Source organism: Talpa europaea (genome assembly GCF_964194135.1).
Source record: "Talpa europaea genome assembly, chromosome: 3".
NCBI classification, from domain to species: domain Eukaryota; kingdom Metazoa; phylum Chordata; class Mammalia; order Eulipotyphla; family Talpidae; genus Talpa; species Talpa europaea.
The window spans coordinates 100,260,452-100,329,213 of NC_140069.1; the positions used below are offsets into that span (position 1 = coordinate 100,260,452).

Here is a 68,762-nt window from a genome sequence, read left to right on the forward strand (position 1 = left end):
ATTAAATTTATGGGGGCTATAATTACTGCCCTAACAGTTTGGCGTCTCGTAAATCTCCCGATAAAGGGACCCCGGGTACAAAAGGCTTCTCACGTTGGGGTCAGGCGGCTGGCTGGCGTGCACGCATCCACATCCCCCTGTAGCTGGGGCCAGATGGGGGCTCCCCTCCCGAGGTCCCCTACCCTCTGAACCCCCGCCCCGCAGCTCGAACCCTGGTCTGGTCCCCACCCTCCCTCGCGCACCTCCCCAGCGGCGCCACGTACCGGCGCTGACATGGATCTTCTTCATCCAGGGATACACCACGGGCTCCTTGCCCTTCAGGCCGGGCGAGCTCCTGCCGGCCAGGAGCAGCGAGCACGCGGGGGCGCTGCCCCCTGCCGGGACGCCCGGGGTGGCGGGGGCCGCCTCGCAGCGCAGCGGGGGCGCGGGGGGCGCCGCGCGGTGCTGCGGGGGCTGCCGGCCGGGCGGCGGGACGGGGCTCGCGTGCAGGCCGTGCGCGGGGCCCTTGGCGTGCGCCGGGGGCTGCTCGGGCAGCGGGGGCCGCCCGGGGCTGGCGCCGCCGCGGTAGCCATAGGGGTAGGCGGCCTCGGCGGCCCCGGGCGCGGGGTAGAGCGCGGCCGCGGGGTAGGCGGGCTCGCGAGCCGCCCGCGGGGTGTAGTAGGAGGCGGGGGGCTCGCGGCTGCCCCCCGCGTGGGGGAGCGGGGGCTGCTGCGCGGGCAGGTGCTGGGCTGCGGGCGCGGGGGGCTGCTGGTAGCCGGGGCCCCCGCCCGGGCCGCCGTCTCCGCCGCCAGGGCCGCTGTGCTGCGCGTACTCCTCGAAGGGAGGGAACTTGGGCTCGATGTAGTTGGAGTTTATCAAAAACGAGCTCATGGTCATTAATTTGTGAAGTGCAAAAATACTAATTTTTCTCGCGTTGTCGTTTTTCTGGGCTCGCCGAAGCCCCTCCCCCTCCCGCTTCACGTCCCATCCCCCCCTTTCTCCGCTCCCTTCCCCTCCCCCCGCTGTCAAGCGGCCACCCCTCCCCCTCCCGCTGCCGCCAACGCCACCAAAGTTCGACTCGCTCCTCCCTCGCCCCCCTCCCCAGCTCGCGCGCGCGCGCGCGTTCCGCCTCGGTCCCGCGCGCGCCCCGCCCAGTGCCTCCACGTGACCTTCCTCTGCCAATGGAAGTGCCGCGCGCGCGGACCCGGATCAGGAAGAGCGCGGGTGGGTGATGGATGCTGCTGTCGCGCCCCGGAGAGAGGGAGCCTGCGCCTTCGGCCCCCCCACTTCCCCCCAACTTTGAATCTCCTTGGGAATTCGGGGTTCGCTGGACTTGTGGTTTTCTCAGGCGCCAGGTCTGGGTTCTAGTCGTGCCCTACTACTGGCCTAGGTCTCGGGGCTGCCGGCGGCCGCGGCCCAGCACTGACCTCGGGCCGAGCCCACCTTGGCTGCCCCTCGGTGCTCCAGGGTTCGAGGCCTGCTGGGGGAGGGACTGGCGTCCGGACCGAGGGGGTAGTCATGTTTCTATCAGAACCCGGGAATAAAACAAATGAAGCCAGGAGATCCGTTTTCTCACAGGCTGAACCACTTTCCAAACGGTGCTTGACGCGACCCCGCGAAGAGCCCCTGCTAAGAGATGTCAGGCAGCAACCGAAAAGGGGTGGGTGGGTGAGCAGCTGAAGGGAACGGCCCCAAAGATGTCAAGCTAAGTCATTCGAATATAACCAGATCGGCGGGCGCTTTTCGTTTTTTCTTTCTTTTAGAGACAGAATCTTAAGGCTTTTTTTCCTAAGAAAAATAACCTTCCAGGCAGCACCTCATGTGATGGAGGTGGCGATGTGAGACGCTAAACATGCCCACATTTACTAGGTGTGATTGGGGGACGGAAGTGGCCCAAGGGTGGGAATGGATAGAAGCTATGCCTGGACAAAATTGAGCTGTGAAATCAACAACTTCCTATTTCAGAACAATCCGGAACACAAACAAGCTAGGATAAAATAGACACTGTACACAGTCTGATCGCCAATGGGCCTTTCCCACCCCCGCCCCCAAGAAATTGATATATTTTTGACTTTCGAATATTACTTCCTCAAGCTGTAGCTATGGCTAAGGTTATATTTACAGAAGTCTATAATTTCTGAATCGCTGAAAATTAGCATATTAACCTATCAGTAGCTCTGGAAAGGGGGGAGAAGGGACTGTTGCCTGCCATTTGGTAATTGAAATTTGATGGGTAAACTAATTATGCCATTATTAACAAATAAATTACTTATTAATTCCACCTAATGTTGATCTTTGAAGTAAATACTGATGTCTTTACTGGAAGTATGCACTTTCCCTTTTCTGAGTAACAGAACACACCTAGATCCTTTGCTTTTCAGACTAGGTTAAAGCAGTGCAAGCTAGCATAGTCACCATTCTAAAAATACTTTCATATTGGCATGCAAAGCAAGGATTTTTCAGCTGGTACACCTTAGTTGATTTTTCAAAGAGTAGTATAAACAGCCTTCTCACAACTGAGTCTGGAACTCAGACAAGGAAAATTACAGTCTAAGCCTGGAGACACTTCAAAAGGAATGTCAATTCTATCTTCATTTATATTGGTTACTCATACGAGTTACTAAATGCTGGGATATATCCATTTGATGGATAGTCATTTAATGCTTAGCCACATAAAGCCTATTATATGGGACTAATCTTTAAACTAATTTAGGAATAGAGGTTAAAAAAGGGATCAAGTTAGCTTTCTAACTGGAATCGCCCTGAAGTGGTACAAGGAAGTTTTCTACATTGGATGTCTGTTTTATCGTTTGATGTGAGACACCCTGAAAAAAATTTTTTAATGAAATCTGAGCCAGACAAATCAACACTGAGTGTAATCTTTAGACATACTCTTTAGACTCAGGGAAGAATCTAGCCTGTGATATAGCTGTCTAAACCAATATCTCTCTGCAGCAAGAAAAATTAGTATGTGCACATGTTATGTACTATATAACATGAATAATATATGCATACATCATATAATTTACAAAGCCTGAATCTCTAAGCTTCAGGGAGAGAAAAAACACAAGGAAATTTTGCCCTCTTCCTCATGTCATAAGCCTCGAGTACCAGGATTTTAACCATGTCTGTTTAATATTATTTACAGACACTAAAACACAAAATTCATGTTGTTTAACCTCAGACCCTTCTACGGAGTTTCTATTTTAAAGTACTAACGAGACACGGGCACTGTTTTGTGTATGGTTAACCTAAACGAGTTAACTGTGCCTGTGTTTCATGTGGTTCTATTACTTTAGGAAGATGGGCTTACACAGAATCCCCCAAGGCCTGTAACTTGTCTTTGTGGTTCGTATCATAAACACAAACGGAGCCAGGACCACCAAGTGTTATCTCACACTCGGACATTTTGACATTTTACTGCAAGATTTATGGCTGTAATAAACAATCTCAGTACCTTTTCTGATCCTTCCACAATCTCTCTTTGCAAGCCATCACATCATTCCATTGAATCAAATAATCTTTTGAAAAACATTTAAAAAAAAAACCACACATATACCCCCCACCACACACTCACGCACACATACACACGCTTGCCTTTACATAAGATCCAAGACACCAAAGTAAAACCAGGAAGACACTAACTCAATTAATAAATAAACTGAAGTTTACCAGCAGCATCTTGCCCGAGAAAAGATGGGATGCCCTGAAATGGAGCAGAGAGGGAGCGTGCTAATCTTCGCACACCAACTGGCTCCAGTCCCAAGCAGGGTGAAAATGTTATCCTTTTCTTGGGAAACTGGTAAGTACATTTGCCATCTCCACGTGGAGGGATAACATATATTCCCAACAAAAGCTTTCTTAAAATCCCATTAAGTGAGATAACTTTTCATCATGTCCTCGAATCCCAGATGGAGAAGGAGAGTGAAGGGAGTCGGCGGGAGAGGGAGGGCGAGAGGGAGGCAGTGTTTGCAGCCTAGTTTGAATCTGATTTGAATCATTTTGAATATATTTGGAACAGCCTTCACTCTTGAATGCAACCCTGTCCCAAGTTTCAAAGTGACCGAACAGTGACACCGTGTGCATTTTGTTTCTTATTAATCTTACACATTGACAGTCTTTGTTAAATCACAAGGCGCGCCCTTCACCAGCCGACATTTTCATATTTGTTAGACGCGCTGACCTGAAGTTCACCTCGGCCTTGGACTTTGCGCTTCTAAAAGGTCTATACAGTGTCTTTTAGAGAGCAGGGTGCTTTGCCCAGGTCACTCCTTCTCAGGGAAAGCCAAGGGGTTGGGGGTGAAGGGGGGGGGGGAAGCAAAGGAAATGTAAACGTTATGGAATGTATTGACTGTATTTGTCCTTTGTTCTTTAGAACCAGAGTCCCCAGACTGACTATTCTCTATCTGAAGCACGTCTCTGGAGCTTCTGCTGGAATGGCTGAATTTCAGAATGCTAATGGTGGCTTTTGAGGGTTTCACCACACCTACAATTGAATATGATTCTAGAGAAGTGAAATTTTATCAGCTATTTTTTGGGGGGTAATTTCCTTGTAGCAATTTATAAAAATGAGCATGACCCAGGCATAAGGATTGAGATTTATATTTGGCTTATATATGAATTTTAACTAGAATTGTGTGAGAGGCCTAAAGATTGAGATCCTCCAAATAAAAAAGTAAGCACTCTAAAAGCAGTATCTTCTGCAGGTATTTTTTTTTTCTTTTCCTTTAAAAACTAGGAAGAGGTTTCTATGATTGTTATCGAAGCTGCTATGCTTCCAAGGTTGTGGCACATGTTTTTAGCCAATAATACAATAACAGGCTTTTCCCTCAAAGAGACACGTAATTTTATCTTTGTGAGTAACAGAGGGGGTTTCAATTTTTTTCATTTCACCAGCCCAGATGTGGTGAAGTGTTCACTGCTGTAACAGCAATCACCACAGTTGTTCCCTTTCTTATGTTTTCATCTGGCACACCCCCATTTGGCTTCAAGCTCTTGGCCAGAGTGAAAACTTTACACATTGCACAGTGGAAGCAATCTGATATTTCCATGAAGGCAGTGTTTGGGAAATATTTACTTAACCACTGGATGTACCTGGCACCAATAAATCCAGCCATCGGGAATATATTGGGATGATCTTAAACATCCCTGCAAGATTCTCCATTCTGAATAGTTGTATTAGCTTATCTCTAACGTTAAAAAAAGAAAAACCTAGAAAAAATTTCCATCTCCCTCCTCCGTTTTCCTACACCGATTACTTGAAGATCAATAGATAGAAAAGGGAAACAAGCCCCCAGAAAATAGATTCTAATGGCACCCACACTTACAGTTGATATAGGTGCATGAAAAAGAATATATTTAGTTCTGCAGTTACAACTCACATATGAGGCATGGTTCCAGTCGGCTTCCTTAATACACTATTCCCTTTCTTTTCTGTTCACCCACCCTTCCTCCTAAGCTTGCTTCCCCTCTCTTTAGATTTTATTCCAAGTATATTTTTTTCAAAGAGCGTTTTCTGGAGAGCAGAAGTCTGTCACAGTGGTTTTAAAAAGTGGACTGGCATTTCCCACCCTCCTGCTCGAATGCCATACTCTCTACAGTTTAGTTAAGCACTTACAGGTTGTAGCACTTCTCCTGCATTCATTTTGGGCTAAACTATAAACATAAAGAGAAATTTCCAACAACAGGAATGTCTTCATGGTACCAATAAGCACCTTCTCTCTAGTGGAAGAGTTCTGTTTCTTTCTGAAGGGTTTCTGCTTTCTTCCCTCCCTTTTCCAGTTCTAAGAACACTTGGCAATTAGTGGGCTGCAGTTTCAGAAAACATATTTTGTGTTTGAAAATGGCAAAAAATACATTTTGCAAGAAGTGTCTGTATTTGCCCTTGTTCTCACACTACTTTAGGGATCACTGTATGTGCAAAAAAGAAAGGAACTGGCCAATCATAATCACCGGTTCCAAATAAAAGAAGTTTCCTATCACATTCCTTGTTTTGAAAGTACAATGGGACATTGGAAACTTGCTACATGATTTCTTAAAGGTCCACTGATGAGTTTTGAGCTTTTTTATTTCATGACAAACCCACAAACAGACTCTTGATTCTGCAACATCTAAGGTGTTGGTGTTTCAGTAATCTATGCCTATTTACCTGCTGCTATTCCCTCAGAATGGGAGCAATAATTCAAGATGAAATACAGCATGTATTACTCTTGAAAAGAGGAATTTTCTATCCTTTCCTCCGTAATTGAGGTCATTCAACCACTAGGGTTCACCTGGAGTCCATACCGTGATACACGCCTCACTCCGAGCCATTTTATCTTTTGTGCTGATAGTCCAGATCGCAGCTCTAACATTGACATCAAACTCTGTCTGGGCAGATGACTAAGAGTGCTGCACAATGTAAACTTTTGACCCTCAACTTTTTGACCTGCAGTTGCAACGCACTAACCACAAAGATACACAAAGCTGTGCCTCTTCTTTCAGGGGGAAGGGCCCCCCCAGGATCTCAGGGACGCCCTGCTTCTGCCGCTGCCTTTTGGAACGAGAGGGTGAATTGGATATTTGTGTGTGTTAGCGACTGTCTTTTCTGTCAAATCAGCCTCCTACCTCTTTTTATCAGCGTTAAATTAGGACTGAGATTATTTTGAAATCACTAGGTTTCATTGTAATCATTATATTTGCAAGGAAAAATTGGAGTAGGATGGGAGAACCTCACGAAAAGTGAAAGAAAAGATGGGGAGAAACAGACAATGGGAATTGGAGACTTTTTTTCCTTTATTTAAAAATAAAGACGAAGCCCTAATTGTTGGGCGATCTGGCCCAGGCAGGCGAGTTGACTGTGAACTTGTACTAAAGCGTGCTCTGCTGGCGATTCCTAGGGTGTGCAGATTTATCTTCTCTGCATTTACTTAACCCGGCAGTGAACTGCGCGGGCGTCATTTGTTAGGCGATGACAGACTTCACCTCCAGCAAGGGCTGCTTCACAAAATCGCAATAATTACCCAATAACCTTCATAACAAATATTATTATTGAAAAGATCGGTTGGGGGGGGCGGGCTGGTGGGAGAAGGACAGCTTTCTTTGTGATAAACCCCAAACAAAACAAGGCAAATCTTCCACTTCTGGAATTCGGAATGGTCAGGACTATAGTTCCCCTCTCCTATGGGGATGGGCGCCTAAGCTGACCCCCAGCCCTATCTGGGAGCCCCATCTATAGTTTTGTTATGGACCAGGAAGAAATTCTACATTAGCAACGAATGGGATGGAGCTTACAACATCCTGCACTCTCCATGGTGGGCAAACCTCAGACTCCTGAGCTAAGGCAAAAGGTAGAAAGAGGAAGGACAGAATCCAAGGGCAATTTTTAAGCTAAAAGGGTTGTTTTCATCTTCAGTAGTGCACCTTTCAGGATGTAATTTGCTTCTCCCACACTAATTGCTTGGATATAATATTCTTCACATCTCAACAAATGAACATGACTCCACTCCTGGTGGAAAATTCTATCTTGCTCTCCCAGAGCCTCCAACAATGAAGCAGGGGAAAGAGCAGGAGAAAAGGAATCTTGGCATAATGTTGTGAAATTAGACCATGGAAACCCTAACAAACCCCTAAGTAAGTGTGACCAGAAGCTTCCTATTATATTTATAGTTTAGGAAATATTGTGTCTTTAACTTGTAGAAACAAACGAGGCCCTGCACATTTCGGACGCCTTCTCCTCTTACAAGACAAGGGGCACAGGCAGACACTTCTGCCACCGGCTGAGGCTGGATGTCTTCATAAAGCCCTCAATGGCAGAGATTTTTTTTTTTAAGTGAGTTCCTCTGGAAAAAACAACCCAAAAGAATGCAGGAGAAGAAATGACTTATCTATGAAATGAGGAGATAATCAGCCATCCTCTTGACTATGCTTCCTCTGAAAACAGGGAGAAAACAATCCTTCCACTAATGCTCACATAGGTCTAACTGGATGCTGTATTTTTAAAAACTCACTTAACTCCACGTGAGTTGGCCTGCACTCTCTTCTCACACTCTAAAGTTTGGTAAAGATAAAAATGGGAAGAACTAAGCAATTAATTTATAACCTGTATTTTTTTAATTCATGGAAAGTCTTTCTATATCGTATGATGCTGGATATCAATAGCCCAGGTAGGATGTGACCACAGGGGTGGAGTGGACACTTCCTCCAAACAAGTTACTGGAAGGTACCTGCCACTCTTTTTTTTTTTTTTCTGATACTAATTTTAGTCACCAAGAATTTCTCAAGCAAGACCACCAAATGAATACCTAAAAATAGAACTGTGACCCCATATTTTCCCAAACAGAACCTGAAACTCAGCAGCAAAACAAAGACTCCAGTATTCTCACACATAAAATAATAAGAACCCAAATCAGCTTTACATTCTGGTTCCCACTAAGACTTGAATACATCCTCCTCAGTGCTAAAATATCAGTGCTCACTTTAACAGGTTACACAAAATGACTTGAGGGATCCGCCTTGCCACTCTTCATGAGAAGTGGGACTTGTCGAGGAATGTTTTGGTTTTTCAAAACAAAGCCTCAGGTTTTGCTTTTTGGACTTTGGGGACATCTGTTAGACTTCTGTTGAGTATAAGTGGCCTCTGCGCAATAAAGTTTGTTGAAATTCCAAATCTACACTTTAATTTTTTTTCAACTTGAAGCACTTGGTAAATATCTTTCCCAACTTACACTTGCAGAAGAAAACTACCCAGCTCCTAAGGAGAAAAGCATCTGGAGACAGAAGATCCCCCGCTTTTTGTTTCATTTCTGAACTAAAGAATTTGCCTTATTTTTTCAGACAGGATAGATCCTTTCTCGGGACCCATCCAGAGAAAGACCCTTAGGACAGGCCACAGCATCCCCAGTCACGGCTTTGCCACTGAAGAATGTGTGGGGTTGGGGCCAGAGGGGTGGCTGGGGCTAAATTGGAATTATACCCAGGAAAATTTATTTCACCTTATTTCACCCATTGGTGCAGTATTGGGGACTGTTTTGGAAATCATAGATTATGTAAATTTCCTGGGATCAAACAGAAAGAGCAGCTAACAAAAGAAAGGCGGAAATCTCCTACTGACAAACGACCAATTTCTTCCTTAAACTACCCTTTATGACGTGTCAGGAAAAACAAGCTAATGGCTCTGGGGACTTTTAACTTGGGCAGTGAAGACACCTCGATTTCCCCCCAAACTTTAGGGCACAGTTTGGAAGAGGAATTTGTCTGTATGTTGTGGGGGAGGAAATTTCTCTAATCTTTAGTGTTGTCTAGGGGCATAAGTTGTCTTCTGAGGGTTCTGTGCATAGATGCTTTAATTCTACAAAGGAGGGGAGGAAAAGCAAAGAAGAGAGGGAGAAGAAAGGCAAGGCGCAAGAAAAGAAAGCGCTTTACCTCCTTTCATTTAGCCTGGGGATTCAAAGACTAAAGTTAAATCCGGCCATAAAGTTTATTGCTTCAGACTCACAGGCGGGTGAGAACAGTCCCACCGAAATAAAAAGAACGTTCAGGCAAACAAGGTTCAGGGCCTGGTGCCCAGGGAGGGGGAGGGGATGCTGAGGCCTCTCCCCAGGTGGGGTCCCCGGGTCCCAGTGTCCCGTGGGTGCCAGCGGCCTGGTCTCAGCTCGCAACCCAGGGGCCCAGCCTGGAGGTGCGGCCCGCGCCTCGCTGGTCTCTGCCACCCTCAGCCTCTCATGAGCCGGCCTGAAACCCAGCCCCGAAGGCCGCCGCCTCAATTCATTCCTGCCAAATGACCCCAGCCCGCGAAGACATATTGCGACAGCCCCACAAGGAATCCCGCCAGAGTCCGCCTCGGCCCTGCCCAGGCCTTTCTTTCAAACTCTCAAGCACTTCCAAGCGCGCAACGCGGCCCCCGCGCCCCGCGACCGGCGCCCCACTGTCTCCCAGCCCCCACCCTAGGGCTCCCGGACCCCCAAGAGCTGAGAGCGGCCAGCTCCCGAATGGGGGGGGGGGCGGCTCTGCCAAGTCTCCACACACAGGCCCATTCGCGCACAAAAATCATCTTTTTGCAAGCCGGCGAAAGCAGCGGAAGTCATTAACATCCGCGGTTGGGCAGCAATTAAAGTTAGGCCTGGGGATGCGGCACGGCCACTGGCGCTTTTCACCCCAGTGTCTCCGCAAAGCTGGCTCCTGGCGCTGCTAATTTGGGCAGGGGAAAAGTTTGCTCTCCCTTTTGAATTCAGAGGCAACCTCAAAGTGAGAAAGAGAAAGAGAGAGAAAGACAGAGAGAGAGAGAGAGAGAGAGAAGGGATCTCGAGGAAAAAAGTTTTCAGAGTACAAATAAACTCAAAAGTGCTCAGGAGCTTACCTTAACTCGAAGGGAGCCATTTTTCAGAGTTTTGAGAACTTGTGGTTTGGACACTTCTGGACCTAAAATTGACAATTTGAATGACCAGGCGGCACACGTAGCCTGCAAAAGAGTCAAATGGAGTCCAGCGTCAGTGAGATTATATGTTATGTGGTATATAATGTTGGATGTCAACTCCCCAAAACCATAAAACTTACTTTAATGGCCCCACGTGACGTTTTATAGCCAGTGAGCCGATCTGTCTGTGCTATGGATGATTTTACGATCTAATTCATAGACAAAACCCTATTCATTTGGCACCCAAATGTCATATAGCCGGAACTGGGGCTTATAAAGTTTACTGTTTTATAACTTTTAAAAGGAAAGACGGCATCAGTGTAAGCAGTCGGTAAATGTGCAAATCTCTAGTTGCGCTAAGCCGCTCTGAGGAGTTTCCCAATCAAGCTAGGATGGGGTAAGTACCTTCCATTTGTAGCTAATTAATTGTAGAAAAAGAAGCCAACTGGGTTCAGGGTGAGGAGGGAAGGGGTGCCTGGGTGGGTTAGGGACAGAGGGCTTGGGGGCCACAACTGGCACCCCAGGCTTTTCAGCAAGTGGAGGCCTAGAATGGCCTCAGGAAAGAGGTAGCATATGTGTGGGCCCTCAGGGCCGCTAACAAAGCCTTGGGTATTTTCTCCTTTCTCTCTCTTCCTTTTTTTTTTTGTACCCAGCAACTTAAGTTGGTTCCTCAGAGATGGGCAAGTTGGACTCAGGCTTTGGAACCACCTACAGCTTTTCTACCTTTTGTCCTGAACTTTCTGATGGGTCAGAGTTATAGAGGCCGAGGTCGTTGGTCTGAGGTCTCCTTGCATTGGGAGGCTGCTCAGGTAGCCTCAGACACACAACCTTCCAGGACTCGACAGACAGAAGAGCAGGAAGGGGCGCTCGCTCTTTGGCACAAACCAGACCAAGAGAACTTACAATAGAAAGTTTATTTTTTTGTTTCCAGTCAGTATTTTTTTCCTTAAAAACAAATACAAAAAAAAAAAAAAAAGCTGATCACAGTTTGCTTAAACAGCCAGACTTGGACAATATTTGTAACTTTGTTCACAAAAACATACATCACTGAAGCTGCGCTTATAAGAGCCACTTCCAGAGTTCGTGCAAAGGGTCCTACAAAGGCACGCAGGGACACACCGCTCAGAGTCACAGTTTTCGTCACAGAGTCACTAGTCACTACACGTCAAACAAGTTAAGTTGTGTCTCATCAAGTCACCTCTACAACAGCATTAGTTACACAAGGAATATAGGTAGTGTGAATAAAAATATCTTTAACAGCTTGGAGCTATTGAGACAGGAACACTTCCACTCACATGCACAGTTAAACAACTGGAGTGCAACACACAACATTGGCACTAAACGAGGTCGAAGGGGGACTTTTTTGTGTGTTTTTTTCTCTTTTCTTTTTTGTTATAGTTACTTCAAGTAACACAGCTTGCTTCATATAAATAAGTTAAAACATCTATTTTTTTTTTCAAGACAAAGCCATTCAGGACAAAGAGATGAACAGAAAGCAGATCTACTTATACAGGCGCTATAATGGCAATAAACAGGCTCATGATTAAAAGATGAATTAGGGCAACGAGAACAGAGCTTCTTCACAGAAGGAACACAGGGGAGTTTCAGAAAGTCACCTTAGTACTGACACTACGCGGGATCCGCTAATACTGCTCAGTACTTTAAACGCTCAAATACTCAGGGGCGGAAGGCCCCTCCCGCCGCCGCCATGCTCATGCTTTTCAGCTTATTATCTTTTTTCCACTTCATTCTCCGGTTTTGGAACCAGATTTTAATTTGTCTCTCGGAGAGGCAAAGAGCATGTGCTATTTCAATCCGTCTTCGGCGGGTCAGGTAGCGGTTGAAGTGGAACTCCTTCTCCAGTTCCAAGGTCTGGTAGCGTGTGTAGGCCGTCCGGGCCCTTTTGCCTTCCGGGCCGCCTATGTTGTCTGCAACAGAAAAAGCGGTTTAGCCACCAACTCCTCAGCCCCTGGCTACCAAAGTTCGCCAGCTGGATGAGCCAGAGTCCGGAGCAGGGAATAGGGGAGAGAAACTCAACAAGTCCTCCCTCCTCGCCCGCCACCCCTCCCGAATTTCCTTCCCTCTTCCTTTCTAGAGAGAAAACAATACGATTTGGACTCTGGAAACAATCGGCCCAGCTGAGGCTGGAGCCCGTCCGGAGGATCGCTCGGTTTTCCCTCTCCCCTCTCCTGCCCTCTGCTCCTGCCCCTAGCGCCCCGTGCCAGGGACGCAGCAGCTCTCCCAGGCTGCCCACCGCGCTCGGAAACCTCCCTAAGTAAGGCCCTTTCCTGAGCGCCCAAGTGGCCTCCAGGTCAGCCTCCCCTAAAGTTCCAGTCCCTCGAGCCGCCTCCAGTTCCAGGCTGCAGGCTCGGGGGCTCCTGCTTTCTCTTGCTTCCCTTCCCTCCCCTGCTCTCCCTCCTGCCCCCAACTTCAGAACCCGGCCAGCTCTCGCCTGGATCATTCCCCCCAAGCCCCTTTTCGGGGGGACTCTAATTAGTAACGCTGTTTCCCCAGCGCAGCCCTCCTCATAAATTATCCGCCCTGACAAGCCCGATTCACGGCCTCCACTGCCATCCTCTACCTCTCTGCGCCCTGCTCTGCGGGCCTGACCCGGGAGCGCGCTCCCAGGCGCTGGGGTTCGATGTGGGTTTTTTTTTTTCCTTTCCCCCCTCTTTCCACGCCTAAACTTGCCTGGCCAGCGGCTGTCCCCCTCCCTCCATGTGCGAGCACGGGGTGCTGCAGAGAAGAGGAGGAGGCAGGAGGCAGGCGGGGGAAGGCGAGCGAGCGGCGGGGAGAGGCTCCACGGGGCCGGGAGAGGCAAGACCGGGAGAGAGACGGGGAGAGCAGGCGGTGAAAGAGAGAAGGGACCGAAAGCCGCGTCCCCCTGGCCGCGTGGAGTGAGAAAAAGGCTGGCTTTACCATGACTTATGTGCAGCTTGCGCATCCAGGGGTAGATCTGGGGCTGGGCGGGCGGCGCCGGGCTCGGCTCGCTCTGCGCGCTCGCCTGCTCGCTGCTGGCGGGGGCGTCTTCCTCGGCTCCGGACGCCGTGCCAACCCCCTCTCTGCTGCTGATGTGGGTGCTGCTGGCGTTGGCCGAGGCGCCGCTGGAGTTGCCCAGGGAGTTTTTCCCGCCGTGGTGGCTGTCGCTGCCGGGCGAGGGGGCCACAGCGGAGCAGGGCAGCGGGTCGGGCGGAGGCGAGTGCGTGGACGTGGCCGGCTGGCTGTACCTGGGCTCGGCGGGCGCCGCGCTGGCGCCGGCCGCGTAGCTGCGGGCGCGCTCCCCGGAGCCAAAGTGGCCGGAACCCGAGCGGCCGACGCTGAGATCCATGCCATTGTAGCCGTAGCCGTACCTGCCGGAGTGCATGCTCGCCGAGTCCCTGAATTGCTCGCTCACGGAACTATGATCTCCATAATTATGCAACTGGTAGTCCGGGCCATTTGGATAGCGACCGCAAAATGAGTTTACAAAATAAGAGCTCATTTGTTTTTTGATATGTGTGCTTGATTTGTGGCTCGCGGTCGTTTGTGCGTCTATAGCACCCTTGCACAATTTATGATGAATTATGGAAATGACTGGGACATGTACTTGGTTCCCTCCTACGTAGGCACCCAAATATGGGGTACGACTTCGAATCACGTGCTTTTGTTGTCCAGTCGTAAATCCTGCCTGATGACCTCTAGAGGTAAACTCGTGCACTAATGGGGGAGCTGGGTGGAGGCGAGAGGGGTGGAGCGCGCGCCTCGGGCGCGTGCCCGCCGTCCGCCGCCGCCGTTCAGTCGGACTCGAGCGCCACCCGCTGGAGGCAGAGCGCATCGCTCCGCTTCCGACCCTGGGCTGCAAGGGCCGGGGTCGAATTGAGGTTACAGCCCATTATGGCAAAATTATTGCATTTCCCTCGCAGTTCCATTAGGATGTACCAATTGTGAGGCCGTCAGCTGCCGATCGCGCGCCGGGCGAGGATGCAGAAGACCGGGGGGGAGATGGTGACTTGGATTTTATTTACAACAACTTTATTTCCCCGCTGTGCAGCCCCTCTTATTTTTGTGTTGCGATTGGGGTCGGTTCTGCCCATCCTGACGCCAGCTCTGATATTTGAAAATACAGATATCACCTTCGGGGAAGGGGGGAGGCCATTTAGCCAATTGGAGAAATAAATCCTGCCCGCAGCAGCAGCCACAATTACGGCTCTGTTTTTGCGAGCGCATGAGGGACAGTGTCCCTGCCGCTCTTAAATGACAGGCGTCTATTAAAGATAGCTTTTGTGTAGTGTTTCTCCTAGGCGAGGTCAAATTCCATACACTTTGATAGCCAGAGTCGATTTTTCCTTCGTGTAAATAAGGTTTTCGTGTCATTAGTTTGCTATTTGATTTACTTTTAAGCATCCAGCTTGGAGAATCTTCACCTCTGGATTCCTTTCCTCGAGTCAGTCGGCCCCCAGTTCTCAGAGTTCTTGGCGAGCCCAGTGAGGGGGTTCAGGCTCCCCGCAACCACAGAAGCTGCTGGAGGTCTGGGGATCCGTGGGCCGAGTTATTGGGGTCTTGCTGAAACCTCCTGGAGTAGAATGAGGACGCAAGTGGAAACATTTCTTGGCAGTGCCTACGACATCCGTAGTTATTTTCCTGGGTTCTGAACGACCAAAGTAAAGCGCAAATACAGCTGAAAGACAAGGGGGCCGCCCCTGGGGGGGACTGGCGTAGCACTCGCCCCTGGCACGCTTGTAAGCCCGGACCCTTGCCGCTCCCGTGACCCTGGGCCTCCTCCTTAGGTCCTGAGAGCTGCTGTGGTGGCAGAGCCGTTAATTTCAGAGGCGGGAGCTGTACTCCGGGGTCCGGAGCCTTCAGGAGCCCAGTCGTTCCTGGGGCTGTAAAGTTCCACCCACACCCACGTTGGCTCAGCTCGACTGAGGCTTCTCCTCTTCCACGGACGGTTGTGCGCGGGGCCGAAAGACTAGGCTCTCTCTCGGGGAGCCCCTTTGTTCTTCGAGCTTCTTCCTGTATGGGGGCGGCCTGAGAGGCCACCGCAGGGCTGGAGCCCCAGCCCTTAGGCCTCCCCTTTGCAATGGTCTGAGTCGATTCGGTGGTGCCCTCCGAGGGGTTTAGTGGCCAGGGGTCGAGGCGGAAACGCCCAGACACCAAACGGGGCTCGGTCCGGGGTTCTTTCCTCGCCAGCAACCCCGCGTCCCGAGCTCAGGGGCGTGCAGAGGCGCTAGCACAAGAGCCGGGGACGAACTCGGGGCGCTCCCCGGGATCCGGAGCCGGCTTGGGCAGCCTTGGAGACCCGGACTGTGTGTGCAAAGCGCCCCGCTCCACTGCCGGGATTGGCTGTGTGGCTTTGTTTGTTTGTTTGTTTGTTTGTTTGTTTTGTAAGGAATAAAATGCTTAGGCGTTTGCAAAGCTCTGGGTTCCCCTGAAGCTGCGTAAGCCCCTGGCTGGGAGCAGGCGGAGAGAAAAGTTGGGGAGCAGGCGAAGGCAAAGGGGCAAAGCCGAGGGAGGTTGTTGCCGCGCTGGCCTGGTTCCTGCCCAGGCGTCTACTCGCCCGCCTTGGCCTCAGCGTCTTCCCCGCTGGGCTGTGTGGAATTGATGAGTTTATTTTCCTTTTTCCACTTCATGCGGCGGTTCTGGAACCAGATCTTGATCTGGCGCTCGGTGAGGCAGAGCGCGTTGGCGATCTCGATGCGGCGGCGCCGCGTCAGGTAGCGGTTGAAGTGGAACTCCTTCTCCAGCTCCAGCGTCTGGTAGCGCGTGTAGGTCTGGCGGCCCCGGCGCCCGTGACTCCCGTACACAGCACCTGCGGGCAGAAGTGGCCGGGCGCCGGTAAGCCAGAGTTCCGGACGAGCCAGCCAGCCCCGCGCCCAGCACCCCGGGCCTCGGGGCTGGAACCCACCCACCTTCTCTCCAGCCTCTCCCACCTATGTCTGGGGCAGAAGTCGGCTGGATGGGAGATTATTTCATACCAAGCGAGACATTTTCCACCTCAAACGACCTGGGAGGGGGCAGTTTTTGTTTTTGAAAAACCTGCTCCGTAAGAAAATCATTACCAGCAAAATAAGGGAATGAGCATTCTTAATGCAGGTTACCCTCCCCGTATTTTTGTGTGATTGTGGGGCGTGTTTCTGGGAGTGGGTAGGTGTGGAACCCGGTGTGTAGGTCAGACACTCTGAATTCACACACGGATCTCCCTGAAGATGCTACTGTGACCAGCCATTCCAGGACTCATCACGCTTTGGGGACAATTTAAGTGATCAGCCCTCGCAAATCTTTGCAAATTCCCCCAAATTATATGGATGGCTCTTCTGAGAAAAACAGAGCTCCCTTGGAGGGAAAAAGTGGATTTTAAAGCAAAGACGCTCTAAGTTTAAAAATCCGCATTAGGCACTGTCCTACTCCAAGGAGTCCCTGTGGAGTTTTTGGAAACCAGGGACAGAGTTGAAGTTTGGGGCCATCTGGTGTTTCTGGGAATGTAGGACTGTGTTGGACTATCTGTTCTGGTGCCAGAGGGGCCCATGGGTGGGGGGCTCTCTTCCAGTTGGGTGTGTGAGACTCAGGCAGGGCCTCAGAGAGAGGCAGAAGTTAGCTGTGAGTGAGCAGTTGAGTGGAAGGGGGAGGAGGGTTGGGAGGAGGGATAGAAAAATCCTGAGGCTGGGAATGTGGCCCTCCAAAGCTTTGGGGAGACACTGGAAGAGGCCAGATGCAGGTCTCTATCTTTGTGGATTTCTAAAGGGCAGGAAGGAGAGAGGGCTGGGGGCGAATGGGGAGTTATCAGTGATGGGTGCAGAAGTCCACTCAGGCTTGGGGATCTGAGCAGGGCGCTGGGTGAGCAAGCCCTCCCTCCCTCCCATCCAGCCTCACTCTCTCTCCTGGTTGTCTCTGTCAAGGAGCTCCCTAATGTGGCAGGGAGCCCCCCACCCTCCCCTAAGGTGTCACCTTACGTGGACACTACTGACTTACTTTCTCTGCCACAGCCTGATTGCTCCACTGGGAATGGGCTGGCCTTTCCTTTTTCATCTCTTTTCTTCAAGCCCAAGAAACTTTGTTCATTCTGTCCTCCTTTCTTCCTCTCTCTGCCTCTACCTGCTCTCTCTCCTTCTGCTTCCTTCCTTCTTGCCCTGCCTCCTTCCCCTCTCCCTTCACTCTCCTGGGGGGGCTGCAGGGAAATGCCTTACCCGCGCAGGAGTTCATCCGCTGCATCCAGGGGTAAACAGGACTCGTGTACTTCCGGTCGGTGCCTTCGTCATGGAGGGCTTTGCCCGGCACGCTGCTGCTGTCGGGTTTGTACTGCTGCTCGGGAGAAAAGTGCAGGTAGTCCCCGGGGCCCCTCTGCTTGCCACTGCCCGAGGGCGAGGCGCCACTGAGGTCCTTATCAGAATAGAAACACGAGGCCCCGTACTCGTAGGACGCCCGGTTGCAGGCCAGAACCGAGTTGGACTGTTGGTAGAAACAAGGTGAGGTGTACGTCTTGTCCGGGAGGCTCGACGCCCCGTACGAGGCCGGGAAGGGCCTCAGCGCGTCATAGCCGGCCGGGTAGAGGGGCAGCTGTCCCAAGAAGGAGTCCTGGCCGCTGGGCAGGCTCCCGGGGAAAGTGGGATTCACAAAATAGGAACTCATTTGCGCGCCCCTCTGCAGGACTGTGATTTGTTGTGTATTAGTACATCTGGCTATAACTATTAGTAGTCATCGAACTGGTTTGTTTCTGGATGGCCGAACGCCAAAAGCGACAGCAGCAAATCGCACCAGCTGACGCGGCGGCGGCCAATGGGAGCGAGCGCCGGAGCCCGCTCCCCGGGGACCGCGGCGACCGAGGCAGCAAAGTTACAAACAGCCCCCAGCCCGCCCGCCCGCCGCCCGCCCGGCAGATTAATGGGCGCGCACAGTCAGCCGGCCCGGCTCTGCTCCCGACGCCAGCGGCGGGCACGGCCCGGACCCGGGCGCGCGGATCAGGTCAGGCGAGGGGCATCGGAGCCCGGGCCGCCGCTCGGGCCTCGCCAGGCCCGCTCCTTCCTCCTCCCCTTTTTGCCGTGTTGGATTTTGCTGGGTTTTCCTCTCCAAACAGGAAACCTGACAGCCCCGCTGCTGGAGGGGCGGTGACAAGGATGGCTTTGCTCCCTGCCCGCCGGCCCTCCCAGCTGGGCCCTGAGTTTGCCCCTCCCCCTGCGCCCCCCTACCCGTGGGTGCGGGTTCCGAGCCGGAGAAGGGGGTCCGAGAGACCAGGCCTTTCGCGCCCTGCGCCTCACTTCCGCGCCCAAGGTTCGGAGGATCCCCGCCTGCTCTCCGTCCCCACTCTCGCCAGGGGCCTGGCCCACGCCGCCGACAGCGGAAGGCTCACCTCGAGCTGACCGGGGTGCGGCCAAACGCAGTCTCTTCCTCGCCTCCCCCTCCCCTTCCCACCGAGAACGGTCTCCTCTGAGCCCTCTTGGGCTCCCCCCTCAAAGACCTTGGGCTGCCTGGCCTCACCAGGCACCTCCACCCGCTGTGCGCCCCCCCTCCCTGCGTCCCTCCTTTGAACCCAGGAACCGAGGCCAGAAACCACTGGTTTCCACAAGAAAGGGACCTACAGTGGCGTGCCTGTGAGACTGAGCTGGGAAACCAGCCGTGGTACCCACACTCTTCACCCAGCACCTCAGTACTCCCCCTCTGCCCCCGGGACCAACTCAGAGCTGAGACAGATCCAGATGTGCAATCTGCCCTCATTTCAGAGCCTTGGATGACCCAGGGCTCCTGGCCCAGCCCGCACAGCGGGCACCTCGGGGGTCCAAGGCCTGGGAATAATTGATGTAGTCGTTTTCTGGGGTGCCCCTTGCCAGCACCATCCTGCTGTGTGCCCTCTTTCCTGCCCTTCCTGGGACTGCTCGGGAGTCTGCCGCCTGCAGTCGCTCCAGAATCGGTAACAGTTGCCTCACCCTTTCCAGAAATCATCTGAATTGCCTTTACTGTAGTCCCAGGCCTGACCTTCCCCAGACAGGACATGAAAAGCCTGTCCTGGGCTGCTCTCGCTAGAGGGGTGTACCTTCCAGATAGTTGACTTTAACAGCACATGGACCAATCTCAGTTTGTAGTGTGATTTCTTTCCAATAGCATTTTTATGGCTGTCTTTGTTGGGCTTGTAAAACCCCATGAATTAGCTTTAAAATTCTCAGTCCTGAGAAGAGAAGGGTGAAGAAAAACTACTTAGACAATTTGGTTGAATTTCTGGAGGGTATTTATAATATCTGTGAAACAGACAAATGCAGGCTGACGGGGTTTAGGATTTGGGGGTGGCAATGCCTCCTTAGAAACCAGGCAGCGACATCCTTAATCTCCTTACATTCCCATTTCCTCCCTGCCTTCATTTCCCCAAAGGGAAAAATTTGGAAAAGGGCTGGCCTAACGCGGACCTCTCCAGAGCCAAGGAGGCACCCCTTGACCGCGGCTGCCCCCCACTAGACAGGGATTGCCCAGAAGCCGCTGCCTATGCCCAAATCAACCCAAGCCGGAAAGTTTCTCCTTTGCATAGATAAAGGAGGGCCTGGCAGGAGAAGGTAGAATTTAACATTTCTCTAGCATTTCTTCGGGAAAGGGGACTGATAGGTAAAAATGAAAACTCACAAATAAAAACATTTTTTTAAAGAAATGTTTCCTAAAAGTTACGATAGAAGAAAATTTGGTTTGAGTTATTGTTTCTTAACAAGCCCATCAGATGACAGTGATTTCAAGCAAGTCCTGATTACGTAAGATGAAAACCACCATTTGGAGATGTTGATAAATGTTTACATTTATAATTTCTGTTTCATCCCTCCAGGTTCCACACAGTGTTGGAGCTGGTGGCAGTTTACTACTCCTATTATTATTTGTTATGGTTTGACCTGGATTCTCGATCTAATAATTGTCCCAGCCAACGAGAAAATTTGATTTCTCACCTAAGAGCCAAAAAGGCATTATATTTATAGCTTCTATAGGCACTAAGAGGGAAAAATATATTAAATTGAAATCTCTATGTGTTAGCCAAGGCTGGTACATATCATGTTGGCAGCTGCTCAATTTATTTCACGTGTGTATGTGTGTGTGTATATGTGTGTGTATACATATATATATATATATGAATGAGAGAGAGAGAGAGAGAGAGAGAGAGAGAGAGAGAGAGAGACTGACTCAGGCAAGAATAGAGCCCACTGCACTCACTGGAGGGAGCCTGTCTTGGGATGGTGAGAATGGTCACCAGAGCTCCCTCTCTTCTCAGTCAAAACCACACAAAAATTTCACTTACCTTTCAGTTACTCTTCAAGGGGTCAGGATGGTGAGCAGGACCCCACAGTCTGCTCATTCCCTGGGCTGCCCACTGAGCTCCTCGACTTCTGCCAGTCTGGAGGGTGGCCTGCTAGTGTCTGTGGGGCACCTTGAAGGCCACCTCCTCCGCTGGGATCTCTAGGCCAGGCCAGAGCCCATGATACACAGGTGCGGCCTCTGCCTGTCACAGGCCCTTGCCTGGAGCCAAAGCCCGCCTTCCTTGCTTTAACCAATCCTCCTCAGGGCTAGGCAGGCCTGCAGGCCTCAGGACTACAAGTGGTCTCTCCGATTTCAAAATCCCAAAGCGGTCGCGTTGCCGAACCAGCGTGCGCCCCCCTGGGCGCCTTGGGGCGCGCAGTTTGGACAGAAGCAGCCATGACGTGCCAGGCGGCCTGTGGAACCAACCAGTCTCCATGGTGCTGGGGTTGTGGGGGGGCGGGAGGAGGGCTCGAATGTAGTCGGGCGTCCAGCTCCTGTCAGAGCTGGCCAAGGTGAGAGTGGATCCCGGCCCGTCAGGCCGTGGGAGGCCGCCCCTCGGGTCCTCCCTCGCCCCCCGCTCCTCCGCCTGCTGGGGAATCTCTGAGGGGCCCGCGCAGCTATCGCGCCAGGCAGCACGACGCGGGGCTGTGACTGGCGCTGGTCCCGGCGACGGCCACAGCGTGGCAGCAGCGAGCGCCCAGCGCGGTCGCAATAAATAATCTGCCCGCGGCAGCCGCAGTCAGGCAGCCCGCGGCCCTGCCATGCAAATGCGCAGCTTTAACCGTCTGGAGCGCACCCACGGCGCTGGTGGGCATCGCAGTCGCGCACAGTCCCTTCTTTTTACCTATTGTGTACCAAGATATAATTTTAAGATGGGAAAACAACAATCACCAAAAACCAAAAAGCAAATCAAAAGAACTCGAGCCCAGAACCTCAGGATCCTTTCTGGTTGCGAGCCCAGAAAGCTCCCGGGGCAAATCTGGCCGAGGCTCACCGAGGCCAAGCCACAGTCGGTGCCACCCTGTCACTTAAAACCAATGCTCGCGGCACCCTCCGCGCCTCCTTCCGGACGCCTCCACAGTCCTTTGGGCTCACGCGAGGCGGGGCGCACGGTCGCCAGCCCGCTGGCCAGGGTAGGTGCGGGTGGGTCCCCCTACCGCCCAGACTTGTTTTGCGTCCTTCCGCCAACCTCAGCTGCGGGGCCCCGCCACTCGCAGCAACACCACAACGTTGTCTGCACCGAAACTTTCCGCCAAGCAACACCCAGTCAATTAACCCCAACCTCTCTTCCAAAACAGAATTGCACCCCTGCATTCCCTCTCCCGTCGCTTCAGAAACCTCTCTCCTCGGAAAACCGCGGGAAGGGAAGCAGGCAAGCATCAGGAGACTGGCTGAATTAGTAAGTTTTGGGGTTTTCCTTCATTCCACCTATTCGTCCCGAAATCAATTCCTACCGACTGGAAGGTGTGTTGCTGTCAACAAAACGCCTGTCCATTAACTCACTTTGCCTCACCTCTCCACACCTTCCCAGGTCAGGAATTGCTTCCTATTGTTGAAGAATTCAATCGAATCAATTGGGTCATGAATTTTAAAAAAAAAGGAAAGAAAAGAAATCCAAACTGAAATGCTAGTGGGGAACGCAGTGTGCAGGGCCACTACCTTTTGGGTTCCCGGAGGTCGCTGGGGATGGGAGCGAGAAGACTTCAGTGCTCCTGCCCCTTGTCAGGGTGCTGTGCCACCGAAGGGAGGTGGGCACTTACAGCCTTGGTTAGCCAGGGACGGGAGAAGGGGAGGCGAGGAGGGGGAGGGGGGAGTTGGGGGCGGTGGTGTGTGTTGCGGGGGCGAGTGGGAACCAGGGAATGCGGGTGAGGGCCAGTTTGCCCCTCGCCCCTCTCCAAAGCCGCCCTGGGTGCCCTCTCCCACCACCGGCGCCGCCTGCCATCTCACCACCTTTGCGTGTGTCTCCCCACATGTCTTACCTTCAGATGGCGGCTCCCAGAAGCTCCTGCCCCTCTGACAGCTGTCGCTTGAGCAGCCCGGAGAGACGAATCGACCTCCTTCCTGGTGCCAGAGGACGCAGGAAATTAGCCAGGTTGCGAGTTGCAAAGCGGCCGCAGCGGCGCCGGGAACTGGGCGCGCCCCACCTCCAGCAGGAGCGGCCGAGCCGGGCCGGGCCGGGCCCTCGCCTCGCTCGCCATCGCCGGACAAAGCGCAGCCGAGCCGGCTGGAAGGCTGAGCTCCGAAGCAAGCAGGACGGAGCGGAGCAAAAGAATGCGGCTCTATTCTCGCAAGGGAAATTATAAAAAAGTTCATGTTCACGGTTCCCATCCACATGACCGACAGCGGCCAATGGAAGGGCCGAACAACTCATAAAGTTGTATTGCAAAGTTGTAAATTTTCATAAACAACAACGGATTTATGACCCTTTCCCCATCACTAAGAGGAGGCAGCTCTTACACCGGCGCCATCTTACCACCGAGGCCGCCCCGACTTGGGGCTGCAGGTTTTTCAGACCCAGTTGGGCCGGGTTTTATTTAAAGAGCAATCAGAAGCGGCCCGGCCCAGGCAGGAGACTGGAGTCACGGTCTGCGCCCCCGCAGATGCCCAAGTTGTTCTGTGCCGTCCCTAGCGCCCCCAGCACTTCCCCAGCCCCTCTTGTTTCCCCCCACCCAAATGCCCCCCCAAGGCTTCCCAGCGGGGGATCTGCAGCCCCTTCCCCTTCTAGTAACCCCCCAATAGCAGAGCTGAGTCCTGGGGTGGGGGTGGGGCTGTGTCTGCAGCCCTGAATCCCACCTCCTAGCCTGGGGTTGGGTTCAAGGCGCTTGGAGAATTTGGGATCCCTCGCGGGGTAATACCCCTTCCCAAACCCAGTCCACAGCCTTTTGAGGAAAGGACAGATTTGGGATTTGTTCATGGAATTTATGGAGATTTTCCGGGAGGTTCACTAGATGATGTTTGTGCACACACGCAAAAAGCAGACAAAATTCTGCACGCACAGAAATGCACATATACAATTACATTACGGACAAACGGAAAAAGCATTCGCTCAATTATGGACACAAAAATACACACAATTATGAACTCATAAAAACACAAAAAAATAGGTACATGTATTTATACAAACCCACATGTAAAAAATTAACACAAAAAAGGAATTGAATGTGTTATACACCAATAAATGGACACCCAACACCTGGACCCTATTTGTCCCTCAAATCTTGCTGCCCCCCCCCAAGCCCCTTCAAACACAAGGAATAGTGAGGGCTCATTATCCAGCCATGTTTACCCTCTCTTCCTCAGCCCCCCCCCCATAAAGCAGTCCACATTTCTTTTATCACCAAGCATCTTTATTTTTCTGTTACATAAAACATGGTTAGCTGGGCAAGATGGGAAGCATTATCTTCCATATCTGGGAAACCCAGGCTAGAGTGGAGGGGATCAGGGGCACAGAGGACAACACAGGAGATGAAGGGCATTGGGGAGGGCCAATGTCCTCCCTACCCACTACAGAATTAGCTCAAGACAACACACCATGCCACAAAGTAACCCCATCAATACATCCTTCCCAAGTCAAGACAATGCCTTACAAATGAATTCCAAGACTATATAAATGACAAAAAAAAAAATCTTGTTCAAATATACAATATCTGCTATTGTAGGAAAATTCAGGGTGTACATATTCAACATGGCTGGACAGTAGGACACCGGGCAGGCGAGGGGGCAGAGAGGCTGGGAGCATTTCTGCAGTCCTAAGAGAAACTAACCCAGAGATCTGCAGCTAGCTTCAGAATGCTCCCCTCCAGAAATGGGGTGTGATGGGCCTGAACTTGGGGTGCCCAGGCCAGAGAAGGAAGGATTCTAGGTTGCAGCACTTAGAATGCTTTGGAATAAATATATTATTTTTCAATTTAAATAGAAGCCAATGCCCTGGCCCCTGGACCCCAGTGCCTTCTCAGAGACTCCAAAGGCTGGCAGGAAGTCTTTCCAGGGGCCTGACTGGGGAGGGGTGGGCACTAGGTAGCAGGCGAGCCAGTGAGCGCAAAATAGGTAGTTTGGGAGGAGTAGGTAGTACTGAGAGTCAGGTCCTTGTGGGTACAGGGAGGTGCTGGGTATCTGCCAGTGCTGGGACACATCTGGGCTTCCTGGGAGTGGAGGCCCGCTGGGGCTGGGCCCATAGGTAGTTTGGGGGTGCCTCTTGCCGAGGCCTGTGCTAGGTAGTATTTTTGCCGTGCCAGGCAGAGCAGGCCGGCCTGGGGCTTGGGGGTGTCTTTTAGGGGTCCTTGGAAACAGAGGGCTCCCCAAGGGGACCCAGTCTAGGCGGCTGCTCAGTCCAGAAAAGTTGGGAGCTGGAGTGGATAACGGGGGGGCAGATGGGGTGCGGGTTGGGGACTGGGTTTTATTTTTTTACATTTTATTGTTTTCCATTTTTGCAAATAAAAATCAGTGAGTCTCTACAGACGCTTTCCCGACTGTCTAGTGCAGCCAGGCCCGGCCGGGGCCCTTATTCCTCCTCTTCCTCGTCCTCTTCGTCTTCCTCCTCGTCTTCGTCGTCAGCCTTGTCCGCGGGGGCCGCCGCGGGGGTGGCGGCCGCGGCGGGCACTGAGCCCTCGGGGGCCGCGGCGGCGGCCGGACCCTCGTCCTTATGTTCTTTCTTCCACTTCATGCGGCGGTTCTGGAACCAGATCTTGATCTGGCGCTCGGTGAGGCAGAGCGCGTGGGCGATCTCGATGCGGCGGCGCCGCGTCAGGTAGCGGTTGAAGTGGAACTCCTTCTCCAGCTCCAGCGTCTGGTAGCGCGTGTAGGTCTGGCGGCCCCGCTTCCTGTCGGGCCCTGGGGGCGGACAAGCGGACACACCGACACAAGGACACGGGAATAGACAAGCGGACAGGGGCACAGACAGGACAGTGCATTAGCCAGGCCGCCGTCTCAGGGCCGCACCTTCCTCCCCACCCTGCCCGGGGCTTGCATCCCCCCCGCCCCATGCGCCCTGAGCCCCCAGAACTGAGCTGGGGGAGCAGTGGGGGCGGTCGAGGAAGTCCCCAACGACCATGCCAGACACACAGGCAGCTCTGTGAGGAGGGAAGGCTCAGAATCCCAACTTTACAACCGCCCTTTCCAGCCGGCTAGGCTCCCACAATGTCCTGGTCCTCCTGACAAAGGGAACTTGTAAATATAGAGTGTGGGCAAGTGGGAAACGCTGCGCTTGGCTAGCCGGCTGCTCCCCCGCCTCGCCAGGCAAGTGGAGGAGCCCACAGTGATCCCCACTCCAGGGGTGCCTTCCTCTCCCAGCAGCCCACTCCCCCACTCCCGGCCCTTCCTGAGGCGCTCGGGCCTCTCTCGCTGCTCGCGGCCCCCACCCCCCCCCTTTTAAAAGGTTCCTGCACGGGGGGCGTGTGAGGGGCCCAGAAGGGTTTGACTCTCCCAGCTTTGGAGAAAGAAAAGCCAGGCTGAGAGCGAAGGAGCAGGAGAAGGAGAGGGGCGGCGAGCGAGCGAGAAGAGAATAGCGAACAAACTTAATGTTAAAATTCCAAGGCAAACGGAGTTAAATAAATTTACGAGGATGGAACCCATTAATTGGGCCATAAAAAGTTTTATGAGTCTCATTTACATACAATGCTAAGGGCTCTCCACGCTATGGCGCCTCGGCTCTAATTAAAACCAGAAAGGCTGCGCCGCCAGGAGTCACGGGGCCGCTGGCTCGCGGTCGCCTGGCTCCGCGCTCGGGGCTCCCCGGGCCCGCGCGCCCTGGCCCCGGCCCGCCCGCCGCCCCGCCCGCCTAGCGGCGGCGCCTACCTGAAGACCGCATCCAGGGATAGATGCGGAAATTGGCCTCGGCCGGGCCGTGCAGCGCGCCCTCGTCCGCCTTGTCGCAGGCGCCTTTGGCGAGGTCACTGCAGAGCCCGGGGATGTTTTGGTCGTAGGAAGCGCAGGGCAGGTTGCTGTAGGCGTCGGCGCCCAGGCCGTAGCCGGACGCGAAGGGGCTCTGATAAAGGGGGCTGTTGACATTGTACAAGCCCGGCACGGTCGAAGCGAAGGCGCCGGCGCCCGCCCCGTAGCCGCTTCTCTGCGAGTTGGGCGCAAAGGAGCAAGAAGTCGGCTCGGCATTTTGGAACAGAGAAGCCCCCGCCGTATATTTGCTAAAAAGCGCGTTCACATAATACGAAGAACTCATAATTTTGACCTGTGATTTGTTGTCCGGCAGCTTTCAGTGTCGGTTTTACGAGGTAGCGTGATATATGATAACATTACACCCCCAGATTTACACCAAACCCCATTTTCTTTTGGACGGAGCTCGCCGCAGCACGTGACCGCCCACATGACCGCCTCCGCCAATCTCAGCAGCCCTCACAGGTGGTCTCGCTCCGCGGGGCCCGCAGCTGCCTAGAATGGAAGGGGAAGAGGCTCAAATATGTGACCAACGAATCTGCCAGCACCGGGGCGGCCTGGCGCGCCCTGCGGGACAAGGACCCCAAGGCTCCGCGGGAACATGCAGCCCGCGGCGCACCCGGGCTCTGGCCTGCAGACGCGACGCGGGGCCCGGGCCGGCGCAGCCCCCTTTGGCCTGTTACTGAACCCTGGACCAAGCCCGAGGGACCTCCTTAACCCTCCCCTGTCCAGTGACCCAACTGAAGGAGGATCGCTACACCCCGCATCCTCCCCCGCCCCAGGGTGTTCCTGTGGTCAAGGTCCGTGTCTTCCCTCCCAGGTCCAGGGGGCCCGAGGCCCAGTTAGACTCCGATCCAGATGGGGGCAGGCGTAGGGTTGCTCCCAGCTGCAGGGAGAAACGCCACCGCAAACTGGAACCATGTGGTTCGAATAAAGTCAAAGTCTCCCAGCTTCCTTTCCTTAATCTGCGGCGCACTGTTTATCCACCCTAAAGGAAGCAGTGAAATATTTATCTATTAATGAGCCTCATTTGCCAACAGATTTATTAACGTGGCTTCCCCTCCGGCTCCCTGACACCGCTGGCCCCTGAAGGTCCTGTGTGTTGGCTCCTGGGCACCTCACCGGGCTCTGGTAGCCGGAGAAAGGGCTACAGCATACTCTTTTGTCCTCCCTGCAACCTTTGATTTCCCCTGGTGCAAAGGGAACCAACTCTATCTCCCCCAGTTTGTAAGAACCTCAAGTCCTACAGCTTTCCAGGTACTGCCAGCTGGTGAGATTTCTGGTAGTTTTCACGGGGCCACCCCTGGGCTTCTGCCAGCTCATCAGGGGCCTAAGTGCCCAGGAGCAAAACACGCTTTAGAACCAGTTTGGGGAAGAGCAAGTGTGTGTATGTGTGGGGGGTGCACAGGCACCTAGATCCTGAAGCTTACCATAGGTCTCCATTTCTTTTGGAGATTCCCCAAAAACGAATAGGGGAGCCCCTTGCAAAAGGGCACCCAATCCTGGCAGCTTCACCTTTCCGAGCTCACAGATGCTTTCCTGCTCTTGAAGCCTGGCGCTCACCCAGTCTTCTTTCCTCTCATGAAGGCCCCCAACTCGCGAAGCTCACCTTTCCAATCCCCCAACCCTTGAGCAGGGTTGGCCCAGTGGGAGCCCCTGCCGCACACTGCTCAGTGGAAGGTGATGGGGCGAACCCTTCCCCTAAACGCCTCATAAACTGCCCGGCCGAGCTCTCGGCCCAGCCACCAGGTCAGTATGCCTTTTACTGCTCAGCTCGATTGCACACCATAAACCCGACCTCACAATGGAATTGCCCCGGAAATTCTCCTCCAAATTATAGAGTTTGGTTCCTTGTGTACAAAGCACTTCCCATCATTTTCAGAGGGTCCAGGCTGCCCGTTCAAGGCACCCTCTCAGGGGGTCCCCAGAGCACAAAAGGCACCGGCAGTGTTCAGACCCGGATGCAACGGAGCCCCATCTCCCGCCTGGTGGACAGCCCACAGGCAAAGGTGGGGAATGGGGGGTGCTGTCAGGGGCAGGTGGGCGCCTGGTGGTACATCCTGGGGGTCCGGAGGCCACAGGGGATCAATACCCCGGAATGTCCTTTATGGGGCATCAGGCTGACAGTGTGTCTGTGCTGGCAGAATGGAGGGGGTGAGACGGGAAGGCAAGGGAAAAACCAAATATTCCCAGAACCAGGCTTCTGGCAGAAAATGAGAACCTAAGAATGTTAGAGAAAGAAGAAGCAAACAAGGAAAAAGCTAGGAGATCAAAGAGGCAGAATTACACAGCTTTAGACCAATAAATTGTTCCTCGGGTGACACAGAGCAAGATGCAAGGAGAAAGACGTGGCTGCTGCCGCCGTCTGTCTAGACTTGGGCGGCTGGAGCAGCGGACAGCGATGACGATGAAAGTAGACCCTGCCCTGAGCGAGCGACCAGACGGCCGAATGAAAAGGAGCGCAGCTCTGGCCGAGAGCAGCCCGAGCCCGCGCCACAGGCTGATCCTGGCCGAGGGTTGCCCGGCATGGGTCCAAACGGTGCTGGCAAAACGCGCTGCCCCCTCGGCCTGGGCCAAGGAGATTCAGATACGGCCGGTGAGGCCGCGACCTTTCTGGGCCCAAGGCGGCCCACCGGGCTGAGTCCCGCGGGTGCCCAAACCCGCCTTTCGATTCTGGGCTTATTGATCTCTTCCCTCCTGCCTCTGTGGCAGGATTTGAAAACGAAAAGGCCAGGCAATGCCAGGATTTCAGTAAGGCCTCTTTTACGGCATTGTCTTGGACCACTGATTTTTTACTTACTTGGCTGAAAAAAACACAAATGCACTGGGTTATAGATGATAATCTTCACCAAAAAACTCGTTGCCGCTCGGCCTGGCGCAGGCGTGTGGAGGCGAGATTCTAATCCCCGAGCTCTTGGAGAGACACCTCTGCGCTCTCCTGGCGCAGGGTGCCTCCCTACCCAGCAAAGCGCTCCCCTTGCTCCTTGTCCCCAAACAGTCCTCAAGGCTTACGTACGCCCCACTAAGAAGTCAACCCAGTTCTAGGGCGCCGATTGGAGACTGCGGGGCAGTCTCCGGTTTGGCCATTTTCTCAACGTTTCCACCCGCACTGGTGCTGGGCTTGCTTTTGGGTCTCTGTCCTACGAGCAGTCCTGGGTGGAGGAGCGGGGACAGAGTCCTCCCCGACGAGTGCAAAGGAGGCCGGCGGGCGCAGGACTTGTCCGCGCTGCTCATACAGAAGCCGTTTCCCAGGCTGCTTGGGGGCCAGCCGCCTTCCAACTGCCAGTCGGCCAAGGGCAACAGAGGCCCCTCCTGGTGGTCCCTGAGCCCTCGGAGGTCCTGGTGGGCCTGCACCTACCTGGGGCCTCCGTGGTCGGTGGGAAGCAGCGCTCACCACCGGTCTGCTCCTTCGCCATTTATTCGTAGTTACACAAATCGAGCTTTCTGTCTGCGGTTTGGATACACAGCCAGAGGCGGCTCTGGGGGAAGCTATAAAACCCTTCTTACAATCAGATGCCGTGAAATAGTGTGTATTATATAAGGAAATATAATGGAGGCGTGTGTCTGTAATGCCTCTGTGTGTGTGTGTGTGTGTGTGTGCGTGTGTGTATCAACTGCGAAAAAGGGAATGAGGAGCAGGCGGAGAGAGGAACGCCCGGGAGAGATGTCAGCCAAAATCCAGCTCCCAGTTTTACAGCATGTGCAGAGTGAAGATGCAGGTTGTAAACATTTTGTGGGCTTGGTGGAGACTGTTACGACTCAAATAACTGCGCCGCGTGGCGTGTTCACAGCGCTCCCGGGGTGCTTCAAAGGGCTGCGCGCTTGCTTTTTTCGTTCCCCCCTCGGAAACCATTCTGCGTCGGGGTTGATCTTCCTCACAGTGGGACTAGGGGCGCGCCTGGAAGTTTTGGGGGCGTGTTCGCCATCCAGGGTTAGGAATAGGCTGGGCCAGGTTTGGGGTCCCCTCCATGCTCCTGAGCAGCAGCCCCCAGAGCGGCTGCAGTCCTCCCACCGCCCACGAAATCCGGCGGCCAGAGAAAGCGAGGGCGGTTTTCACGACGTGACCTCCTATCCGGAGCTAAGATGTCATTATAATTACTTTAAATAGAATATTTATTTTAGAATAACCAAGTCAGTTCCAGCCTGGTCCCCAGGAATTCCCCATCCAGGCAACTCGGCCGCCAGACCCACACGAGACAGTTACCGAGAAGCCTTTCCATGCCGTTTTCGGTCGTCGAATCGTACTGTCACGTATTCGAGACGGCAGCATCCCGGGGTCCCCGCTCGCCTGCGGGTGCTGGCCCGCCTGGCTCTCCCCCGGGGGCCTCCAGGGCCGCCGCAGGACCCGTGGCCACCAGGTCCGGGGGCTACAGGCCTTAATATCTGTGTCTGTCTTCTGGTCAGTCGGGTTCTCGGCGCGTCTGGCCGCCCCAGGCCTGCCCCGCGCTGGGGAGGTGCCCCGCAGCCTCTCCTGCGCCCGGGGCTGCAGCCCTGCGGCCGCCGGGCGGCACCGGCTCGCGCTGTGCCCGGGGCACGGACGAGAGGCGGCCGGCAGCGGGCAGGGCGGGCGGGCCCCCGGCTCTTGCCAGCTTCCCAGCGAGATTTCCCACCCAGCGTGAGCAGCACCGAAAGCAAAAGACCGCTGGGCACGCAAACCTCGGGCTCCCGTTCCAGAACCGCTCGTGTCAGGTCGACATCTTAGGAGCTTCCCCGGGCGCCGGCGGCGGGAGATGGCGGCGCGGGCGCCTCTTCCGTGGAGCCACACTGCCATCTGCTGGCCACGCCGCGGCACTGCAGCGCCCGGGCCGGCCTGAACTTCGCGAGCCTCCCGCAGGCTCCCCGCGGCAGAGCCCCGCCAGGGCCCGGGCGGTCCGGCGGGGCGGTGGGGGTCTGCGCGAAGCCCGGAATCTACGCTGCCAGAGGGCAGTGCCCATAAAAGAGCTGTTTCCGCAGCCGCTTTATCGGCAGCAGACAGGGCAAACAAATGAAAGGGCTTTGGTGGAAAATCTTAATTGGGGCTGGACAGTTGTAAACTCATTAAGGACCGAATTCCAGACAGTTCGCAGACCCGGCCTTTATGGCACACTCTTACTGCCCATTCTTTGAAGTTCCTTCTGTCTGCAACAACAGAGGGCGTCCCAACTTGGCGACGGGGTGGGGGTGGGGGTCTCGGGGGTCGCCCCATTCCCCTGGCGCCCTGGTTCCCGTTTTAGGCGTCTCGTCGGGAACGCAGATAGCTTTGCAGAAGACCAGGGGGTGGGTTTGGGGTGGGGAGGGCGAGAAAAGAAAAGGCTGAGGAGATGAGGCTGAACTCCAGCCCCATCTAGAAGGCGCTTGGGCCTCCGAAGTTGTGGTGTTCCCCCCGCAGTCCTTTACACCCCATAAACGGTAACAGCCCTCATATTCTTTTATGGCGCTTGGGGCTCCTCGGTTGCCTGGCCCTGCCTCTGCGAGGACCTGTGCTGGCGAGGCTTGCGCTGCGCCAGACTCAGATTCCCCTGGGCCTACCTGAGGGGACACAGGGGGTGTGGGGCGCAGCCTTCGTCCCCTGAGAGTCCCCAAGTGTCTGCCTGAGGCCACGTTGTGGTTGTCCGTTGTGGTTGTCCGCCTCCCGTTTCCCATTTCCCTTCCCGGGGAACTCCTCAGGAGGCAAGCCCCCAACTCTCTGGGTCCCTCGCCCTCCCTCTACCTCCCACCCGCCGCCAGGGAAGGTGCCTGGAGTCCCCATGAATCTGGATTTGGAAAATTGCGGGGCACCGAATGAAAGAATGACCTCTCATTGCTACTGGCCTGTGCTACCCGCGACTCCAGCCCAACTCCCCAGGGCCTCCCCGCCAGCCCGGAGGAGGCAGCGGTCCTACAAATGGACACAAAGCAGGGAGTCAGGCCTCACCGCCCCTTGTCCTCGCAGGCAGCTGGCCTGCTTGGATGTGCTGAGGCCAGCCTGGAACTGGTTGCCACAGGTCCTGGCTCCTAAAAGCCCGCCAATGGCAAAATTGAGGCTCTGTCCTCCTCCACTTCACTGGGGCCCCCACCCAGAGACTACCCAGGTTCCCCCACCCCAGAGAAGAAGGTGCAAAAAGCTGACCCGCAAAAGATAGAAAAGAATCAATATATTTTATTTGGCAAAAAGTTAAATATCTCAACACAATTTGGTCAGTAGGCCTTGAGGTAACTATTGCAAAATATACAGTGTATGTTCAGCCCGATGGAAACCCCAGATTCATCAAGGATACAAATCTACAGTAGCCCAATGGCAGTTTCATAGTGTATAATTTATTATCAATAAAATTAACTCCGTTACAATAAGCATTCATTTTCCCCGATTAAAATTAAACGTAAACCATAGGTAGTAACCTTCTGCACATGTGTATAGCTCCGAATTTCCTCACTGTTTTTCTGGTGCAAAACCAGTATTCAAGCTCGTTTGATTACTTTTTCTTTAACATGTGAATTATATATACAACGAACAAGATAGACCTATAAAGCATGGAAAGACTAAAATGCCCACATTTCAAACGTGGAGAAAAACCATGATCCTATGCATCCCGGAGAACCCTTTCTTTTCAATTTTTTTTTTTTAAATTTCACTGGGAAATCCTTACAGCTAGTTTACAACCAAAGGTTAACAGCCTAGTTATACAGAAGACATATTCCACTACAGAGCTATACTCTATGCGACTGTTTTTCTCCCTCATAAACAACCTGAGTTCAAATTGAATCCTAGCTTTCACAATCACAACGGGTGCGTCACCCAGCACAGAAGTTTGAGTCACAAAACATAATTACCACAATAAAACACAGTGTTCAAGTATCTGGGCAGATCGCTCTGCTGCACAAAGAGCAAATTAAATTAACTACACAGACTAAAAACTATACAGCCCACCATCAACAGTTGTGCATTATAAAAAGGTAGTTTTTTTTTTGTTTGTTTTAAGTCAGGACAGGTAGATTTTTTTTTTAATATATATACAAGCTAGCACACACAACCATCAGCGCTAATGCCCCCTTTATTCATTTTAAGAAAATGGAAAGCTTACAATACCTCCTCCATCAAAGCGGCAGGCCAAAGAGGCAGCCTGAGCAGGGTTTGCCAGGGGGAGATGAGGCCTGGAGGTTAGAGCCGCTTTGTGCTGGGTGGTGGAGGCTAGGGTGGGGTGGGGATGGGAGAAGGAAATGGGCAGTCCTTGCTCTTTCTCTAGCTCCTTCTCCCTTTTCTAAACGAACTCCTGAAGCATCACTCGTCTTTTGCTCGGTCCTTGTTGATTTTCTTCATTTTCATCCTGCGGTTCTGGAACCAGATCTTGACCTGCCTCTCGGTGAGGTTGAGCAGTCGGGCCACCTCGTACCTGCGGTCCCGGGTGAGGTACATGTTGAACAGAAACTCTTTCTCTAGTTCCAGCGTTTGGTGTTTCGTATAGGGGCAGCGCTTCTTCCGTGTAGAGCGTGCGTGGAGCCAGTTGGCAGCCGGGTTGCCTATGTTGGGGGAATAGAGACAGGAATTTAGAAGCAGCAGCCGGCACCCGGCTCTGGGAGCCGGGGAACCTCCTAGGGTCTTCGGCCAAAGTGCAGGATGCGGCTGAATCGCTCGGGTAAGGCAGCCCAGCTCTGGACACAATGGAACCCTGGCAGACAGACGCAGGGACGGTCACTTACAATTGCGCGCAGTAAAACCTCAACTCACCCCCCCCTTCCTCCTCTCCCCTCCTTTCTTTCCTCCCAGCTCCGCATTTTGTGTCCAGAGTGGACGTGGGAAGCAGAGCTTGTTGCTACTGGGGGAAACCATGCTGCCCTGTGCTCCTGTGGCAAGACTGGTATTTCTTTTCTCCCGCTCACTGACTGTTTCTTCCCTTCCCCACCTCTCGTCTATTCTCCCCACTCCTCATGTGACCTCCCTGGGAGGCTGATAGCCTCGCAGGCCCGCAAGGTGCCCCAGGACCCCAAAGGCGTCGATGGCTTCTCCAGTTTATTGAAATAATCTGGCACGGGGGCTCCCACGGTCCGGCTGCCTGCAGCCTCATCTTGGGCAGGATTTACGCCACCACTGGCTGAAGGGAAGAAGTGGAGGGCATCGGCCGGTCCCGCAGCCTCCCGGGTCAAGCTGCCCGGCTGTCGCTGCTGCCGCCGCTCATGGACAATCGAGCCGCACAAAAGACTCTCTCAGCCACGCTGCTTTCGAAGAACGGCCCAAAGTATCTCTGTCCCGGTCCCGGGCAGCCAAGGAGAGGGGCGGCTGGTCTTGGCTCGGCCCGCAGAGCCCGCCCCGCCCCTCCCCTCTCTCCCTCTCCCTCTCTCTCTCTCCCACTCTCGGCAACAGCCGCTTCCCCTCCCCCTGGAACCCGGCGGGCCGGCTTGTCACTGCTCTCTGGACTTGGGGCCCTCTCCGAGGTGTCCCAAACAAACAGCAACTTCTGGCTCCTGGACCCTGCTCAGGAGGCTCCCGGCGCGGGCGAAGGCAGGCTGGAGAGAAACGTGCTGGGCCGGCAGATCCCGGTGGCCGGCGTGGAGGCGGTGGCCGGTCTGGAGGGAGGAGACACTTACTGGGATCGATGGGGGGCTTGTCTCCGCCGCTCTCATTCTCAGCATTGTTTTCGGAGAAGCCGCCTTCGCTGGGCTGTTTTTCTCTATCAACTGGAGGAGAACCACAAGCATAGTCAGTCAGGGACAAAGTGTGAGTGTCAAGCGTGGGACAGTCACCCCTTCTGGCCGACAGCGGTTCAGGTTTAATGCCATAAGGCCGGCTGGAGGGCAAGCCCGCGAAGGAGAGCGCGCCGGGCGTGGGCTCCAGCCAGGAGCGCATGTACCTGCCGTCCGGCGCGGCCGCCGCCACGGGCGCCTGGGGGTGCACGTAGGGGTGGTGATGGTGGTGATACACGGCCGCGGGCACCGCGTTGGCGCCCGCCGCGTGCACCGGGTTCCACGAGGCGCCGAACACCGCCGCCTTGGACTGGAAGCTGCACGGGCTGAAGTCGGGGTGCTCGGCCAGCGCCGCGGCCTGCCGGGGGGGCTGGCCCAGGGCCCCCGGCGCATAGCGGCCCGCGCCCAGCTCGTCCGCGGCGTCGGCGCCCAGCAAGAACGAGTCCACGTAGTAGTTGCCCAGGGCCCCGGTGGTGGCCATCGCTGTGCCCCGCGCCCGGCCGGCCGGCCCGACCCGAGGAAATTATGAAACTGCAGATTTCATGTAACAACTTGGTGGCACCAGGGGGGGAAGTACAGTCACCTAATAAGTTGCCGGCGCCCGCGCCCCCATTGGCCGCGCGCGTCACGTGCCCGCCCAGCAGAACAATAACGCGTAAATCACTCCGCACGCTATTAATGGCCCGGTGTTTTGCAGTCATAATTTTTATAGCAAAAGCCATATGTTTTTATGCAAAGGGATCGCGACGCTCCACGATCGGGTTTGTTTTAATTGTGGCCAACGAAGATTAAAAGATCAAATCTGGCCTTGCCTCCGTGCGCCCTCCCCTCCCAGCGCCACCACCAGACACCCCCTTCTTAAGCGGACTATTTTATATCACAATTAATCACGCCATCAGCCCGGCGCGGGCCCCGCGTGCGAGCGCGGCCAGCGGAGCCCCTCACATAAAATTAGACAATAATTGAAGTCATAAAAAAGCAGCCAAATCGCATTCTCGCTCTACTGTATTTAAATCTATATTTATGATATTTCATAAGGAGTTATTGTTTCAGAAGCCACACAGGCTGGTGGGAAGTTGGGAACAACTAGCAGATTCGTTTGCCTCGCCGTGGCTCTCACTTGTAAAAATTTATGGGGACTTGGAAAGGTTAAATTAGACTGTTGTGTTTGGTTGGCGGGCCCCCTGTAAATAATCCCTGCGGTCCCCGGAGATGCGAGTTTACGCCGGGCCCGACGCAAAAAGTCAAATTCAACGCAGTATCAGTCCCGAGCGGAGTCGCCGCCGCCCCGCCTGAGCGCGCTGGACAGGGACAGGCCGCAGAGGGGGCACCAACTCTTGTGGGCCCCTGAAATCTGCCGGGCTGGACTACGGGGTGCCCGGGCAGCTGCCAGATTCGCCACTGCACCTCCAAACGAGGACCCCGTGGAGGAGCAGCCCGGGAGTTAGCGGCAGACTTCATGGAGGCGAATTATTCGAGGGACTGTTCTGCCTGGCGTTTGGCCCTGACAGGGCGCGCAGGATCGCCCAGCCCAGAATCCAGACCCCTGGGCCCACGCAGTTGGCACCCCTGCCCTGCGCGGAGACCTGCAAGGCCCTGACTCTGAGCTCTGCAGGCCTCTTCGTGCTTCCTAAACCCGAACTGTGGGGGAAAAGCCAGCCAGCATCAAGGGAAAGCGAGTTCGGCCTGCGAAAAGGCAGCCGCGCCTAAAAGACCCAGAGACTCCACTTGCTGGGAGACCCGCACCAGCAGAGGGGCTGCTCCCTGGGCCCAGTAGGACTCTATCCTTCCTTCCTTTCTTCCTTCCTTCCTTCCTTCCTTCCTTCCTTCCTTCCTTCCTTCCTTCACTTCCTTCCTTCCTTCCTTCCTTCCTTTCTTCCTTCCCGGTGGCAACCCCAGCCCTCCCTGGGTTACCCCCTGGGCCAGGCCGCTCAGTGGAGAGTTACAAGTGAAGCGGCAGCAGCTCAAGTCCAGGGCTAGAAATTAAAACGGGGAGGGGCACAGAGCATTGACTTTAATCCCATTCTTTGCTTGACCAAATTGTGGAGGGTGTTTCTCATCCCTTAGAGTCTTTCAAGGATAAATTAGACGACTGTGACCTCTCTGTTAAATGAAAGAAAAAACCCACCCCAAATCTGAACAGAAAGGAGCAACTCCTAAAAAACGGGGTAATTAAATTCACGTGTGAACACTGCCTGCAAGAGTGTGTTTCTCATTAGTCCACTTCCCTGGCGGTGAGGGCAGGCGGCCTCGGTTCTGCCATCCCCTTTCTGCCTCCATCCTTCCCAACAGATCCAGTAACCCCCACCCCCCACACACCCACCCATCCTGCACATCACATCCCCGGGCAGGGACCTTCCAATGCCAGGCTCTCCCTGAGAGCGTAAGGCTGCAGAGCCGAGCAGAACAACCGAGTGCCCCTTCCTCGGCAGCGGAGGAAGAGAAAAGTGGCCGACACAATGAACTCCGACGTGGCCAGTCCTGGCCGCCTCAGCCCCCTCCCCCCTAATATTTTCCTTTCCCTATAAATTCCTTGGCGTCATCCCCACCCCCCACCCCCACCCCCAATCCCAAGGTGTCCCAAATATCAGGCAGTTTCCGGGACCTCTGAAATTTTCATTAAGAAAAATTAAAGCCCAGGAAACCTTCATTGCTAATTGCAATTGTCTGCAAGTGGACTGGACATGCCTGGCTGCCTTTTCCACTTTTTGTACCCAGACAAGACACGAATTATTGTTAGTATTTTTAAAATAAAAGAGTTGTTTCTTTTAAATAGCCTAAACACCCCAAATCGAAAGGTTCTTAAATAATCTGCAGGCTTTGTGTGTTAAGCAGTCGTTACCGGTGCCTAGAAGGGGGAAAATCACAAAACTAAATATTATACTTTTTCAGTCCAGAGGTTCCGGGAGAGACTATTCAAGTTTTGGTGTCTGCTTTTATTTTGGAAGTAAAAGGATTTGTATGTACATAAAGAAATAACAAATGGGTGTAGTTACAAAGAGCTCCTTCTCGCCTCAGAGTTTTAAAACCTTGGCCTCCTCAACAAATCCTATACTCAAATCCAGGATTGGAAAATAACAGAGAGGAGTTGAGAGGAATGCTGAGTAGCCAGCCGGCCTTTCAGATCACAGGCCAGTGGAGTGAGCAATGAAAACAATTCCTAGGTCCCCAGTTGTGGAGAGCAAGGGAAGCACCGGTCCCTGCACAGGATTCTAAAAGCCCACTTGTGTGTGTTGGCCGGTAAGGAGGGCTGGAAGTTGTTTTCAGTTTCCCAGAGTAAGTAAGAATGGTCCAGCTGGCTTCTAGGGGTGGAACAACTTGGAGCAAGGATTTAAGTTTGTGTTTCAATGGTTCTGGAATTTGGAATTCCTTTCCCCTACTATTTGAAATAGACTAGCCCTGGATGGATCCCCTTTACAGCCCCCCTGTGCACCAGGTTGCCATATCAAACATATCCCAAACCTATTAGCTACTAGTAAACAAGCGGTGAAGCTTTGCCTTAGCGGGACTCCCTTAACGTGGCCAAAGCCGGAGTTGGGACAGGCAGGCCCAGGGGAGAGCCGAGGAAGCCCGAAGGAGGGGCTCCCAGCAAGGCCAGGCTTCACCGAGCCTGGGAGGGTCTCTGCTCAGGCCCCAGCCTCAGGTTCCCAGTGACGCACCCTTCCCTCCGGGTGGGCACACAGAAGCACCGCGAACTCCCCCTAATCGGATTCCCTAGGCGGCTGTTGCGGACCGGCGGAGAAGGAACTGAACGCAAGGCCGCCGCCATCCGGTCGTGATCGTAACCGAGGCCTTGTCTGCGCAGCGGCGCACCAGGCCCAGATCCACAGGCCTGGTCAGCCGCCCCACGCGAGCCATTCCGCGGGAGATTGCGACCGCTACTTGAGTGCACAGAGAAAAATGGGACCCTCCCCTTTCCACCGTCTCCCCAAATCAACCCTGGGTCCCTCCCAGAGGGAGTTAGGGAGGCGAGAAGGTGGACATAGAAGGAAAACTGGACACAGAGATACCAAAGATGAAAGAGAAAGAAAAGGGAAGGAAAGTAGGAAGGAGTCAGGGGGGTGGGGGGGGAGAGGAAAGAGGATAGGAAAAAAGGAAGGAAGAAGAATCAGAGACAACTCCCGGGAGCCTGGTAAGTAACCAGGCCAGGATCCCAGCCCCTGTCTCTCTTAGCTTGGCCTGAATCTCCACTAGCAAAGGAACCTTCCCAGATCTCTGACCCTGAATTGGGGCTGGTAGCACCCCATTCTTGGAGGAGAATGGGGGGTGTCCCTAGCAGCCAGGAGCAGGCCCAGAACCGGCTCAGGATTGAAGCGTGCGCCCCTGACCTTGAATGGCCTGGGGCCCAGAATTCCTACCACGCCCCCGGCGTCCTCGCAGGAACAGCTAACCTGACTGTACCTGCTCCGGGACTGGTGGGGATGGGGGATGAGGCCAGCAGCCTGGCAATGCGCTGAAGAGGAGCTGGGGACCAGGTTCCTGCGCGGAGAAAGCCGAGGATGCCACCGCAGGCCTGGCACGACCAGGGTCTGGATGCCCCGCCCGCTCTGGCCCCCCGCGCACACAGGTACCTGCAGACGATTTCAACTGAAGTAATGAAGGCAGTGTCGTGCTGTCGAGAGAAAGGTGGATCCCAACAACAGGAAACTACCTAAATCACCGACCAGTTCTGATGCTGCCCGCGCGGGGCTGCCTCGCCCGCTGCCGCCGCGCCGCCGCCGCCACTGTATCCGCCACGGGAGACCCCGCGATCGCGCCCGGCCCGGCCCCTCGCCAACCTGCGCCAGCCGCGGCCGCCGCGCGCCCCGCGCTGCCGCTAAGGCGCCGCGGGGGGAGACGCCACCGGCCCCGAAAGGTAAACCTAGGAGAGGGAGGGGCGGAAGGTAAGGAGAGGGGAACATGGGAGAAGGGAGAAAGCGAGAAGAGCGGAGAAAACGAGCAGTGTGCGTGGTGACTCCCCAAATCTGGCAGCGCAGCGAGCCGGCGCCGAGCGGAGACAACCCCGGGCGACTCGAGCGCGCCAGGGACAGCACCGAGCCCGGCTGCCTGTCTGGTTTCGGCCTCCTGCGCTCGCTCCCCGCCGCTCGCTCTCCCCCGCTCTCCCTCCCTGCCCGCCAGCCCGCCGGGGCGCGCGCTCCCGCGCCCCCTCCCCCCTAGCGTCGCCACCCACCCCCCTCCCGCGAGCAGGAAACGCGTGGCCCCGCGGAGGGCGACCAGGTGGGGGAGGCCGTGCTGGGGGGGGGTGGGGGGCATGCAGCCAGGCCTGGTCTACCTAGCCGCTGGCGCGGATGCTAGAGACCCGCTGTGGGCCCAGCCTGCTGTGGGGTTCCTAGGCTGGGGGTCATCTAAGACCTGGGGACCCACAAAATAACCGGCCTCTGCAGGGCTCCGAAAGAAATCCTGTTTGGCTTCCTCTGTCTATGCAGCTCCCCTCTCAACTGAAACCACTGGTCCAAGACAGCCACAATCCAGATATACTAGCAAGTCATAAAACTGAACAAAAGCCGACAAACCTTACGGCACCAGGGCTATAGGGCCCAGACAAATTACGACCGTCTAGGTAATATTTAAATAGATGCCTAAAGTAATTGCAGGGGGCGCGGGCTAGTCCTCCTGTTGTAAAAGTGGTGGCCGGGATAAAGTGGAAGGTGAAGATAAGAAGTATAAAAAAAAAAAAAAGGTAAAATTAAAAAAACTTCATTCCACAGCTTTTATTCTTCTATAAGAACATAAACATCGTCTTTTTCCACGCACAGCAGCATTACAATATTAATTTATTCTGATTTAAGATTAGAAGTAAATAGAGCTAGAACTAACATTTATAATAATGATAGAATGCATTTGCATAAAACAAGGTTGGCAATTTTTCATAATAATAGACATTTATACAGATTTGTATTTATAGTTTTTTTCTTTTTTCTGCACCTACAGGTTTCACCCTTTTATGCATGTAACTTCACAGTATAAAGGAAAGCCAAACAATGTCTCCCTTCTCTAGTCTATTCCGCTTGCCCCAGCCCTCCTAGGCTTCCGTGAATTTTGGAAAGGAAAAAGAAAAAGAGAGAAAAAGCTTTTAAAAAAAAAAAAAAAAACCTCCACAAGATAGGGAGAATGGTGGTGTGCTTGTCGAATGTTACCAATGGTAACAATTATTTAATGACCCAAATTCCACTAAATCCACATGTACAAGCAGAGCTACATTAGGTAATTTATCTATAGTCAGAAGTATATGGAAATCTAGAGGTAAGTGAAATAATTTAGTCTCACAATGAAAAACCTTATACAAACTGGAAGAGAAGTTTCCTTCTCCTGGGTCCTTCTCTTTTTTTCTTTTAACGCTAGGATATCTTACAGAGGAAGGAAAAATTAATGTTTCTGATTCTCAATTTTCCAATTAGCCAAAGTCAAGCCCTTTTGCCAACCTGCATGTCCATGCCTGTAAGCCCTTCTCTTTCCCAAGGAAGAAAAGAAGAAAGAAAAAACAAATCCAGGGGCCTGTATCCCCTGATTAAACACAGCCCAGCACTCCAGGCAGGCCAGCCCAGTGGCGGCTCCTTGCACCATTGACCTCAGGCCAGACACCTCAGCGGCTACAATGGAACCTCGGCCTTCGGACTAGGTTTGCCCAGGGCCCCTGCAGGAAACCAGCTCCACTAAGGAGAACAGGGGCCATTTCAAGCAGTGGGACCTAGAGACAGCAAACCATCCCAACCATCACTTGACACTTAGGACACTATCTATCTCTATAGAATTTCAGCATGATATGGCTTTTTCCCCTAGAAAACAACAAATAAACCAGCACCAAGCAAACAGACAAAAAAAAAAAAAAAACACCAAAAGTCAGAACAAACCAGCCCTGCACAGATGTAATGGTCTGCGAGATGGTGAGTGTGGGAGGGAGGAACAGGGCTCCAGCACAGGTGCGAGTTCCTGGGCAGAGGCCGAAGACACAGGGAGGATAACGGCTCTCTGGAATCAGAAAAACACAAAAAAACAAACAAAAAAAAACCGGCATTGCCTGAAGCTTCATCAGGAAAAATTAAAGTTGGCTGTGAGCTCCCGGATCCGGTTTTCTCGGTTCATTTTCTTCAATTTCATCCTGCGATTCTGAAACCAGATTTTCACTTGTCTGTCCGTGAGGTGGACGCTGCGGCTGATCTCCAGACGCCTCTCTCGGGTAAGGTACATGTTGAACAGAAACTCCTTCTCCAGCTCCAGCGTCTGGTGCTTGGTGTAGGGGCAGCGCTTTTTCCTGCCGCTCTTTGCAGTGAGCCAGTTGGCTGCATTTTCGCCTTTGGAGTTGCCTGGCATTTAAGAGAATAAAGAGGGGAAGTTTAAATCCAGGCCACTGAGGCGGTGTGCAGGGTTGAACCAGGGAGGTCTCTGCCATAAGAGGGATGCCTGAAGTCACATAGGGTTATGCCCCCTTGTCTTGCCGAGGAAAAGCGGTTCCTCCAAAAAGCAAGACCCGGTGGGCTTCCCGTCTCCATCCACCCTCCCAATTTACATTTTCCTCCATTTTCCCCCAAACACCTGTTTTAGCACAAAGCTGCCAGGCACTTGCAGAATGCACGGCCCGGGAGGGCAGGCTGTATATCTTGAACTTAACGCCTTTCTTTGCTTCTCACCCCTAGGCAGACAAGCATTTCCTGCAGCCCCCAGGTTGGGGGGCGAAGGGTGCTTACTTGGAATGGGGGCGTGGAGCGTGGTTGTGTCTTACTCCAGCCCCCTGGTTGCCCAGAGCCGGATGAGGAGCACGAAGAGGGCGTAGTTGGAACACCGCGAAGGCTTGAGAAACTGATTGGGGTCAAGGGCCCTCCCTCACATCTCTCCAGGAGCCAGGGGCGCTCCTTCGGGGCGATTCCGAGCTCCGGGGGAAGCCCAATGGTCCCTCTCGGACTCTCGTCCCAGGGCCCCGGCATACCCGTCGGATTTGCCTTCTCTTCTCCCCGCAACCAGAATTCCCGCCCCTCCAACAACTTTGAAAAAAAGCATGGGGGATCGTAAACTCGAACTTCGCCGGTTAATGGGCTTATTTATTGGTGCTGGCGGCTGCTTATTTTGGATGCCTTACAAACATCCGCGCTATCTGCGGGCGACCTACTTTCCCTCCCTCCTCCGCCCCCCCGCGTGGGCCGCGCCTCGCAGGCTGGGCCCAGACCGCGGCTCGGGGTGCCCCGTGCCACGGAGAAGGGCGCGACGAGAGGGGGCCGCTCTCCCGCGCGCTCGCCCCCGTCGGGTGAGCCGAGGCCAGCACGGAGGACGTCTTGGTGTGGGGTGCTAGGCTGGACATGAATTTTTACTGCGTCCCCACGCCCAAATATTAAAAAGCAAGTTCACAAGGTCAGCCTGCCTGCAGCCCGGCCAAAGCCGGCCGGCGGCGGCACCGGCTCCGGGCTCTCCGGCCCCGGCCTCCGGGTCTGCTCTCTGCCCGCCTGCCTGCGGCCCTGCGGCGTGCCCTGCTTACCCAGGGAGTCCTTCTCAGGCGAGGCTTTGCTGCTCTCGGAGGGGGCCGGGGAGAGCTCCTCGGCGGCCGAGGACGACGCGTGCGCCTCCTCCTCGCCCTGCGAGCCCGCGCTCCCGCCGCCGCAAGCCAGCGCGGGGGGCGGCGGCGAGTCGAGGACTCGCTCCTTGCGGGCGACGTCCACCGAGCCGGCGGCGAGCGCGGGTGGCGGGTCGAATCCGCGCCCGGGGGGCTGCGCGGGAAACGGGCTGGCGCCGAGCTGCTGCGCGCTGCCCCCGCTCGCGTAGCCCTTGGCGGTGCCATAGGCCTGGGAGAGGCGGAAGTAGCCGGGCACGGGCACCCCGCTGGAGGTGCCCAGGGGGCAGCCGTCGGGCGGCGGGCCCCGCGGGAAGGGGGCCAGCTCGGCGGCGGCGGCGGCAGAGGCCTTGGGGCATTTGTCTGCGGAGTCGTAGAGGCAGTAGGAGCTCTCCTCTTTGATGTTCTGCGCGAAAGAGCACGAGGTGGCCTGCGGCTGGGGCTGGGAGGGTGGCGGCGGGGGCGCTTGGGGCTGCTGGGGTGGCGGCGGCGGAGGCCCCTCGGGTGGCTCCATTCGGCACGACCGGGGCGCGTCCAGCCACAGGTCTAGGGGCGCGGGAGCGTAGCCGTGAGCCCCAGCACCCAGACCCCCGCTCCCGCCGCCGCCACCCGGCGACACCGCCTCATTGCGCTTGCTGCCCAGCGCCGGGAAGAGCCCGCAGCTCTGCAGCCCGTAGGGCAGGTCGGCGGCCGGCGGCAGGTAGACCCCGCCGTGGGCGTAGTAGCCGCTGCCGCCCCCCGCGCCGGCCCCACCACCGCCAGCCTCGCCTCTGCCGGAGCTGATGAGCGAGTCGACCAAAAAAGAGTTCGCGGCGGGGCTCTCCGAGCATGACATTGTTGTGGGATAATTTGGCGAAGGAAGCAGATAGCCCTTTCTGGCTGACATTTCTTGTGCAAAACATGCTGAATACGATTAGCAATCCCCCCGCACCGCGGCGGTCGCCCGCAGCCAATCCTGAGCTAGAGTTTCCGCGCGACCACTCCCAGTTTGGTTTCGTAGGCGCGGGGCCGCTCTCTGAGGGCGCCCTCCGAGCCCGCGATTGATATAAATATGTAATCTCTATTGATGGGACGCGAGACGCACACCCGATACCTCAGCTCAGGGGCTGAGGGGGCTGCCGCAATGTGGCTGGTGGGGGGATTGGCCCCTGGGCTTGCTCCGCCCATACCCGGACGTGAGCCCGCACTAGGGGTCTGTTTGAAGGGCCCTTGGGTACCCCCCCTCCCGCAGTTTACGAGTGGGGTGTTTATGGTGCGCACCCCGGCGTTCTCTGGGTGCTCGCCATCCTTGCTTGAACCAGCCACTAGCCGCACTGTAACCCTAAGAGGAAGGACCCTCTGGGCATCTCAAGCTCTTCCCGTTCAGCACTGGACCTGCAGCCAGGTCCCAAAAGTGATAGATAGACCTGGTCCTAAGGCCAGGAGAACCCTCGGAGGGTCGGAAATCCAGGTAGTACTGAAAGCTGGCAATTGCCGCTTCGTTCTGCATGCCACACAGAATTTCCTCTGAAATGCATGTCTTGGCCCCTGCGGCCCCTAAGCTCTCCTCCGTCAGTAGGTGGATCCAGTTAGGATCCTTACCACCGGTCGGCTCACCTGGTTTGCTTCTCTGCTGCTCCTGTTGGTGGACCTTGGCACGAGTAGGGGGGAGACTGGAAGCACTGGCAACCTTGGCTAAAAGTTTCCCAACCCTTAGTCAGAGACCAGAACCAGGTCCAGGTATCCCCCAGCCCCATAACCGCCAGAGCCTCGAAGCTCATATGAGGTTTCGAGGGATTAAAAGAAACACTGATCTTCAGGGTCTTTGGCTTGCCTGTAGCTGAAGACCTGAAGGGGGAAACTTGGAGGAAGAAGCAGCGGTGGACACCTATGCCACGTGATTCACGATTCACAAGCTCTTCCTTTAGCCTTGGCATTCATATGCTCCCAGAGGCTATGACAAGAGCCAGTGTCACCACACTTCTGCCTCTTCGTCCCCTCCCCTGTCCCCACCCCTTCCAAACCCGTGGCCCAGGCAGCCCTCACTCCCCGGGTGTGCGCATTTTAACAAGGCCCGTGGTGAGGAAATCCGTTCCCTGCAAGGCTGGGTTGGGCTTGTTGCACCAGTTATAGGCACTTTCTTTCAGCGTGCAGGCCCTTTGCTCAGCGGAGACCTATCCTGGCTGTAGGCACCCGGTCTCAGCAAAATGGAAAAGGCAGATCCAAGTCACGGCCCCCAAGTATGGGCCTCATATATGTCTCAGGAAATGCGACCTTTTCCAGCCAGACCCTGAGGAACCCAAGAGGTCTTTACCTTCCCGCTGGCTACCACTGTGCGGGATGCCCCAGTCGTGCAGCCCCAGCTAGCTCCAGTCCCTGCAGCGGTCTTGACTGGTGCTGCTGAAACCCGGGATCCTAGGAAGGTGACCGCTCCAGGCCTCTACTAGCCGCGGGGAAAGACCCTGGCATCCTGGCGTGATTAGCAAGCACTTGGCCTTGTCCCTCGCACTATGAACCCAGTCGAGAAAAGAGTCAAGCTTGAGAAGACCCCGAGACCTCCAGAAAGCAGGCGGCAGAGCCCCAGCATTGGCTTCTCATTTGCAAGCAGTTGCGGCCTCTGCCGCTGAGGCTGCTCGGAGCGTAGTGCGGCAGAGGCCGGGCCAGGGCTCCGCCACACGCAGTCATTTCCACCTCTGCGCCCCCCTTGGTGACTGTCTCTGAGGACTGGGTATCTGGGGTGGAGAAGGGGGTGGGGGTAGAAAGAGAAAGAGGAAGAAGGAGAGGAGAACAGAGGGAGAGAAAAAATAGAAGGGGCGAGAAGACATGAGAGTCGTTCTCACCAATCTTAACAGGGTCTTAAGGCCGTAAGTAGCAGCGCGACCGAACCAAGTCAGGGGTATGTGCAGAGAGATCATAAACTGCCCTCAGTCTCCCACGCAAGGCCTGGGCAAATTCCAACCTGCAAGGCCCAGGAGGCCAACAAAGCTGAGTAAGAAAAGCTTCAGAGCACAGCATCCTAGAACCCTTCCCCTGTCTTTAGCCTCCCGATCAACCTGGTCCTTACTCAGCTCTCCAGGAGGACGGAACTGACTGGGGCTGGTCTGCTTTGTGGGAAATGCTACAAAGCTGAGGACTGCCTGAGAAGGGGCTTTGCCCTTCAGTAGCACCCATTTCTCTCAGGAAAGGTCTGCCCAGTGGAAAGTAAGTCCCAAGATTGGTAGGGGTTCCTTGGAAGACCTGACGCCTCTGTGGCCCCAATGCAGAAAGCAACTTCCCAGGCGAAAGGGAAGGGCCTGTGGGCATAGGAGAGAATGCTTGAGAAAATTCAATTTTTTAAGAAAAGAAAATTAAGTAAAAGAAAATCATCTAAACCTGCCCCGGTAAACCTTTCTGAAAAGTAAGCCCCCTTTAGAAAATCTAAGCCCAGTTCGGACTCTTATCCTGTGAAAATTGCACTTCTGTGCATTTCCACAATTTGACCCATAATTTTTAAGGTGTTCACAGACCTTTCAAACCCTTTTCCAAGGACCTTCCAGAATATTCCAGAACTCTCTTGGGGGAAGTTAGCAGCCCTTCCAGCTTGATTGGTAAGACAAGCCAGCCGGGTGCCCACTGCAGTCAGCTCAGTCCAGGTCTGGTCAGGGCCTTGCAGGATAGCCAAATGGGCTTCTAGGCTGGATGGGATCCAAGAGCGTGCACACACCGACCCAAGTTACAAAAGTCAGCTTGGAAGTGCATCTGTTACAGGAAGGCTGCCCCGACTGCCTAGTAGAGGAGCTAGCAGCCCCTGGGTCTCACAGACCATGGCATTGGCATTTGAGTCTTCACCGACCTTTGGGGAAGAAGCAGATATTTTTCTCCAGAGCCTTTCCCCTCTTGCAATAAACCAAATGGGATGGTGAGTTTGTGCTATTGCTTACTTTAAACAAATAAAATATAAGCCCGAATGGTAGCTCCTCTTTGGCCCAGAACCGTCCTGTAACCCCACCCAGGCTTTCTGAGCCTGGAGAAATGGAGAGCCTGCCTTGGGCCTGCAACACAGTCTGGCCTGCCGCGGTCACTTCAGGCAGGAAGATGCCCATATAACAGAAGCTCAAGTTAAACACCACTGTCGTACTCGTTTTATCTCAGAGTTCCTAGCAACCCAAACCCCCCCCCCCCAAGGATTCATACTCCCTAGACTGAAAAACTAAGGTGTTAGCTTCCTCTACACAATATTCCATTTTATCGATTGCCTGGGGTTAAGAGACACAATTCAATTGCATCTTGGGTTGCTTGGCCAGCCTCTCTCCCTTTCCCCATTTGCTTGCTTTCTTCTCTCCTTTTCCCCCTCCCTTCCAGCTGCTGAATTTCTCCCTCAACCTCAGAATGCCTTTGACCTAAAACTTTGGTGCCTGTTTGCTTCAGTCAGGCCCGTGAAGTGGTTACAAGGCAGTTGCCAGGGCCTGCATTTTATTTGGAAGTAAATAGCTCCCATTTCTACCTGGGTAAAAACATTGCCCTCTCCCTCATGGCTATGAAGTCCAAGTAAATCTCAGGTCGACGGGCTAAAGACTTTGGCAAGGATTACATTGCATTTCATGTGATAGCGGATTTCTCCTCTTGAGTAGGCCCTTGCAAATGATGAGAAATAATCTGTTATTACAAAAAACAATTTTTTTTTAAATATTAGATACTAAGATTGAGATAGCCAGGAAGCAATTTGCAGCTGGAGATTGTTCTCAGTGCTTTTGGCGCTCAGAATTATCTGACTGGCTGAGGACATGTGTTTCTGCCCCCACAGAAGAAAAATAAATGCTACTTCTACATATCTGGCTTTACCAAAAATCTCGGACTTCTCTGATTCATACATGTGCAACATATTTAGACCATTTTTATAAGCTGTGATTTCCCCCCCCCCTTCATCTTTAAGAATGTCAACATTTCCAGGGATAGTTGATGTCTATGCAGCCTATCCTGAAACAATCAGCTTAAATTTTTTTTTCTAAATCCTGTCACTGAACTGGTCCTTCTTTATTGATGGGGAGGGTGTTGGGGACTTTTCATGTACTCCTTAAGTTGTACTTTCCTTAGTTTTGTCCATAAAAAACTGACTCTGGGATTTGGGGCAAGTTTATGTCTATGAAGAGCATCGTGCCGTCGCCCACTCCTTCATGTGGTAGCCTTGCGCTGGCAGAGTTTGGGAGCCTTTGCCCCATAAAGACTAGTGACTTTGATAGGCAAAATTTATATATACATGCATCCACACAGACTGGCAACATCTACTTTCTCTGAGATTCCCCCCCAAGACCATGCATTGTATATTTGTAAAAAAAAAATTAAATTAAATTAACTGCTTGAAGAAACTAATGAAAAGTACTAAAATAAAAATTTAAATATGAAAAAGAGGACATTTAAATTTGGTCTTTGAAATGTAAATGAAATGATTATTTAAAACTTATTTTATGAAAACCCTGATGGAGTGATTGTTCCATCAGAGTTTATTCCCAGTAGCAGCTTTTGAACGTGTGTAGGTATTTATCAAAACAATCTTCGCGAATTTGCAAAACACAAAAAGATCTTGGTTTTACGTCTAAAATAGTCCTGTAAAATCCCAACCAGGTTTACAACTATACATTCCAAATAAGCAATTCAAACTTCTCAGGCAGCTTCAAAACTTAAGTGCGACCTACTCATCTGAGTTCTCCTTCTTGGGAACAAAGGTTTCCTCCAGGCTACTGGACAGAAGGAGAAACCGCACCTAGAAGAAACCAGAAACCGCTCCTCTCTGCCCAGGGAAGAAGCTTGCCCCAGCGGCCAAGGATGCTGACCACCTCCTTGTTTCTAATAGAAATATTCTGTTTTCCTCAGTCCTACTGTCTGTCTGTCTGTCTGTCTCACTCTCTTTTGTCATCACGACCCCCCTTTCCAAAACAGCTGGAACCTTTTCTCCTGGATGCCGCCTATCCCTGGCTCATTCAATTTAGGCTATTTCTACAAAATCAAAGGATCGCCTTGGGTGAAATGGTGGCTCAGGGAGGTAAAACCGTCAACTTTTCCACTTAGGCCTCCCCCTGATTTCCAACCTTAGGAAGGAACGTGGGGGGTGGGGGGGCATGAATCAAGCTCCTACAGCGTCACCGGGGCGCACACGAACCCAGCCACGTTCCCCAGCCCTGCTCAGACGTCCGCCACCTCCCCACTCCCACCCCAGCCGGCTTGAAATTGCTAAACTTGTGGCCTCTTACCTTGACACATTCCCGAAATCATTGCCAAGGGACGGCTGGCTTCTCTGCGCCGTGACGCCTGGGAGGCCTAGAGAGGGTGCGTTGCTTTAAATTACAACACCCACCACTTCTTGACGGTGGGCCCCCCTTTTTTGATACGAAGGGGAGTGGGACAAGTGAAATAATGTAACGTGCTGCTCTTAGTATCAGAAGCGAACAAAGGCCAAGAATCGCGCTGGGGTTCCCGGCTCCCCGGCGGCTTTGACATTGATCGGAAGTGCGCCACCTCGTGGCCGCCGCGCTCCTCGCCGGGCCCGGGCTCCAGCTGGAGCCGAGAGCGAAGCAGGCTCCAGGCGGCCAGAGGGAGAGAATGTGCCCAGCCTGCGCTGCTAAAGAGATCTCATTTTTACATCTAAGAAATTGCTGCAAAACCCCAGCCGGGTTTATAGCGGTGCATTCCAAATATGCAAATTGGCCGGCCCCGGGACGGGTTTACGACCACATTGTCACAGCCATCAGAGGATGGGCTTTTATAGGGCTCAGAAATCAAACCCGCACCCGCTTGCCGCCAGCCCGCTAGCAGTTCTGGCTAGACTCTCTAGCAACTTCCAAGACTTTGGTTAATCTTTAACCATCCCAAAGGAAGTCTTTTTCTAAACCCCGGGCTTCCCTGCCCACCACTCCCTGCCCCCCAGGAAAGTCCTTGTTCACCTCTGCGGGGCTTTCAACCTAGACATTCATCTGAGGTCTGCCCCACTCCTCTGTCAGCTCCATTTCCCCAGTCGCGCCAGTTAGACAAACACACAAACAAATAAACAAAGCAGTGTCTGGGGTGTGGGGCCGCTCTCCAAATTTGATCCTCTCCACTGCTCTGGTCCAGCCTGGGTGGCGAGGCAGAAGGTGGGGTGAGGGTGGGGTGAGGGTGGGTGGGGGTGGGGTGGGCAACAAAAGGCTCTGGCCTTTCCGCCCTGCCCCTCAAGGTTATGGGTGATGTCCAAATTTAAGGCAGAAGTTCAAAGGCAGGAAACAAAGAGGAAACCAGCATCTTTCTTTCCCCAAAGGGAAAAGGCAGCCTCAGCTGGGGACTGGAAGAAAGTGCCCCTAGAGGCTCCAGAGACTCTGCTCTGCCTTGGGGCCCAGACCATCTCCCTCTTACTGAAGGGATCCCCAGGGCACCCTAGAGTGGTTTCACTTCAGCCCACCTAGTCCTTAGGTAAGCAAGCCTAGCCTGGGATCAGACACATTGGCCACTCAAATCCCAAGGCCTTCTCCCAGCATGGGGGGGGGGGTCAGTCTGAGAGGATGAAACCTCTTATTTCAGACCCTGAGACAGCCTATTTCTGGGACCCCACTTTGCAGGTGGGCCTGGCCCTGGCTCCCTAAACCTGCCTTCTTTTGGAATTAAATCCTGGCTCAGTCACCTCCTCATCCTCTCAGGGACCTGGGAACTTGCACCTTCCCTGGTGGTGCTGGTGTGTGCTTCTGTGTGTGTGTGTGTGTGTAGCTTGGGGGGGCAACACATTTGTCAGTAAAAGGCAAGCAGGGAGAGGAATGTCACACCAGGACCCAATACTCAAGTTTCTACCAGCTTTATTTTCCTTGTGCCCTGCCGCCTGTATACATGCTGCGACACACAATGGGTAGACCAGTGCTCCCTTTACACAAAGTCACCACACATTCTTAACACAAGGAGGTGAAGGAGATTCACAGGGAAGGTGCCTGACTCTCTCAGCCCAATCCTGAGACCCTAGCGGGCTGAACTACCTCAAAGCACCCCCCCCACACACCAATCCTTTCAGAACATTGCAAGAAATTAAAAGGACCCTTCGGACACCTTTCGTGCTCTCTCCAGCACCCCAAAAGAAATCAACTAATGGCCCAAAAAAAAAGTATTCAAACAAAATAGGTTATGGTTCCTTTATTTACAAGTCTTTTCAACACCATCCCTGTATGAAGCATACATTCAAATATTCTTAGCAGTGAGTGAGTTTAACCATGGACACTGTAAACAGATAGAGCCTTTAAATATTTTCTTCATCAATGTTCCCCCCCCTCCCTCTACATTGCATCTTTTAAAATTCGCTTTGGTTCCTGCAGGGAAATATATATATAATATAATATTTATCTTTTAAAATAATTCCAAATCGCTCTCCAGCTCTTGGAAAGACGCCAGAAACTTCCAAGTGCAGTTCTAGGGTGGTGAAGGGCAGAATACGATACTGGAACCGGGCATTTTGGGGGACTCGATTCCCTCATAGCTGGGGGCCCGCTGGCCAGGCCTGCTGCTATGCTGAGTGAAACCAAGTTTCAATGAAGTGTGGTGGAGACTTTGCCAAGCTGCCGCACCCCACAGGCATTTCCTGCAGAAATCTTGGGACCAGCGGCCCAGGCGCAGCCTCTTGGCTTTTTGATGTCTTCCACCTCAGGGAAAAGGTCTGCTCTTTGACCAGGCTATTGGCTTGAGTGGTAGGCCAGGACAAAGATGGTGGGAAAAATTAGGTGGGCTGCAGGAGGTGGCTGCTAGAAGCTCAGGCCTGGGACAGTGCGGTGAGTGGCTAGGAAGGATGGAGAGCCACTAATGCCACCTGGGACAGATTATTCCCCCTCAAGGATCAGTAGCCCTCTCCCTCTTTGTAACCACCTCTTAGTCCAGCCGTCTGTCTTTCACATTGGTTTTGGAAAGCAGACCCCGTTGGGACATTTAAGAATCTTCCCCCTTTCTCCTGCCCCTGTCCCCAAGCTGAACTAGGTTTGGAGATCGCATAGCTTCTGATGAAGGGGTCTTGGGGTTGGGCAGGCAGGATCCCTGTGGAGGGTCCTGGGCCAGGGTTGGTCTCCAGGAGGCCTGGCAGGGGGCCCAGTCCCTGATGGAGACCACACCCAGCCCAACGCTCCCCAGTCTCCAAGAGTGAACCACGAGGGGTCCCAGACCATTCATCCTAGTTGATGAACAACTCTTCGAATCCAATAATTATCAGGGATCTTTAACCAGAGATGCTCAAGAGAGGCCGGGGGTGGCCTCCCGCAGGGCTATCTCTGTGCAGCTTCCCCTGTCTTGCACACACCTCCTTTCTTCAAAAGTCACCTCGTGCTTTAACCTTGTCAAGGGCAAAATCTGCATAAAATCTCTTGAGTATGAAGCCCCCCACCCTATTCCAGCTGGTTGGAGCTTTAGAGGAGCGGGTTGGCTGAATAGTACTGTAAACGGTCTCTGTTAATTTTTTTTTCCTTCATTCTTCTGTTCTGAAACCAGATTTTAACTTGACGGTCGGTGAGGTTGAGCATTCGAGACAGCTGCAGGCGCTTCTCTTTGTTGATATACACGCTGAAGAAGAACTCCCGCTCCAGCTCCCGGATCTGGTACTTGGTATAAGGGCAGCGCTTTTTTCGGGTTCGTTGGCCACCTGTGGAGGGAGGAAGGAATGAACCAGGTGTGGGGGGGTGGGGGTGGGGGGTTCAAATCCATCCCAGAGCCCCAGGGCGAGAAGGGCTGGGCTGGGACTGGAAGCCCTCCCCTAGCCCAGTCCATATCTCCCCAGACCCCTGCCTTAGGCTCCTACTGCGGATTGGGGACAGGCTGCAGTGGAAGCTCAGCCCCAGATAAAAGCCAGCTACTTAGATAGGCCCCCAGGGAAGCTGCTCCCGCTGCCCCCAGCCAGAAAGGAGGGCTTCTTACAGCAACAGGCAAGTTTGTGCTGCAGAGGCCGCTTTAAAGCAGCCGAGTGGGGGTTGCCTGCTGCCTCTCGCCTGGCCAGACTAAACAAACAGCCGCCCCGGGGACATTTCACCTTCCAGCACCTGGACGGCCGGTTGAGAGGCAGTAAAAGCCCCCAGCCCCAGTCTTTTCCCGCTGCGGCTGGGACTCGGCCTTCCTTAACATCTGGGGCTTCTGTTGAGTCTTTGTCAACCTGGGTCCTGGCCACTAGCTCCTGCCTCCCTGGCCAGCCTCCTGGATGGATCCTGAGAGGTGGGGAAGTGGCAGCGGAAGCCCCCTACCCTGGGCCCTCCCTGAACACCAAGGCCACACAGCCACCCTGTCTCCCCAGAAGGGGAATGGTGCTATTTTAGATAGGGTGGATGGAAAACAGTTTTCCCAAAGCTAGGGGCAGGTTCGACTTGCTCCTCTTTTCAATAAAATCCCACAAGACATTTTTTTTAAAACCTTGCTTTTGACAGATTAAATAACAATTGTGAGTAATAAGCACTTGGACAGAAAGCTGCCGATAATTGCCACCGCACCAGAGGAAAACGGCTTCCTTTGGACAAAAAAAAGGCCAGCTTTGGGTTAATTTGCTTCTTTTAATATATGGCTGGAGCTGAGCGGGCCAGTTTATCTGTGAAACACGCTCCTAGCGCCACCGTTAAACAGCGATGCCTTTGAATCCCGACGCGGACTGGAGTCCCGGCGCAACACATGGCTTTTATAAAAATCTCCGGATTACCCCGCTATCAAAGGCTCCCAGAGCCCTTGCAGGGGGAATTTACAGGCGCCCACCTCCGGCTCCCCAGCCCAGAGCTGGCCCCGAGCGGGGTCGAGCTGCCGGTCTTGGGAGCCGAGAAGGGGGAAAAAAAAGGGGGAAAAGGGAGGTGTTTTTTTTTTATTATTTTTTTTTTTTTTGCAGGCATGCCTTGGCCGGTGGGTATTTCACGGCCAATTTCAGCACTCGCCACGTGATCCCGCCTTTTATAACAAAGTTTTGTTGGGGGAAACCTAAAGGCCCTTCATAAACCTTATATGCTTATAAAACAGCATATAAAAATTTAACAGCGGTGCTGCGCTAGATTTCCAACTCCCCTTTCATAAAGCGCGGGGCACGCTGCCTTTATACGTACTGGAGCCGCCGGCCTTGTCCTCAGTGTGGCCGGAAGACGACTCGGGGCTGCTGCTGCTCTCGGGGCGCCGGCGCCGCTCCTTCTCCTCCGCCGCCTGCTCGCGGCAGCCGCCGCCGGCGTCCGAACTTGAAGTTGCCGGCGCGCCCGTGCCCGTGGCCGCCGCTGCCGAAGCCGCCGCCGCTGGGGGTCCCTTTTCTGCGCTCTTGTCCCCGGGGTAGTCGGAAGAAGCGAGGTTTTCCGGGGTGCCGTAGGCCGTCTCGAAAAACTGGTCGAAAGCCTGCGGCAGGACGCCGTTCCTGCCCACGGTGCTATAGAAATTGGACGAGACGGCGGGGGTGGGGTGGTGGTAGACGTTGGCCGAGCTCTTGGCCAGCACGTCGCCAGGCACGCCGGGCGCGCTGGGCGCCTGCAGGCAGTCTCTGTGCACGAGCTCCTCCGCGGAGTAGCAGTGGGTCAGATTGCCGCGGGGGTGCCACTTAGTGGCGGGCTCAATGGCGTACTCTCTGAAGGTCACTTCGCGCACGGGTTGGACTTGGGGCAGGTTGGAAGAGTAGGAGTATGTCATTGGGCGCGAAGACGGGGTCTGGGGCAGAAAAGAAGGGAGGCTGGAGAAATCTGGACCGGAGACGTAGTAAGTACAACTTGGCAAATACATGTTAGAGGAGCAGGGACCACGCTCATCAAAATCCATCATTGGGCTACCTTGGGCTCTCCGCGGTAGCCGAGCTTAACATGATTCTCCACTGCAGCTGCCTCTTTGAAGCGGATCCGTGAAGTAGAAATTTGGAGACGTAAGCTGACGTGGAAATCTATCCCCATCCTTAGCTGGGAGGTGCTGGTCATGTGACCTGATGTTGAAATTGACAAGCTGCGAGCTAGTCCGGGCTTTTTCCCCCCACCCTTTCTTTTTTTTTTTTTTTTTTTTTCCTTCCCCTCCCTCCCAGGCTTCCTTTCTTTGTAGCCACCTCAGGGGAAGCAACAGATCGTCACTCGGTGTTCTCACCGAAAGCACGTAATCGCCGGTGTAACTCATGTTGGCTGGGGGGCCTCCCGGCGCGCGGCAAGGCTGGGGTGCGCCCTGGTGCCACTTCTTGTGCTCAGCAGCACGGTCCTGGCCCTCAAGTGCGCCGAGGGCGGTGAGAGAGCTCAACTCCAGCCACCCCGCACTCCCCGGGTGAGGGATGCCCCGGGCGGGGGGTGGCCGGGTGGGCGCCGGTGGTTGCCCGGTGTTGGAATCCATACTCGAGGAGGCGCCTTCTTCGGTCCCCCTCCCACAGGTTTGCTCTGGGAATCACCTCTGCCTCCGACCTTGGCCGGACCCCCTTCGGGCCAGGGTTCGCAGCCGTGGATGTGCCTGCCTCGGGGCTCTCCCGATTTGCACGGTGACTTGATTACACGCTCGCATTCATGGTCACTTCCGAAGCGCTTTAGTGCCTTCCGTCCCTAAACCGCCAACAACCCAGGCGGCTTCCCCCGCGGTTTGCTAGGGATCCGCAGGTCCCGGAAGGGCCTTCGTCTTACCCGGGATCTAACTCCCTTTCATGCTCTCCGCCGGCCTCCTCACCCAACCCCCTGTCCTTGGAGAAACTCCCTCCTCCTCGCTCGCTGCCCGCCTGGGGTTTGGAGTTCCTCGGCATAGCCATAGGTGCTGGCGCTGCATCGCTGCGCACCAGTCTGCCCGCCCGCCTGATCTTTTGGAGCTGAGAACTCGGCAAACCCTGCAGTTGAGGCGAGACTTGGGCGGCTTTGGAGGAGCTGCCAATCCGAGGAGCCTTCTCCTGGGTATGCTGCACCTTGGGGGGTGGGGTGGGGTGGGGCACCAGGCTGCTAGTGGAGTTCCAGAGTGGTAGGGAGAGCGGGGGCTCCGAGGAGGGGGTGAGAGCTTGGGAGCCGCGACTGAGAAAGGAATTGTATGCCTTCTCTCCTTCTTTTCCATACGCGAGAAGGAGGGGTGTGGGGGGCAGAAACTCAAATTTCTGAGTCTTTCCTGTACTCATCTTATGGAACACAATGCCAGAGAAAAGAGACGTGCTCCTCAAACTCTCAGCACCTTGGGTGACAAGGATGCCTGGAAAAACTAGCTTTGAAGGCTTGAGGTATATATAGACATTGGCCATAGTGCCTAGAGTGAATATAGTTTTCTTGGGAAGAGGAAAGAAGCCATTGAGATGGAGAAAAATGCTTGCGATTCGCAGGGTTGACTGGACAATGTTTCTGAGAAATGAGAAAAAAGGACAGAAGTGAAAGAAGAGGGCACAGAGCAGCCAGGCAGGGCCAGGAGCTGGGAGGGGCCCCCGCCAGGAGGCCTCACCACACCTATCTTCTTGGAAAGAGCTGGATGTTGCTGAAGGAAAGTCAAAAAATGAAAAAGGATAAACTTTTCCCTTTCCCCATCCAGGAAATAGCCAAAGGTATTTATATATCTCGGGGAGATTTAGAGTATAAACTCTGAGATCTTTGGTATTTAAGTGTCAACATCGATTTATTTATTTATTGCTGAGCTGACTGTAACCGACTCAATAACAAATCTAATCGCGTATTGCACTGGAAAAGAAATATTCTCATTATGTATTTTCTCCAAATGATGACCCGCCATTGCATTTGAATACCTGCTGTAAATATCAATAATATCGAGTAATTACTCTGTAGTGGAGTAAACTAATTTATTAGCATTAATGTTTATGTGGCCCCTATCCCCCTCCTTTACTAGGGTTGCTTATCACAAATCAAACTACTCTGACACATTGGTTTAATGAACTCTTTATTCAGGATTATCTGCAAGAACTTTCATGCCCCTTGAATCCTTGAGAGCTGAACTTGAAATTATTTGTGCATCTTCAGCTTGACATATTTGTCCACTGTGGCTTGTGCAGAGGGCAGGATCAGCGTGAGGGAGGTCTGGTGGGAAGGAAGGTTGTTGAAGACGAGTAGCTTGAGATCTTCTAAAGCTGGGAATTACAGTTACAGGATAGTCTTTCCGTGAAAAAAACTTCTATTTCCAGCAGTGACCAAGATGGCAAAATATTTATTTCTCCATAGCATCTCTTTCTTGGACACAGAATATAAAAGGGAGAAGGATAGGTTTTTGAATAGAAGTATCTGAGCTTCCCCTGGTTTGATTTTCAACTATCCTAAACTCTCCTCCAGCAGCCCACCCAGTCCCCGCCACCCCGACCCTCAAACAAAAGGAATGCAGGAGGGGTTTCAGTGACTTTGCCATAACAAAGGCGCCACCATTGCGGGGGCTTGCCCCGCCCCTGGGTGAAGGCAAACAAATTCTTGCACTTGCATTAGGGCTTTTAAGGCTATAATTGAACCCGGGGGTGTCTAGGAGAACCGAAAACAGTTCTAGACAGACCTGGGGTTTTATAGCAGTTTTGGCAGTCAACTTCAGCTTGTGCCTGAGCAGACCGCTGTGATGGCCCGGCAGTGGGGGACGCCAGGCTGTCTCCCCCAGCTGCATGCAGCCCTTCTCCTAATTAGATCAGTTTTCCCCTTGGTGCCAGGGAGAGGGGTCCTCGAAGAAAGGTTGGTATGAGAATGTGTGCTGTTCCTCATAACCATTGCCTCCCATGTGGAGAGCCAAACCGTGAGGGTGTTCGCAGGTCTGGATCCCATGGGTGACTAAAGGAGACAAAGAGGAATTCCCTTGGAAAGGCTGGGGTGGAGGACGCGTGGGTGCAGAGGCTGGCAGGGCATTCGGGAAGCTGTGCTGAAGCAGGGAGCAGACAGGGACTTGCAGCCTGGGAATGTGGGGGCGCTGCTGTGAAGATGGTTGAGGGGAAAGGCTTTTGATGCCCGGAGAAGGGAAAACGCCCAGGGCGATGAATGCTTCAAGTTCCCCAGCAGAGACAGGAGGGGGTGCTCAGCTCCCCAAGGCTACGCAATGTTCCTGGTTTTGCCCACTCCTGCTCCTCTTACCCAGAATAGACTAGCCCTGTGAATGTTTAGGCAGGAATGGGGCAGTTCCAGGGTAGGCGCAGCTCTGAGGATCAGACCAAATCTTGGGGAACAAGGGTGGCAGAGTTGTGGCTCCTTGGTTTTGACTTTGAGCTCAACTGATGGCTTCTGCTTTGCAGGAAACTCAACCGCCTGAGCCCACCAAGCTCAGGGGAAGACCCCATGGAGACTAAGATTGCTTTGAAAGGCCAAGTCCGAGTTTGTATTTCTTGAAGAGGCCTGGACGGAGGAGAAGGCTGTGCTGTTGGCCCTGGTGACCAGTTGATCACGAGCTGTTCTTTCTCAGGAGCTGCACCAAGCGGGGGCCATCTCCAGAAAACAGTCTTCAGCGTGTGTTTCCTTTTATCGTCATCCCGGAGCCCCAGGGCAGCTAATGCAAGAGGCCAAAAATGTTTTGGAGGAAGAAAAACAAAGGCAGGAAGTGGCGGCCGCCTGACGGTGCGTGTGTGTCTGCTGAGAAGGGAGGGAGCCTTTTCAATCTCTTCTCGTTGTTTTTCCAAACTTCAAGGTCTACGCAGCCCTCGCAGGGCCGGGTCCCGTCGCTCCCAGCGCAGTATTTGGAGGTGGCCACCCGGAGAGGAGAAGGCGGGCTCCCTCGCCGGTCTTGTCAGGCGGAAACGGCTAACGAGGCGATTTGCTCAGCAAAGGGAGCAAATCCGAGGCTCCGTTTGATTTGGCCCTAAAGGTGGGGGGTTTGGGGGGGGGGGGTGTTCTGCAGCGCTTCCCGGATCCTCCTCGGCTGGCTGAGTGCGCCATGGCGGGGACGATTCCTGCGCGTACTTGCGCTCAAGCGCCTTCCCAGGCGGGATATCGGAATAAAGAGTGTCCAGGTACCTCTGCCCAGCACTGCCGCCTCCGCATCTTCTTGCAGCCAGGGGTCTGGGCAGCAGCGGGAGGGCGTCTGCTGGCAGTGGCCGGGTCGGTAGCCTTGGCGCACGCAGTCAGGATCCAGAGGATAATTTGAGGCTTTTCCACCCAGGTTGTGGAGCCTGGGGCTCTTCCAGCACAGTCACTCGAGGGAAATGAGCTGAAGGAACCGTCATTCCACAGGCGGCCTAACACCGGCTCATTCCAAGCGAGGATAGAGGTGGGGTCAGACAGCACCAATCCAAACTTTGGGTTTGGGTTCCCAAGCCTGGTTGCCGCTAGGTTGCCTTCTTCTCTCCTTGGTGCTGGCTTGGTTCTCCTAAGTAGCACAATGCCCCGGATATCTGAGAATTTGAAGTCCCCAGGACTGTGCTAGCCACACGTTGAATGTTCAGTGTGTAGCTCTAATGTGAATGCCCATACCAGGCTTCCTGCTCACCCATGTCCTTTCCAGTCCTGCTCCCTGCAGCTCCAGCTTACCTATCTCTCCTGCTGCTTCTTTCCAGCCCAGCCTCCCCTTTGGTGGCCTCCTGCCTCTTAATGTTTCTCCTAGGTAGAGCAAGAGCTGAGGTGCCACAGGAGGGCACCCAGGACTCAAGGACAGAAAAAGGGGGACTGTTAGGTTCCTGGCTCGCCCCCAATTCAAGTCAAAACCAGGTTGCTGAACTGGGATTTTTCATCTTCTGAATATTCTTTTGCAAGATCTTGTCATGTCCTCTTTCTCACCCTCTCTTTCTCACCAGCACATCTTCTTTTTCTTAGTTTTCTAGGCTGGGCCATCCTGTATGGCAGCCAGTCTGGAAGGAGTCAGAGTGAAACTCTGACTTGACAGAGTGAAACTCATTCCTCAAGAGCTACAGTTGATTGCCTTGGGATTGCTTAGGGCACCAATTTTATTTTGCCTCTTCTTGCTGAGGCCTGAGCCCCTACCTTCCTCTGTCCCTAAACATCACACCTGTTTCTAGAAAACTACACAGAAGACTCTTTCAACATTGGTGATCATAGTGTGCACCAATGCAAGAACCAATTAGGTCAGGCCTCCATTTAGGGGCTCTCCCCTCACGAGTGAAAAGTGTCCTGGAGGTACACCTGTACTCCATGGTGAGCCTGGGGATTGAGATGTCTGGGAAACACCGGGAGATCTCTCAGTATTTGTTCTCAGGTTATCGGCTACCTCTCTATCAGCAGATCATGGCCAATCTGTTAGGTTTCCAGGTGCTGCCCAGAGACAGCACTGAGGCTGTGACAAAATAGCGGGAGACCCCCCCCCACCTCTATCAGTACCAGGTGGAGGCAGGGGTTAATTTATCTCCTTGAGAGACACCCACTCTGCCCGAAAGGTTCATTACCCTTTTCTAAAGCACAGGAACGGGAACAGGTAATACCTTGAACTTGACTTTACAGTTGGCTCTATCTAACTCAAAGGTTCAATCCTCCAATGTGCCCAGATATATGAAGAAGTCTGCATCTTTCTCATGGCCACTGAGGGGTGGAGCACTGGGCCAGATGAGGGTCTTAGGCATTCAAGCAATCTGGTTATTATTTAGTTTAGTGGGTTCCACACTGATGGGAGAAAAGAAGATTACTTCCTTTGAGAAAAACTATTTTTATTTTTATTGTTACTGAGTCATTAGATTTTTTTCCCCCTCTACAGAGTGGGAACAAATGGGGTGGGAGGAACTTTGAAGGGCAGCCTTAATTCTGTGTCTGCCTTCCATTCTCCCTGTAAACTTCGGCCCAAACGGGTTTCCCCAGCCAAGAATGTCTGCAATAAAGGGGACAAAAGAGGGCAATCCAACCAAAAGACTAACTCTGGCCCTCGGTGGGGTCTTGATCCCCACAACCACGTCTCACAAGGAAGCCCCGGCGCACCAAGCTCCAGTTCCCTAGACTCCTGTGTTTCTACTCAGCAGCGATCCATGGCTTACATTCCAGGCTTGAGAAGAACAAGCCCCTGCCCAGTCCAATCCTGCCCTGGGGACCTCCTCCACATGCCCTGCCAGGCAGTTTTGCAATGCTAGTCCCAAGGAAAATGCCTCCAGCTAGTGTCCCCTCAAGGCCCTGCTTCACCTATGCAGCGCCAGGGGTAAAGCCCAGTTTTCTGTTTTCTGTGAAAAGAACATCAAATCATTTGCAAAGTTTCTCTCATCCACCTGAAGCAATAAGCCCAGCGGCTATTTGTTGACCTCTGGGTCTGATATGGTAGCCTGCTGCTGGCTATGGGCACAGAGAAAGGGTTCCCACCCCTTCAGAGTACCGTGAGGGGGATCATACTGTCCAGGGTCAGGGATTTTTACCTCTGGTAAAATGCACCTTACTTCTTGGCCCAGAATTTATGCAAAGGAAGAACATCAACGGTCTCACCAAAGGCGACCTGGACTTGGGAATTGACAGGTCCTTAGTCTATCTTTATTCCTGACCTGGTGGGCCCTGCCGGGTCTCCTGTTCCTACCGGAGCCCAGAACTTCGATCTGGTCAAGTCTGCTCCCGGATCTTGCAGGCGCTGCCTCTTGCCGGGGCTAGGTCTCGGCGGCCTCTGAAGTCTCCAGGAGCCCACTTTTCAGGACTCGACGGGGACACAGCCCTGTTTACGAGAACTCCTTTTCAGTAGGGCTGGGAGTGAGGAACTTGGAAACCAAAAAAACCCCAAGCTTCCAATCGGCGAGCCCAGGCTATCAAAACCTGCTTGCAGTCGGTCAGTTTTGTGTCCTGAGTCTTCCTGCAGCCGCTGAAGCCACCGGCCCTGACCGTGGAAGCGGTCATGGCGCGGAGGACTTGACCTTTGCCGCGCAAGGGGAGGGCAGCTCTCTGAGCTGCTGGGAGAGGGATTGTGCTGCCTCCATCCTCTCGCACCCAATAGCAGCCCGGACAACCCACGCATGCTGCGCGGCTCACCCCCAACTCCCCCCTCCATTTTGTGCAGTGTCCGCAGACCCGCGGCGGGAACAAAGCCCCCAGCACCGCTCACACCACCTCCTTTTCAGCTCTTGTCCTCAGGTCCCCTAGGCCAAAAGGCTAAGAGCTAAAGCCAAGAGGTCTAAGACACCCCCCTGCGCCCTCTCCTTTCGCTTGACCCCAGCCGCCTCCAGCCGGTGCCAGGCTGACAACCAGGCCCCGTCGGTGCCAACTTCCCCTGCGCAGGGTCCTAGTCTCCGGCTGCCGCGTGGCGCGCGGGCCTACAGCGGGGCGGCCCAGACTCGCGGGGCGCCCCCAGGTCCAAGGCTGCTCTCCGGCCCCCGCAGAGATCCCCCCAGCTACTCCCGGCGCCCAGATACGGCCGCTGGGGTTCACCCGCGGCCCTGCGTGCCCAGCTCGCTCTCCGCTCCTTCGGACCTCGCCCTACACCTACCCCTCAGCCGCGGGTTCAGAAAACGGAAGTACTTGGGAGAGAAAAACACGGATTCTTTTCAGCCCATCTCAGCACCCCTTTTAGAGAAAATGCTCCTGTCAAGTTTTATTTCCCGTTGCAAACCACCTTCCACGCTGCCAAGAATTAAGACCGGGAGAGATTAAATACCCGATTATTCTCTTGGGGGGGAGGGGTGGGGCGGGGAAGGGGCACCCACACAAAACATTTATTTCAATCGGCTTGGCCTCGTCAAATAACGCTGGGAGAAGCCGGCGAGGGCCGCTCGGCGCGGTGACGTCAGCGGCAGCTGCGGGGCGACTCCCCCCGTGATTGCGGGGTTCCCCGGAGTCCGCCCGGCGCGGGCCAGGGTCCAGGGGCTCGACCTCGACCTAACGTCTGCTGCAAACCTCCTCCGGCCCGCAGCCCTCCCAGGGAGGCTGGCTTATACCGGGGCTCGAGCCTCCATTTTGAGGGCTCACTTAGAAGCGTGGAGGATTTTGCGCCTCGCGTCTGCCCCCGAGGGGCGCGACATCAGGCGGCTCCCGCAGCGCGCGCCGGTCTGCAGCCCGGCACCTGGGGGCAGCCCCGCGCCGTGGCCCGCAAAGGTTTAAACATCTCGGAGACGCCGTGGCACTGATTCTGCCCGGTGGATCCAGCTCTTTGGCGGTGCGGCGGAGCCGGGAAGACATGAAATCAACCGTGGCAAGGCCTTGGCCGCTTTCATGGAGGAATTTGTTTCTGCGTCAACTTCTCCTTTCTTCCCTTTAAAATAAAATTCAAAATAGCAAGCACCCTTCAGGCGGAGGCCAGCGCTAGGTAGATGCGCGAGGGTCGAAGCAGCCTAGCGGAGAGGGGGGCATTTTCCTCAAGAATGGAGCCGGCTGTTATTTACCCGGCGGCCTAGCAGTTGAAAACTTAATTAGTGTGCCTGTCCTAAAACCGAGGCATAAATCTCCCCCGGCCTCTTGGATAACGCTACATCTTTGCTTATGAAAAATGGGATGTGAGCTACTCACTGCACATTTCTCTGATTCTCCAGGTCTGCGGCCGCTGACGCGCATTCGATCAACTTTAAAGGAATGCGCATAAATCAGCAAGCCCCTCGCGTCTCCCGGGTAGAGGTCCGCAGATCCGGAAGGGCGCCTCTGAACCCACAGGGTTTGGGGCTTAGCAGTCGGGGCAAACTCCAACTCAGCTCCAAAACTCGGGAATTTCGAAGAGAGAAGCAAGGCGCTGCATCTTCACTAAAACCTCCAAACACACGCAGCAGGGTGTAATCTGTGCATATATCATAGGGTGAAATGTGTGGTTAAATACCCGCACATAAGTATCACCCTCGGTTGAATTTCTCTGCCTCCTGGATTTTTAAGAAAACATTTCCATTAGCTTGAACTTTTAAAACGATTTGCTTCCCCCCTCTTTCTTTAAATGCTTCTCTTTTGTTATTTAAAAAAAACAATTTAAATGGATGAGTTCAGCTCTGCATCAGGCATAAATAAGTAGTGAAATGCAAAGTGACATTTTACAATCATCCACTTAAAATATCTTAATAAATCTGACAGTAATAGGAGCAGATGGAAAAAGTAGTTTTTTAAAGTCCCATAGTCATAAATTTTTAAAATGACTAACATGACAGGCCTCTATGGACTTCATAATCTTTACTGATTGAATAGATGAAAATGGTGCCCAGTTGTTTCTGTATTTACAATTTGTTTATTCAGAAAGTTTCACTTTTAGAAAAAATATTGAATCAGTTCTTTAATGACACTACCCTAGTATCTGAATTATGTTTCCGATATGGTGGCTGATTTCTTACTATCAATAGATGTCTTTTCTTCTAATGTTTTAGACTCATTGCAATTTGGGTATTAGAGAGCCATCATAATCCATGGGTACTGTAGGCTGTCTGCTAGATCTATGGGAATTTTAAATAAGAAAGGAATTAGGTAAGATCAAGATTATCAACAATCATTTCAGAGTATGGGAAAAAAAAAACCTCTGAAATATCTTCTGTCATTAGTTTCAACAACTGGAGATAGAAAAATGACTACTACTTTACCCAGAGTTCCTGCAGTGGTGATGGCTTGAGATGGTGGTATTCCGGCTGCAGAGCTGCTGTTGGCCTCCTTCCTAGGCCTGAGGCTCAGAAAATTTCTTACATCTAAAGAAAAATATCCCCCATCAACAGAAGAGTCCCCTTTGGAGCTGTTCGTAAACACACAGCTGGATCAAACTTTGATCCAGCTTTGAGGAGATTTTCCACCACTTTAAACATTTGGGGAGAAAGTTGTTACTATGGCTTGATGGCAGCTCATTTAGAAATGGAGTGCTGTGGGAAGGTTGATCTGAAGCATCATTTTCATTTGTTTCCACAAGAGGAGTGAAAATCCTCAGGGCAGCAAAATTTGATTACATTTCACAAGATCATTCCATATGTATGTTTTAAGACCATGCTGTTTTTGAGGCAGCTTTAGAATTTTTTTTGCTATAATTCTTCATCTATAAAGAAGCTTTAAGTCTTTAGGCTGGCGAGGTTTCCATCTGCCAGGTTTGTAACCAACCAATATTATTTTCCACACAATGGTGAATATGGTTCTTCAGCTCACAATTACTTCCCTTTAACATAAAGATAAAATTAACCTCATTTCAAAATTCTGCATCCTAAGATTCCTAGTTGCACCAACATCTCAATACATATGTGTATAGAATGGATATGATGGAAATGCATTACCTTATGTGCTATTAAATATATAAATATGCATGTGTATTATTTATGCTTCTAAACACAGCACCTGATTGTTTTTAGGAATTAATGAGTAGTAGATATGATAATTATTATTAATTTTTGATGGTTGTAAATGTAGTTTCTACATTTCTTTCAAATACCAAATGGTAGTTTCACAAATATCAGGAGAAGATTACACACCACCCAGGAGTAGTACTCACTTCCAATCTATCCACGATAACTCTCCTTCTGAATCCGTAGTATCATTGTCATTTTGTAGACATGAGATCTTTAAGCTCTTAGAACTGACCACTTAAGAGGTGGATCTCTTTGAATTTTTGAAAAGTAACTCTAGAACTCTAGAGTTAGCAAGGCATCTGAAACATTTTATTTGCCACATAGACTCCCCCAGTGCTCTAATTGGGATGTTAGACCACCTCGGAGGATGAGGGCCAGCAAAGAATGGTTATTTAAGAATACCTCTTAGATTGTAACAAAAATGTACAGCTTTAAAGCAGATCAGCAGAAATCTGATGCATAGAACAAGTCTCTGCGAAGACAAATCAAAACCTGGCCATTAAAGAAAAGGAGCAAAAATTTCATCGTGTAAAGTACACTTTGTACCTCAACCCTTGAAATCACCTTAAATTAAAATATATTGGGCCATTAGTAATTAATGATACTAAATCTGTACAGATGCTACAAATATTTTTATACAAGCACACACAAGCACTGATATGCAAATGTATACATGTATACACATATTTGGTATATATACACATATATACAGGTACTTGTATAACTTACATGTATTCAAATTTGCTCCATTTGGAGTCAAAAAAAAAAAAAAGAATACTAAATCTCCAAAACAAGGAGTCAAGAAGGTAAGATCTTTTGATTCCCTTGAAGCTGAAGAATTACAAGGAAGCTTGTCAACGCGAGGTGGCGCCCTTGATCTACTAATCCAGCTGAGGCCAATTCATGAGCTGTCAAAAGTCAAGGTCACAAATTGTCTTTTTTCGTCAAGGTCAAGGTTTAAGGCCTTTCCTAGTCCTGCCATTTCAACAAATATCAAAACCTGCCCTTTCAGACACAAGCAGACCCAACAGCAGATTTTAAAATACGACATCGCTGAAACGGAACAACTGGTTTTCATTTTCCACACGGAGCCTGAGAATTTATACTATCTCTTCCTCCTTTCTCTTTTTCTCCCTTCAGAATACCTGACACTTTAACCTTCTTGAAGCACTTATTTAAAATCTTAGGATTTTTAGTTATGAGGGATGTAGCCCTTTGCTTTAAAAAAAAAAATGTAGGAAAAAAAGCTGAATAGTAATAGAAAAGAATGGTCCTTGGCTTGTGCAGGACAAACCTGCTCCTTTTCTTCCTGGATAGGATGTGTTTAGCATAGGAAAATAATGAGTATTTCCTAAAGTTTTAATGGCAGTGACTATTTTATTAACATAATTAATTCCAATATGTTACTATCTACAGTTCTAAGGATTTTTATTATTTTTAGTAGAGATATTTGAAAAGCAGGTGCACAGATACATTTTCACAGTGTGCTGAATTGTCTTTATTTACAAGATAGCATTTTATAGTGAATATGAACAAAACGAATGTGCTGGTTGAAATAACTGCTTGATTAAAAATGTGCTGTGAAGATGAATCTCTAAGCTTTCTAATGTAGTCTCATTACACAATAAACAAGGAAAAATACTAATTCCTTAAAATATCAAAATATAGAATGTAAACATCTAAATGTTCTGGGGGAATGGATTTCTGTTTTGAGTTTTCTAAAAAATAAAAAGGAAAATTATTTATCCAGCAAAATGTTTCGTAAATATTCAGAAATACTAATTTAAATTAAAAAAAAAAAGAATTGCATTGAAACCAAAGTCTACCACACTGGGGACTTCCCGGGAGCTCTGACATAAAGTTAATTCTGTGGATCATCGGGCACTTTAAATATATTTTAAGGTATCAATTTTGGGGGAAAGTAGATGATATTGGGGCAGAAATTAGAGTCCAAATGCCACAAAATATGCTTGCCATAAGCAATTAAAAATATTATCAGAAGGACAATACCAAAAGTGGGGTTTCCTTGTAGCCTCAAAGGTTCAGCTGGTTGTATTTATTACCAAGACAAATGATCCCCAGAAGGACTTTGTCTCCCCTTTCACTTCATAGTAAATAGTCCAAGATCAGCATTTCAGTACCTTCTTCTCTTTTCCCCTCTAAATCTATATATGACACGTTTTGCAGAATATACAACAACGATAGGAATTTCCCTAAGATTTACCTGAGCAGTCACTGAACATGCAAAGGGGCTATCGATGGCGAACCAAGGATAAGCAGATGTTTACAACAGCCTCTTGCGCTTTGTAACCCACTTTTGGATTATTACCATATAACAGTGTCCTAAAATAAAACGGTCACATAAATACTTACAAGATTTCAGTAAATTCGTAACTTATCTGAAATTACGTATTTGGGATTTGATGTTTGACTCTAGAGTTTGTCATTTAATGGTCTGGTAGAGTTGGCAGGAGAACTGGCATTCTTTACCATTTCTTAAAGTTTTTAAAAGAGTTGTAGATTCCACCAAGGAGAAAATCCCCCTGAAGAAAGTGAAATGTCAGTGTCTTCTCTTTCTTATTTCCATTCTTCAATTATTATTAAGTATTATAATCATTATCTGGGCAAAGCAACGAGTTCTGAAGCATTTCTTCAAGTTGCCCTCTTGTTCCATTTTAATCCATTAACTAGTGGTCTTCAGTTTGTTGATGACTTTTTTCTCTTTGACCCTCCTGTTCTGGAACCAGATTGTAACCTGCCGCTCGGAGAGATTCGTAGTGGCTGATATCCGTCTCCTTTTGTCCTTGGTAATGAATTTGTTTGTAGCGTATTCCCGTTCGAGTTCTTTTAATTGCACCTTGGTGTAAGGGACGCGCTTCTTTCTCCCCCGCCTGTAGGAACTGGCGTCGGAGGGATGAGAGACCACGTCTGGAAGAAAGGGAAGAGGACAAGTTACACTGGGATCAGGACAGGGCGACCGACAGGTCGATCTGAGCCAACCCCCTTGGAGCGTGGGGTGCCCTTTGCCACACGCGGTAGAGTCCAGCCTGCCACCAAAAACTTGAGGTGCAGTGGGCAGGGCGGTTACTTGT

General features: G+C 52.9%; 8 protein-coding genes across 12 annotated transcripts in view; all 8 read right to left on the bottom strand.

Moving 5' to 3' along the window:
• Nucleotides 1–876, bottom strand: part of HOXA4 (homeobox A4) — a gene marked incomplete at both ends in the record, with an annotated part of 1,506 nt that extends 630 nt beyond the window's left edge. Inside the window, one exon of the mRNA XM_084229847.1 lies at nt 264–876. Within this exon, the coding sequence (XP_084085973.1) occupies nt 264–876 (613 nt within the window). The remainder of the gene's footprint in view (nt 1–263) is intronic.
• Nucleotides 877–12,049: 11,173 nt separating this feature from the next.
• On the bottom strand, nt 12,050–13,853 carry HOXA5 (homeobox A5; the record flags this gene model as incomplete). Its single annotated transcript, XM_084229572.1, has 2 exons — nt 12,050–12,300; nt 13,292–13,853. 2 exons carry the CDS (start codon nt 13,851–13,853, stop codon nt 12,050–12,052), a joined length of 813 nt encoding a protein of 270 aa, XP_084085698.1.
• Nucleotides 13,854–15,900: 2,047 nt separating this feature from the next.
• Nucleotides 15,901–17,977, bottom strand: HOXA6 (homeobox A6; the record flags this gene model as incomplete). The annotated part of the gene is made up of 2 exons (XM_084230168.1): nt 15,901–16,160; nt 17,536–17,977. 2 exons carry the CDS (start codon nt 17,975–17,977, stop codon nt 15,901–15,903), a joined length of 702 nt encoding a protein of 233 aa, XP_084086294.1.
• A 7,135-nt stretch (nt 17,978–25,112) lies between these two features.
• On the bottom strand, nt 25,113–26,783 carry HOXA7 (homeobox A7; the record flags this gene model as incomplete). Its single annotated transcript, XM_084229789.1, has 2 exons — nt 25,113–25,441; nt 26,405–26,783. 2 exons carry the CDS (start codon nt 26,781–26,783, stop codon nt 25,113–25,115), a joined length of 708 nt encoding a protein of 235 aa, XP_084085915.1.
• Nucleotides 26,784–33,734: 6,951 nt separating this feature from the next.
• On the bottom strand, nt 33,735–35,615 carry HOXA9 (homeobox A9; the record flags this gene model as incomplete). Of its 5 annotated transcripts, none has more annotated exons than XM_084229387.1 (3): nt 33,735–33,973; nt 35,039–35,128; nt 35,540–35,615. In XM_084229387.1, 3 exons carry the CDS (start codon nt 35,613–35,615, stop codon nt 33,735–33,737), a joined length of 405 nt encoding a protein of 134 aa, XP_084085513.1. The 5 variants fall into 5 exon arrangements, with proteins under 5 accessions (XP_084085513.1, XP_084085511.1, XP_084085512.1 ...); XM_084229385.1 differs by having other exon boundaries at nt 35,306–35,615; XM_084229386.1 differs by having other exon boundaries at nt 35,039–35,121; nt 35,302–35,615.
• A 6,497-nt stretch (nt 35,616–42,112) lies between these two features.
• Nucleotides 42,113–44,559, bottom strand: HOXA10 (homeobox A10; the record flags this gene model as incomplete). Its single annotated transcript, XM_084229690.1, has 2 exons — nt 42,113–42,438; nt 43,602–44,559. 2 exons carry the CDS (start codon nt 44,557–44,559, stop codon nt 42,164–42,166), a joined length of 1,233 nt encoding a protein of 410 aa, XP_084085816.1. The 3' UTR covers nt 42,113–42,163.
• An 8,452-nt stretch (nt 44,560–53,011) lies between these two features.
• Nucleotides 53,012–55,385, bottom strand: HOXA11 (homeobox A11; the record flags this gene model as incomplete). Its single annotated transcript, XM_084230259.1, has 2 exons — nt 53,012–53,262; nt 54,692–55,385. 2 exons carry the CDS (start codon nt 55,383–55,385, stop codon nt 53,030–53,032), a joined length of 927 nt encoding a protein of 308 aa, XP_084086385.1. The 3' UTR covers nt 53,012–53,029.
• Nucleotides 55,386–68,353: 12,968 nt separating this feature from the next.
• The window catches only part of HOXA13 (homeobox A13), a gene marked incomplete at both ends in the record, with an annotated part of 1,848 nt that continues 1,439 nt past the window's right edge, over nt 68,354–68,762 (bottom strand). Inside the window, one exon of the mRNA XM_084230469.1 lies at nt 68,354–68,598. Coding sequence (XP_084086595.1) covers nt 68,354–68,598 — 245 coding nt within the window. The remainder of the gene's footprint in view (nt 68,599–68,762) is intronic.